The sequence below is a fragment of the Coregonus lavaretus genome (assembly GCF_964263955.1).
Source record: "Coregonus lavaretus genome assembly, contig: HAP1_SCAFFOLD_351, whole genome shotgun sequence".
In the NCBI taxonomy this organism is placed as follows: domain Eukaryota; kingdom Metazoa; phylum Chordata; class Actinopteri; order Salmoniformes; family Salmonidae; genus Coregonus; species Coregonus lavaretus.
The window spans coordinates 392,531-464,619 of record NW_028165496.1 but is presented as its reverse complement, the minus strand read 5'-3'; the positions used below and the strand labels follow the sequence as shown (position 1 = coordinate 464,619).

The window sequence follows — 72,089 nt, the reverse complement described above, 5'->3', positions numbered from 1 at the left end:
AAAGGGGAGCAGAGATAAGAGCAACACAGTTTCTCAATGTTCTTCCCCAGGCGGTGCCCTCAGAACAAGACATACTTCCAGCCCTCTCCATCGGCAAGCTGAGGCACAGCCAGGAAATAGATCCAGTTATCAGGGAAGTCCTGCCACTCATTCAGAGGGGTGAGCCACCACCTAGGCGAGGGAGGAGGAGGTTAGCTCTTACGACCCAGACACTGTGCAAGCAGTGGCATCATCTAAAAGTCCAGGACGGAGTCCTATATAGGGTAACCAAAGACCCATTAAGCAGAGAGAAGAGGTATCAGTTTGTGCTGCCTGCTAGCTTGAAGGCCAAAGCTCTCGCTGGTGTGCATGATTTCGCTGGGCATCAAGGGCAGGCTAGAACAGCACACCTCGCCCGACAGCGTTTCTTCTGGCCGCAAATGGGAAGAGACATCAAGGAATATGTGAAATGCTGCCAACGCTGTATCCTTGCAAAGACCCCTGAACCAGCTGCCCGAGCTCCCTTGGAGAGCATTCGCACTTCGGCACCCATGGAGCTGGTGTGCATTGATTTTTGGAGTGCTGAGGACCGTAAGCAAAGATCTGTCGATGTGTTAGTCATAACAGACCACTTTACAAAATTTGCTCATGCCTTTCCCTGCGTAAACCAAACTGCAAAGCAAATAGCAAAGACGTTATGGGATAACGTATTCTGCATCTACGGTTTCCCAGAGCGAATACATTCTGATCAAGGGGCCAATTTTGAAAGCAAACTCATAGCTGAACTCCTCAGCCTCACAGGGATTAAGAAAACACACACAACAGCATACCATCCCATGGGAAATGGGCAAACCGAAAGGTTCAATAGGACACTTGGCAGTATGTTGCGTGCCCTACCCCTGACAGCTAAGCAACACTGGGCCCAACAGATACAGACTTTGACTTTTGCGTATAACGCCACCACTCATGAAACAACTGGATATCCTCCATTCTATTTGATGTATGGTCGAGTCCCCAGACTCCCAGTAGACATGGTCTTCAAACAAGTCTTGAGGGATCCAGTCGTGGTGAATTATAAGACCTATGCAGAGAAACTGATGGCGAACCTCCATGTGGCTGCCGACATAGCTCAGCAGCATGCAAGGAAAGGACAGCAACATCAAGCTGATGGCTACAACAAGAGAGTTCGTGGAACCCACTTGAACGTTGGCGACCGAGTTTTGTTAGCTAATAAAGCAGAGAGAGGGAAGAGGAAGTTAGCGGATAAGTGGGAAGCCACTATGTATACCATCATAGACCGGAACCCTCAGACTCACATTTACAAAGTCCGAGACGAAAGTGGGAAAACAAAAGTTGTTCATCGGAATTTGATGTTGGATGTGAGCTTCTTGCCCATGCCAGAACTAAGCGATGAAGAGATGAATGGAGCTGCCTCGGATGTGGCCAGTGAGCTTCAGCCTCCTTCTGTTGATGCTTTGAGTGGCCTAGCAGTAGATGCTTCTGAGGACCGCACATGTTCGTGGTTAAACGCATCCTCTGACTCTGAGTCTATTGGAGAAGCTGATGAGTCTGAGATGGAGAATGAGACGCCCCACTCTCTGTCCAGGAAGTCTGTTCAACTGACACCCACGAGAGCCCAGTCTAAAGAGGTCAGAGGCCAAGGGGAAAATGAATACTCACCTGTGAGAGACTTGTCGGATTCCAGTGACCCCCCTGATTCGCACATGACTGACACTGACTCTGTTGCCCCAATTGATGTTCCTGACTTAGATGAGACAGGGTCTTCGGACATCAATTCACCTGTTACACTGATTGATAGTCAGATACCCTCCCAAGTACAAGGGTTTGAAAGTCAGGTTGTCAGAACACGTACTGGCAGGGTTGTTAAGGCAGTCGATCGCTTGATAGAGAACATGGTGCAAAAACCACTCACCAAGGGTTTTGTTACAGGAGTCAAAAGGTCACTGTCTTTCCGTTCTTTATTTTAGATACATTTTTGAGATTGAGATATTTTTCTTTATTACCAGTAGTATGACCTGAGTCATGAGATGTTCATAATGGAGGGAAAGTGTTCCAAGATTTCATATGATGTATAAGGCATCATATTCACTAGAAGGGGCAGTAGCCTGATCAACTGCTGTTTTCTTTTAACTTACTTTGTAAGTAGCTTTATACGCTGTATATGGGAAATGGAGTCCCAGGGCTATCTTGGACCAAGTGGACAAGAGTTTTATTCTATATGTTTTTGGTTATTTTCCACCCTCAAAGTGTGAAGGATTTTGGTGAAATTAAAGAGGGGTGAATGTAACAGGTCAAAGAATTACAGATTTTTGCAACCGTTCATTTTCTATTTTTTATTTTATTTTGTGAGTTGATTTCACCAAAATATTGTATTGTTCAGCATTTCGTGTAGTCTACAGATATTGGGAGAGTTAGTTGTGTAAGTGCGCCCTCTAGAGTTGGTTTGGTTATATGCGGAGGGAGGTCATGCTTTTCTCAGTCTGCATTGTACTCGGCTGGGAGAGGTATGTATTCACTTCGGCGTGACATAAACTTGATATACCTGTTAAAACTAAAACGTTTCAGTGCACATAGTAACTTGTATGTATATTATATGATGAGTGTACGTACATTTAATCAAGCTGTGTCGTGAATTTAGCCATTTTTGAGAGTTGAGAAATTGCTAACTTAGCTAACCTCGTGTTCTGTTTAGCTGTAAGTTAGCAATCATCATTCTATCCTCTTGTATGAAGCTCACGTTGTTCTTTTTATGTTAGGCGGATTCTGGTCGAGGGTAGAGTTTTGAACATTTTCTCTCTTTGATGTTGAACAGGTATGTATTCCCTATATCAGGTTAAAAATATGTGTTCATTTAAAATGTTTTCATGTATTGATTAGTGTTTAATGGCACTGAAAAGCTCAAATGTGAAGGATTACATGTTGCTTCGTGCATATTACTGTATGTATTACCTATTTGAAAGATGGTTTATGTCATGTTGCAAAGTATTAATGTAAAGGCTAAAAGCTCAGAGTTTTTGGCAGAGATAACATGAATATGACACATACATAAGATATACACCAGATGCAATGTTTATTTTCCAATGATGTTGTATTTTGTTCCTTGTATTTTTTAATGTGGTTGTACTCAGTCTGCATTGTACTCGGCTGGGAGAGGCGGATTCTGGTCGAGGGTAGAGTTTTGAACATTTTCTCTCTTTGATGTTGAACAGATTGAGAGAGTTGTACACAATAAAGTGCCTTCAAGTACGCCAGTGTGTTGTCTTCAGTGCACCGGAACACAACGCAGTAGTCGGCAACGAGCAGACCGCGCCGGCTACATAAGGTATAATATATATTCTTCCCATTTAGATAACTTTTACCAGCATGAATTAATAAAAGATAGATGTACTGCTGTAGACATCTGGTGTTGGGTACTGTGCTCAGTAACCCTCGCTCTTTCTGCAGGGTTTTGGCCAACAACAATTAATAATCAATAAGGCCTCATCACTCTCCATGGAGGAGCAGTTCGTTTTTGCCATGAACCAATTCATATCACTCTCTGATTGTCACATTCTAACTGGTTTAGTCACTAATTGAAGACTCTATTGCAGAAAATGCTCAAGAGGCAATTCTGTATGCTGAAAGCCCAGGGAAGGCTCCCACTGGACCTCCCTCTGAGACCACTCAAGGCCTGGCTCCTGGCAGGGAAAATAGTCTTCCTGGAGTAAGTGCAGTGTTCTCAGACTATTTTCAAATACGAAGTACGAAACTTTATACTTCATTTAGGTAACTTGAGTTTATCACATCAGTACACAAGGCCAAATAATAACCTGAATGTATCAAAATATATTAGATGATAGCAATAGTTTGATAGATAGTGTAGACAGACACAGTCTGATACATTTCCATATTCACATGAAGGCGTGAGGCAGAGACATGGAAGAGATGGAGGAAGGTCTCTGTAGCTGAATTGGTGAGGACTATGTAGAGCAAACAGTACACCCACTGTAAAGCACTTCAAATATCAGCAAGCTCATTTTTGTACCCAGAGAAAAACAATAGCTATCAGTTCAAATTCATAATTTTCCCCATAATTTCAATGATGGACCAGTGTCCAGTCTCACCTGGTACATCAACAGTCTTTTAATGACATATTATGTTGTTACATAGACTTGGGATGCAAAGAGGGGCCTGGAATTACAGGAAACAGAGACAGAGAGAGTTATCCTGCTCAGTGGCCAGAGAGTTCAGGATGAATTAAGGATACCAAATGTCATCGTGGACACTGCTACCGACGGAGACATCCAGCTTCTGAAAGAGGAGCGTTGGAAGTTAACCCGAAAATTCTACGATATGATTGCGGAACTACCAAAGGTAAGGAACAAGAAGCCTGTTTCGTAAGTGTCTTTCCAAGTTGGGTGTATCAGAGTTGTCTCAAACTGGACAATATTACAAATGAGCTTCTATACATTTTGACTTTAGATGTCTGTGGTATGTTTTGTGAAAAAGGACAGATATTGTTTTGTTCTTACTCTTTCATTGCTCTGCATTGTCTATTTAGTCCTATTTCGGATCCACTGAGAGCCTTCCTGAGATGTGTGGCAGAGGTCCTGAGGTGTGTAGCAGAGTGCCTGAGGTGTGCAGCAGAGGTCCTGAGGTGTGCAGAAGAGGTCCTGAAGTGTGCAGAAGCGTGCCTGAGGTGAGAAGCGGAGGTCCTGAGGTGAGGTGCAGAGGTCCTGAGGTGAGAAGCGGAGGTCCTGAGGTGAGGTGCAGAGGTCCTGAGGTGAGCAGCAGAGGTCCTGAGGTGCGCAGCATAAGTTCACAGGTGTGCAGCACAGGTCCTGAGGTGTGCAGTGGAGGTCCTGAGGCCTCAAACGCAGTGGAAGAGGTGTGCAGTGACACAAAGAAGACAGAGTCTACTGGAAATCATCTGAAAACGGGAAATGGCCTATGCAAGGTTGTGCAGCTATCCACTGAGAGCCGTCCTGAGGTGTGCAGCAGTCCTGAGGTGTGCATCAGAGTGCCTGAGGTGTTCAGTGGAGGTCCCGAGGTATGCAGTGGAGTGCCTGACATGTGCAGTGGAGTGCCTGAAGTGTTCAATGGAGGTCCTGAGGTGTTCAGTGAGGTGCCTGAGGCACCAAACGCAGTGGAAGAGGTGTCCAGTGACAAAAAGAAGACAGCGGCTGCTGAAAACCTTCTGGACACTGAAAATGTCCTTAGCAATGTTGTGAACCCCAAAGGGTGGCTGAAGGAGGGCTGGGAAGATCAGCTGCTCCAAGACTTCACTAATATGATTGCAAAACTCCCAAAGGTAATGAACAAGAAGCCTGTTTTGTAAATGAAAGGTCAAGCATCTTTGAAAGTTGGGTGTATCAGGGTTGTCTCAATCTGGACAATATTATAAATTAGCTACTATAATCTTAGACTTTGGATGTCTGTGGTATGTTTTTTGAAAAACGACAGATGTGTTGTTCTTGCTCTTTAATTACGCTGCATTGTCTGTTTAGTCCTATTTCGGATCCACCGAGAGCCTTCCTGAGGTGTGCAGCAGAGGTCCTGAGGCCTCAAATGCAGTGGAAGAGGTGTGCAGTGACACAAAGAAGACAGAGTCTACTGGAAACCATCTGAAAACGGGAAATGGCCTAAGCAAGGTGGTGAAGCTATCCACTGAGAGCCGTCCTGAGGTGTGCAGCAGTCCTGAGCAGTGGCGGCTCCTGAAAAAATTCTCAGGAGGGGCAATTTTTCTGATGATTTAGGTGACCTACACACATTTAAAAAAAGATATGTCCAGCAACAACATGAAGACAGGGGCAGCATATAAGTCAATACCAGAAGCATTTATTGACTGATCTGGGGAGATGGATTCCAGTTTCTGTGACAGATTATAAATAATCTCTGATGCCTTTGTTATATTAGCTTTTGGTTGAATGTACTGTCGTAGTAAATATATAATGTTATAGCTTGGTCTGACTAAAATCTTGTGCATGACCCATTTTGTGTTGGGCATTTGTTTTCAATCAATGCTGTTCCTATCCTATAACAATGGACAAAAGAGTCCTATCTTGTCAGCCTTGTCAGCAGGTGGCCAAGGACAACACCCACGCCATAGGTCTCTCAGTTCTTCCAACTCACGAGTTCTTGCTCTGAGGACACACACACACACACACACACATCATCACTGATAACACACACACACACACACACACATCATCACTGTTAACACACACACACACACACACACACACACACAAAAATCCCCTCTCTTTAGGCTGAACATTTGAAGACAGAGAACCCGACTCAGAGCCAATGCAACAGTGGAGGGGACCTCGCCCAACTCATCAGGACCAATCAGAAGATCAGAACTACTAGATTCAACCTACATCATTTATTGTATAAAATGTCTGCACACAATGTTTTCGGGGCTCTCTTCAGATAGCTCCCTAAGAGTTTGACGAACGAGTCCGTGCATGCGATTCCAGATATCTTTACCTCTGAATAAACTGCCTTTATTATACCATATCCACCCTGTCCAAAGTCTCTACTTGGTCTCAGTTCTCCAGTAAACTTGTGATTATCAACAGTACACAACGGTAACAAACAATTGGGGGAACTCACGGGGCAGATAGTAAGGTCGCAGTGACACAGAAAGCAGTTCAATGTCGGGGGTACAGAGTCGCTCTCTTACCAGGATCGCGGTCCGCTCTGACCAGGGTGAAGCCGGCCGGCTCCACTTCTCTGTCCGGGACTCTGTCATCCAGCCAAGTCTCCCAGCTGTATTGGATTCCGCTGCCAGCAGCGTTTTCATTATTTAGTCCGTTCGTAGCGGGTATGTACACGATCAACAAGATCAGTCCAAAACCCACCACTGGAAATCCATGGTTGGCAGAATGTTTGTAAACTAAGTGTACAAATTAAAAACATAAAATAACGCCACTAAGTGTACAAATTAAAAACAGAAGATAACGCCACACTGCAGGTCGCAACAGAGACGCTGCTAGCCGCTGTCACGATCGCCAATGAAGTAGGACCAAAGCGCAGCGTTGGGAGTGAACATGATGACTTTAATGTTGAATACACGACAAAACAAAACACGATCCGTAAAGTCCTCAGTACACCGACTGAACATAGAACAAAACCCACCACCACAAGGTGAACACAGACATTTTAAATATGGCTCCCAATCAGAGATAACGAGCCGACAGCTGACACTCGTTACCTCCGATTGGGAGTCACTGACCAAACATAGAACGCGAACACCTAGACACTACACACAGTACAAAACACACGGAAATCTACACACCCTGACTAAACATAAAAAGTCCCAGAGCCAGAGTGTGACAGTACCCCCCCCTAAAGGCGCGGACTGCGACCGCGCCTAAATACAAGCAAACAGGGGAGGGCTGGGTGGGCATTCCTCCTCGGCGGCGGCTCCGGCTCCGGGCTTCCTCCCCACTTCCTCTCCAACCCCCCAAAGTACCCCTGGTCCTGTCTAGCCCCGCTGGCCGGAACCGGACTGACGACACGCGCCCCTGGCTTGGTGCGTGGAACAGGAACGGACCGGACCGGGCTGACGATACACACCCCTGGCTTGGTGCGTGGAGCAGGAACGGACCGGAATGGGCTGGCAACGCGCACCACAGACTTGGTGCAGAGAGCAGGAACGAGCCGGACAGGGCTGACGAAACGCACCCTTGGCTTGGTGCGTGGAGCAGGAACAGGCCGGACAGGGCTGACAAGACGCACCACAGACTTGAGCCGGGGAGCAGGAACAGGCCGAACCGGGCTGGCGACACGTACCACAGCCTTGGTGCAGAGAGCAGGCACGGGCCGGACAGGGCTGACGAAACGCACCACAGACTTGGTGCGGGGAGCAGGAACAGGCCGGGCCGGGCTGGCGACGCGCATCATTGGCTTGGTGCGGGGAGCAGGCACGGGCCGGACAGGGCTGACGAAACGCACCACAGACTTGGTGCGGGGAGCAGGAACAGACAGGACCGCACTGGGGACACACACCCCTGGCCCTCCACGGGGATCAGGAACGGGCCGGACCGGACTGGTAACACACCCCAGTACCTTTCGCCCTGCCTCCACACCTTCCTTCCCCTTCGTGACCAGTGGCCCCCTTAACCTGGCGGCCTCCTCTGCCAACCTTCTGCACTCCTCAATCCCGTACTCCTGCTGCCCCGACGTCGTGAGCCCCCCCCTAAAAATTTTCTGGGGGTCTCTCCTCCCCGTGGACCAGGCCTCTAATGTCCTCTCCCAACCTTCGCTCTTCTGGCTCCACCACTCGTCATCCAACTGCTGCTTGGTCTCGTTGTGGTGGGTTTTTCTGTCACGATCGCCAATGAAGTAGGACCAAAGCGCAGCGTTGGGAGTGAACATGATGACTTTAATGTTGAATACACGACAAAACAAAACACGATCCGTAAAGTCCTCAGTACACCGACTGAACATAGAACAAAACCCACCACCACAAGGTGAACACAGACATTTTAAATATGGCTCCCAATCAGAGATAACGAGCCGACAGCTGACACTCGTTACCTCCGATTGGGAGTCACTGACCAAACATAGAACGCGAACACCTAGACACTACACACAGTACAAAACACACGGAAATCTACACACCCTGACTAAACATAAAAAGTCCCAGAGCCAGAGTGTGACAGCCGCTATTTTCTTAGTTACGTTCATGGTTACGTCACGTATGACGAAAGCGCGTAAGTGCAAGCCCTCAGACTCCCATAGAGAATGTATTGAAAGCTTTGAAATTTGAAAAAAATAGATTTTACATGACAGGCTATGAGAGACTTCTGGGCGATTTTCAACCTGACTGAAATCACCCCAAAAATGGGCGGGGCCATTTGAAGCACGACTTTAGCCTGATTTGACATTTAGTGGCAGTCAGATCAGATTAGAACACTGATAACTACTGTTGCCGTGATATAATTGATTAGAAAAAAAATCCCTTCCTTTTCCCGTTTGGCAGTGCGTCGCCCATATCGCCCTATTGAACAGGCCGTCCCTGGTCCTGAGGTGTGCATTAGAGTGCCTGAGGTGTTCAGTGGAGGTCCCAAGGCCTCATACACAGTGGAAGAGGTGTGCAGTGACACAAAGAAGACAGCAGCTGCTGAAAACCTTCTGAAAACAGGAAATGGCCTATGCAGGGTTGTGCAGCTATCCACTGAGAGCCGTCCTGAAGTGTGCAGCAGTCCTGAGGTGTGCATTAGAGTGCCTGAGGTGTTCAGTGGAGGTCCCGAGGTATGCAGTGGAGTGCCTGACATGTGCAGTGGAGTGCCTGAAGTGTTCAATGGAGGTCCTGTGGTGTGCAGGGGAAGTCCTGAGGTGTTCAGTGAGGTGCCTGAGGCACCAAACGCAGTGGAAGAAGTGTCCAGTGACAAAAAGAAGACAGCGGCTGCTGAAAACCTTCTGGAAACTGAAAATGTCCTTAGCAAGGTGGTGAACCCCAAAGGGTGGCTGAAGGAGGGATGGGAAGATCAGCTGCACCGAGACTTCACTAATATGATTGCAAAACTCCCAAAGGTAATGAACAAGAAGCCTGTTTTGTAAATGAAAGGTCAAGCATCTTTGAAAGTTGGGTGTATCAGGGTTGTCTCAATCTGGACAATATTATAAATTAGCTACTATAATCTTAGACTTTGGATGTCTGTGGTATGTTTTTTGAAAAAATGACAGATGTGTTGTTCTTGCTCTTTCATTACGCTGCATTGTCTGTTTAGTCCTATTTCAGATCCACCGAGAGCCTTCCTGAGGTGTGCAGCAGAGGTCCTGAGGCCTCAAATGCAGTGGAAGAGGTGTGCAGTGACACAAAGAAGACAGAGTCTACTGGAAACCATCTGAAAACGGGAAATGGCCTAAGCAAGGTGTTGAAGCTATCCACTGAGAACCGTCCTGAGGTGTACAGCAGTCCTGAGGTGTGCATCGGAGTGCCTGAGGTGTTCAGTGGCGGTCCCGAGGTATGCAGTGGAGTGCCTGACATGTGCAGTGGAGTGCCTGAAGTGTTCAATGGAGGTCCTGTGGTGTGCAGGGGAAGTCCTGAGGTGTTCAGTGAGGTGCCTGAGGCACCAAACGCAGTGGAAGAAGTGTCCAGTGACAAAAAGAAGACAGCGGCTGCTGAAAACCTTCTGAACACTGGAAATGGCCTCAGCAAGGTGATGCAGCTATCTACTGAGAGCTGTCCTGAGGTGAGCAGCGGAGTGACCGAGGCGTTGAACTCAGTGGCAAAGGTGTCCAGCGAAACAAAGAAGCGGAAGAAAAATGGCGTTCTGCGATTCTTCCGACGTGTGTTGACGTTCTTCACATGCACCATCAGCCTCCCCAAAGAGGAGTGACTCAAGCACAAACACACACACACACAACTCTGGGCCACACTCTGCATCTGAATTTCTCCACCATCTCCACCTTTCCTTTGAACTGCCTAGTTTTAATAATAAAAATAAAGGGGATCTGAACCCCAACAAAAAAACTGGTTTCATTAGTGTTTTTCATATAACTTGAAATTCATAATGCTTGAAATAACATTTTTATTAATTAATTATCCAGACTATTAAGCTGTTTGAGAAGTACTTATTAAGTACTTATTAATCACAGTTTTACTGCATTACACACTAGTAAATATGTACGAAATCATTTGAGACACTTTGCATATTAATGTAAGTTTGTGGTTGAATGGCTCTACTGTGGGATATGTTCCTGATCAAAACCAAATCAAACTTTATTTTCAGAGCACATTTCTTACAGATTATGCATTTCAAAGTGCTTAGCAAATAAAATAAAAGGTTAGAAAGACACAAATAGGTTTTATAAATGAGACAAATTAAAATAGTAAAACAATAACAGTGGACATGAGAGACTAATGCATTAAAATAAATGAAAATAAATAAGATATATACAATAGATAGTATGACTAAGCAGAAGCATGGCTAAAAAGGTATGTCTTAAGCTCTTCAAACTGTCTACAGTTTCTGAGGCCCTCAGATCCTCTGGCAGGCTGTTCCAAAGGCCAGGACCATAGTGGCTGAAGGCAGCCTCACCAAACGTTTTGGTTCTCACCTTTGGAACAACTAAAAGAGGATCTGAGGGACCGACCGGGCACATACAGTATCTTAAAAGCATGTCAGACATGTATTCAGGTGCAGGGCCACGTAGTACTTTAAAAATCCCATACAGCTATTTTAAAATAAATTATAAAACTACAGGCAACATTTACATTTACATCTACGTCATTTAGCAGACACTCTTATCCAGAGTGATTTACAAATTGGTGCATTCAACTTGGGATAGCAAGTGGGACAACCACTTTTTATTTTTATGGGGTGGGTGGGGGGGTAGAAGGATTACTTTTATACTATTCCAGGTTGTTATGATGAGTTTCTCAGGTATCAAAGAATCAAGGATGCAAGGATATTCTTAGACATTCTGTGGAGATTTCATACCAAGCATTTATAGAATCACGAGCTTGTGGGTTCATCTAACAAACGGACATGGCTTTGCCCTTCGTCAGTTGAACTAACTAGACAAAGAAGACCCTATATCTTATATAGCCTTTTGGTTCTCATTCCTTTCACATACATTTGGCAAGTCTCCATGGGCACTCCCTGTCTTTGATGTTCATCACTTTTTACCCCAAGTCAGTATACTAAACATCACTCATGCTATCCTAAACATCACTAATCTACCTTGACATAATGGAATGAAGACTTTATGGCCCCAAACCTCTCATTTCTTAACTCTTCCTCTGTCCTCACAACACTATGGCATGACATCATTATACCATAAAGGTCATACATATTACCACGAGGTCATACATATTGTAGATACTATTGTTTTCGTTGATAATAACCCCAATATCAAACCATCCTGTGGCCTCCACCTGCCAGTAGAAACGTCCAGTAGATAAACCCTTGGTACAATGCACAGACAGGGATCTTGTACAAATTGATGGATCAATCCATTTATTTGATTCTTCCCCTCTGGTAGCTTCGTTTCCTATGCTAACACCGTCCCCACTGTTAGCATTGTTAGCTTCGTTTCCTATGCTAGCACCATCCCCACTGTTAGCATTGTTAGCTTCGTTTCCTATGCTAGCACTACTTTGACTGTTAGCATTGTCCTCTCTCCACAACACTGTCCTCCTATCCTCAGACAGCCTCAGGTCAATGTGTGCAGAATCTGGGTCCAGGGTGAGCTCACTGGAATCTGTAGAAAACACACATGCACAATGAGGAGCCAGGGAAATAAGAAAGTTAAATGTTTTTCTGTTTAGCTGACGGTACTTTCTCATTGTTTTAAAGGAAATGTCAAACTGAAGAAACCCTGTATATCATATTACACATCAGTCAGACTCACATTTCCTCAGGCCTGGTTTGATCCTGCACTCTCCACACAAGTCCACACTGTATTGTTTTAATAGAAATAGTTCATGTCAAGAAATAATCATAATATGCAGAGGAATATTAAAGGAATATTAAAGTAACTAAATAGTGTACACATAACATATTACACTAACTTGAGTTTATCCAGTCTACAGTGTGGATCCTCCAGTCTAGCAGAGAGCAGCTTCACTCCAGAGTCTCCTGGGTGATTGTAGCTCAGGTCCAGTTCTCTCAGGTGGGAGGGGTTTGACCTCAGAGCTGAATCCAGAGAAGCACAGCCTTCCTCTGTGACCAGACAACCAGACAGCCTGCAGAGAACAGTTGGAATGAGTTAGGGTGCCATACTCAATTCAAAAGGGTTTGCTTACATCAATATGTGAGCCTCTCACCCCAAAACCTGCAAGGCACAGCGAGGGTCCCCCAGTGCAGCAGAGAGTCGCTCCACTCCTGAATCCCCCAAGTCGTTGTCTCTCAGGTCCAGCTCTATCAGGGTTGAGTTTGAACACAGGACAGAGGACAGGGACTCACAGGATAACTCTGATAGATTACACTGCCTCAGTCTAAGAGATGAATGAGAGAGATAGCAGGAGAAACAGAGAGAGAGAGAGAGAGAGATTGAAATTTGAATTTGGTTTTATCCAAATACCTGTGCACAGAAATATAGAATGTTAAATAAAACTGTATGTATACCACACTTTACATTTTTTTTTTTTTTTTTTTTTTTTTTTTTACAGCATCATCATTTCTCACCCCAGTTTCTGTATCTGACAGTGTGGCTCCTCCAGTCCAGCAGAGAGCAGCTTCAGTCCCATGTCGCCCAGGGTGTTGCAGCTCAGATGCAGTTCCTCCAACTGGGAGGCTGCTAGAGCAGGGGACAAACTTCCACAGGAAGTGACCTCACAACGGACAAGTCTGGCGTGAGAGAATATGGAATTAAAAGGGGCTGTATGGATTGACACGATTCGAAACACTTGTTGTCGTAAATATCGCACCTCAGTATCTTCAGTTCACAGTGTGGACTCATAAGCCCAGTGGAGATCCCCTCCACCCCGGTGTCTGTCAGTTTGTTGTCGCTGAGGTCCAGCTCTCTCAGATGGCTGTTCTCTGACGCCAGAGCTGAAGCCACAATTTCACCGCAGCTCTCGTCGAGCCAACACCCAGGAAACCTTTGGATTACAACAAAGTGGATCATCCTTCTACACTTTGTGGACTTACATGCTTTAGTCTCTCTTACGGAGTGTAATCGTAGTAAACAAGTTTACAGAAGAGTCTTTTAAATTGACTTCAAACAGCTAAACACTTGGCTGACTTCCCCTGTTCCGTCCCCTAACATCCCTTAGGTGCCGTTGTTGCATTGCTAGTTGCCAGCAGAAGAAGAAGCTGTAGATCCATCCATTCATGTCACAAACGGCTTCCGTTTCTATTTTTCTTCCACTTTACTAAGAAGCTTTTTCTTGGTTTGCTCTTTTTTTTGTTTTGTTTACTAATAATTGCTCACCTTAGTGTGTGCAGCTGACTCTAAGATTGATTCAGTGCAGCAGTTAGCACCTCCAGCTCAGTTGTTGAAAACCCTTGGATATGACTGATGTCTAGTGACTCTAGTCTGTTGTTGGGACTTGCCAGCGCGTCTATGAAGGGCTTCTGGTTCTCCAGCTGGCTGTAGATTATGCTGAGTTCTCTCAGGTGTGAGCCAGGCATTTGGATAGCTGATGCCAAAATTTCAGCGCAGTCGTCTGTGAAATAGCAGGCCACTAGCCTTAAGAGGGGAAAACAAAGGGCTTATAAAGGACATAAAAAAAAGTGTAAATTATACTAATAGTCGTAAGTGACTACGGTAATCTACCAATCTTAGGAAAGTAAATGGAGGCAGGTAGCTTAGTGGGTAAGAGCGTTGTGCCAGTAACCGAAAGGTCGCTGTTTCTATTCCCCGAGCCGACTAGGTGAAAAATCTATCTGTACCCTTAAGCAAGGCACTTAACCCTAATTGCTCCTGTAAGTCGCTCTGGATAAGAGCGTCTGCTAAATGACGTAAATGTAAATTCACTATCATCTGAACTTACATAGCCTTCCTGCAGTATCTAACTATTGGGAGGAGTCTGCTACGGCCCTGACTTGACGTGTTGTATTTTCTCGTGTCAAATTCATCCAGCACCTCCTCTGACATCAACAGCATGTACGCCAGCGCCGAGCACTGAGCAGGTGTCAGTTCAATCTTGGAGAGACTTTGGGAGGTCAGGAACTTTAGAATTTCATTCACCAGGGAGTTGTCCTTCAGCTCAATCAAACAGTAGAGGAGATTGATACACCTCTCTGAGGAAACAAACCATTCAGTCGATAACTTGACCTTGATGTATTGGATGGTATTCTGGATACTCTCTTTGTCTCCCTCTGTCTGGAGCTGTAGGCATTTCAAGAGGATCTGATTGGACTCCAGTGAGATGCCCAGAAGGAAGCGGAGGAAGAGGTCCAGGTGGCCGTTCTTGTTGTGGAACGCTTTATCCACTGCACACCTGTGTAAGTCATGCAATGTATCCAGCTTTCCGAAATATAGTGAAACCCATGGTGAAATACATGGCAAACCATTGGCATGACAATGGGAAACATAGAGTGCTGTGAAGAACTCCTGAATGCTGAGATGCACAAAGCTATACAACTTCACTCTAAACATTGGGTCCTCCTCTCTGAAGATCTCTGTGCACATCCCTGAGCCCAAAAAGGCTTCATTGATATCAATATCACACTCTCTCAAATCTTCTTCAGAAAACACCAGATTGCTCTTTAACAGGTTATGGGAGGCTAGTTTTCCAAGTTTCAAAATGATCTGTACGTCAGACTCTGACAGTTTCCGAAGGTCTGTTTCATTTTTCCCATGCTTCTTGTTCTCCAGGTTTGTCAGAGTGAGTAGGAAACAAATGTACATCTCAGTCAGAGTTTTAGGGACTTCTTCAGAACAGGATCCTCTCAACATGTTCCCAAGAACCATGGCAGTAATCCAACAGAAGACCGGAATGTGGCACATGATGAAGAGACTCCTCGATGTCTTTATGTGTGAGATGATTTTGCTGGACAGGTTCTCATCATCACTGAATCTCTTCTTGAAGTATTCTTCTTTCAGTGGGTCGTTGAATCCCCGAACTTCTGTTACACGGTCAAAACAGTCGGAGGGTATCTTATCAACTGCTGCTGGTCGGGAGGTTATCCAGAGGAGAGCAGAAGGAAGCAGATTCCCCTTGATGAGGTTTGTCAGCAGCACGTCCACTGATGTTGTCTTGGTTACATTAGACAACCTCTTGTTGTTATGGAAATCCAGTGGAAGTTGGCTTTCATCCAGACCATCCAAGATGAACACGACTTTGCAGTCGACCACCTTCTTTGCATCATTGATATCTGTTAGTTCAGGGTGGAAGTCACTCAGGAGCTCCAAGAGATTGTAGTCATCTTTGATGAAATTCAAGTCCCTGAATGGAAGTGCGAAGACAAAATCTACATCCCGATTGGCTATTCCTTCTGCCCAGTCAAGGATGAACTTCTGCACTGAGACCGTTTTTCCAATGCCAGCGATTCCCTTTGTCAGCACAGTTCTGACGGGTACCGCTTGTTTGGATTGGGATTTGTCATTATGTTCCTCTGTCTTAGGGTCTAAAGATTTAAAGATGTCATTGCAGTTGATTGCATGGTCTTGAAATGCTTTGGTCCGAGCCGTATCTTCAATCTGCCATACCTCATGCTCTTTATTAACCCCTTCACTCTCCCCAGTTGTGATGTAGAGCTCGGTGTAAATATTGTCCAGCAATGTTGGGTTTCCCCGTTTTCCAAGCCTCTCAAAGATGCTCCCAAACTTCTTCTTCATGTTGGACTTGTGTTTGCCCTTGACTTTTTGCAGATCTTCATCTAATGAGGAAAGAACATTGATAGTGTTGTGGGATGCATAAAATATATCTTTACTTCTGTTTTTTTATCTGCAGTATTCAGTACCGTAACGAACACAATACTTTCAGTTACTGGTTTCAAAGTCCGATTTCCTGCATGGGCGTGCCATATTTTTTTTTTTCCAGACTTTTATGAGTCTGTGTGTGTGTGTTAATCTACAACTGGTACATCCATTTTTTTACTTTAAAATTAATTATATACTGTGTACCCATTTGATTCTTGAAGAATACAACTTACAAATACCTCATGAGCTTAGTTCAACTGTCGTACCCTATCAAAACAAAAAATATATGCTTAATTGTATAGTATTATTTGACAGGGACACTGCATATTAACTAATCAACATTTCTGTAATAATTTGTTTTGTTTTTTTGCATTATTTTCTATTATAACAAAAATAACAATAAAGAATTGTCTTACCAGCACCATGTGAAGGCATAGTAACACTGATGTTTTCATAAACTGAACCTCCGAGATTGCAGCCAACAAGTTGGGGTGCAACAACAACAGAACCACCCTGAGCTGTAATGGAGGACTGTGGTGGGGCAGGCTGAGCCGTAATGGAGGACTGTGGTGGGGCAGGCTGAGCCGTAATGGAGGACTGTGGTGGGGCAGGCTGAGCCGTAATGGAGGACAGCGGACCAGAGTCCTGGGCTGGAACGAGGGACTGAGGAGTCTGATCCATGATATAAGACAGTCAGTCTCCTCCCCCTGAGAGAGCCAGAAGCAAAGAGAGAACAGACAATATACACTGAACACTTTCCTTACATTGAGTTACACCCCCTTTTGCCCTCAGAACACCTTCCTAATATTGAGTTGCACCCCTTTTGCCCTCAGAACACCTTCCTAATATTGAGTTGCACCCCCTTTTGCCCTCAGAACACCTTCCTAATATTGAGTTACACCCCTTTTGCCCTCAGAACACCTTCCTAATATTGAGTTGTACCCCCTTTTGCCCTCAGAACACCTTCCTAATATTGAGTTGTACCCCCTTTTGCCCTCAGTACAGTCTCAATTCGGTATCAGTATTGTAGTCCTATGCCATAACCACAGAAGGCTAGAATGGTCATCACAAAGGATACATAGTTGACTTACAGAAAGATTCCCTAGTATATTTATTTTATTTAACCAGGTACGCCATTGAGTATACATTTTCTTTAACAATAACAACCTGACCACGATAAGAGCGAGACACCGTGCAGCAAAGCAGACAATTCTTTAAAACTCAACACATAAACAGAAAACGTAAAAAACAAATGCACAACACTCGGTAGGATGTAAAACATATCTATATAACGGTTATATAGAGCTTTGAATCCCTAAAAAGACGACACTTACCGCATGTAAGTTGTCTTGTTGTGCCGTCTACAATGCTGCTTTCTTCCTCCTACTTTCTTTGGTCTGTTTCATGTTCTGGGCGTTGTAGAGGAGGATACTTCCTCAGTGTTGCCAACTCCTCAGTAAGTAAAGTAGCTATTGGCTGTCCTAAAAGTCACTAGAAGTCGCTAAATTACGTCAACACTCAATTTGCATCATTGGTCATGCGCTTGTAATTGTGATGGACGCTGTAGGAGAGAGGAATAACTTCGTGAGAGAGAATTTTTTTTGTATACAATCTACATTAACAATCTAAATGGACCACAAAAAAATAAGGGCGGGATCAGCCAGCGGCGGCTTCTCGCATGCGCGATTCATTTGCAGTCTGGACGCGGAGTGGTGAACATCTTCTGCTCTGAATACTCGCTAAATATAGCGACAAAGTCGCTAAATTGGACTTTGCAGTTAACCGCAAAGTTTCATCATCTCTGTACTGACAGGGTTTGGTGACTGGATATAAATTAATTCAAAGGAATAGTCAGAGAGGCGTGTCTTAGTTTATAATACAAAACTGTGTCTGTCTGTCTGTTTTATATACTTTGTATTTAAAGCACAAATGTATTAATAAAGTTGATTTTTCTATCAGTCTGTCTGTCGGTCTGTCTCTCTGTCCATCCATCTGTCTGTATGTGTTTCTTTCTCTCTCTCTTCATAGTAGGGATATTCAAAAATAAAATATATAAATATTTTTAAAAACATGTTGATTTTTCTGTCAGTCAGTCTATCAGTCTGTCTGTCTGTTTTATATACTTTGTATTTAAAGCATAAATTAATTAATGAAGTTGATTTTTCTGTCTGTCAGTCTGTTAGTCTGTCTGTCAGTCTGTCAGTCAGTCAGTCTGTCTGTTGTCTGTCAGTCTGTCTATCTGTCAGTCAGTCTGTCTGTTAGTCTGTCTCTCTCTGTCCATCAGTCTGTCTGTTTTTCTTTCTCTCTCTCTTCATCATTGGGATATTCAATATATAAGGCCATGCGCTTCCCCCGAGTGGCGCAGTGGTCTAAGGCTGATCCACTAGAGATCCTGGTTCGAATCCAGGCTCTGCTGTAGCCGGCCGCAACCGGGAGACCAATGGGGCGGCGCACAATTGGCCCAGCGTCGTCCAGGGTAGGGGAGGGAATGGCCGGCAGGGAGGTAGCTCAGTTGGTAGAGCACGGCGTTTGCAACGCCAGGGTTGTGGGTTCGATTCCCACGGGGGGCCAGTATGAAAATAAATAAAAAATAATAATGTATGCACTAACTGTAAGTCGCTCTGGATAAGAGCGTCTGCTAAATGACGTAAAAATAGAAATATTTTAAAAAACATGTAGAATACATGTAGGATACATAGGATACTAGTTGATTTACAGAACGATGCCGTAGTAAATGTATTTTATTTGCTCTTATTTAACCAGGTACGTCATTGAGTATACTTAAGCAATAAGGTCCAAGGGGGTGTGGTATATGGCTGATATACCACAAACCCCAGAGGTGCCTTATTGCTATTGTAAAATGGTTACCAACATAATTAGAACAGTAAAAATAAGTGTTTTGTCATACCCGTGGTATACGGTCTCATATACCATGGCTTTCAGCCAATCAGCATTCAGGGCTCGAACTACCCAGTTTACACATTTTCTTTAACAATAACGACCTGACCACGATAAGAGCGATACACCGTGTATCAAAGCAGACAGTTCTTTGAAACTCAACACATAAACAGAAAAGGTAAAAGACAAATGTACAACACTGGGTAGGATGTAACACATATCTATATAACGGTTATATAGAGCTTTGAATCCCTAAAAAGACGACACGTACCGCATGTAAGTTGTTTTGTTGTCCTGTCTACTCTGGGCGTTGTAGGGTAGGCTCCTTCCTGTTAACCGCAAAGTTTCATAACCTCTGGCAACGGTTCTGTTCTAACAGGCTTGGTGATTGGATAGAAATAAATTCAAACAAATAGGCAGAGAGGCGTGTCTTAGCTTGTATTACAAAGCTGTGTGTGTGTGTGTGTGTGTGTGTGTGTGTGTGTGTGTGTGTGTCTGTCTGAAGCTGTTTGTCTCTGTCTGTCCATCTGTCTGTCTGTCTCTCTCTCTCTCTCTGTCTGTCCATCTATCTCTCTCTCTGTCTGTCTAGGGCCTAGGTCATGTTTAAATTAAGGGATTAACATTTGCCAGGTATAATCTTTGGGATTTGACTCCTTGATGTTAAATTGGGAAATATATTTTTGGGTGGTGGTGGTGGAGGAGGAATAATGGTCTGGGGCTGTTTTTCATGGTTCAGGCTCCTTAGTTCCAGTGAAGGGAAATCTTAACGCTATAGCATACAATGACATTCTAGACCATTCTGTGCTTCCAACTTTGTGGCAACAGTTTGGGGAAGGCCCTTTCCTGTTTCAGCATGACAATGCCCCCGTGAACAAAGCGAGGTCCATACAGAAATGGTGTTTAGAGATCGGTGTGGAAGAACTTGACTGGCCTGCACAGAGCCCTGAACTCAACCCCCTTCGAACACCTTTGGGATGAATTGGAACGCCGACTGCGAGACAGGCCTAATCGCCCAACATCAGCGCCCGATCTCACTAATGCTCTTGTGGCTGAATGGAAGCAAGTCCCAGCAGCAATGTTCCAACATCTAGTGGAAAGCCTTCCCAGAAGAGTGGAGGCTGTTATAGCTGCAAATGGGGACCAATTCCATATTAATGCCCATGATTTTGGAATGAGATGTTTGACGAGCAGGTGTCCACATACTTTTGGCAATGTAGTGTATTTTTGGTTGGTGGAGGAGGTGATTCCTTCTTGATGTTAACCAGAGAGAATATATTTCTGGGTGGTGGTGAAGGTGATTCCTTTCCAATATAACCCAGAGAGAATATCTTCAGTTCTCCTTTCTTCACCTCTTTCTTCCTCTTACCCGGAGAGAGACTCTTCAGTGACACAGACTCCTTCCTAGAGTTACCCAATGACAGCCTCTTGATTGAGGGTGACTCCGTCCTCTTCCCGGCCAATGAAAACCTCTTCTTGGGAGTAAGGACCTCCCTCTTTAGGATCTCCACTGACAGTTTGTCCAGAGTAGGAAGAATGATGCTTCTCTTCTGTTTCTTACTGGATAGCGACCCTTCAGTTCACTCCAGGTCAACACTGAGTCCTGTTTCTTCTTTTGGCCATGTACTAATCCAGGCACTTGTGCCATCAAACCAATTTATCCAGAACGCAGCAGCCTGCCTGGTTTTCAACCTTCCCAAGATCTCTCCTGTCACCCTGCTCCTCCGCACACTCCACTGGCTTCCAGTCGAAGCTCTCATCCACTACAAGACCATGGTACTTGCCTACGGAGCAGCAAGAGGAACTGCCCCTCCCTACCTTCAGGCTCTGCTCAAACCCTACACCCCAACCCAAGAACTCTGTTCTGCCACCTCTGGTCTCTTGGCCCTCCCACCCCTACGGGAGGGCAGCTCCCGCTCAGCCCAGTCCAAGCTCTTCTCTGTCCTGACACCCCAATGGTGGAACCAGCTTCCCTCTGAAGCTAGGACAGCAGAGTCCCTGTCACTCTTTCGAAAGCACCTGAAACCCTACCTCTTCGAACAGTATCTTAAATAATCCCACAGTCTACTGAATGGAGTGGCTCTCCCATAGACACCAATGATAGCAGCCGGGTCCGATCTACTGAAGGGGGTGGCTCTCCCATAGACACCAATGATAGCAGCCGGGTCCGATCTACTGAAGGGGGTGGCTCTCCCATAGACACCAATGATAGCTGCTGGGTCCGATCTACTGAAGGGGTTTGGCTCTCCCATAGACACCAATGATAGCAGCCGGGTCCGATCTACTGAAGGGGGTGGCTCTCCCATAGACACCAATGATAGCAGCTGGGTCCGTTCTACTTAGTTCATTGAGGTCTCACTTCCGTTTCCTTTTCTGTCTCTCTCTTTATCAGCTCACCACTCCCCGCCCCTCCCACTCAGAGAAAAGGGGTGTATTCATTAGTCTGACAAACCTTTTTTCATCAAAAAAAAAAATAAGAATTGGCTATGAAAATAGGAGTATATATTAGACGAATTCAGATAGTTCCCTCCCTGTTCCGATTGGCTCTGTTTTGGTTCTGTTAGGTTCCTAGTGACTACACACCAGAACAGAAGGATCCGGGTGTCTGGCAGGTTCAACTAAATAAAAACTAAATTCAGGGCAGCAGGTAGCTTAGTGGTTAAGAGCGTTGTGCCAGTAACCGAAAGGTCGCTGGTTCTAATCCCCGAGCCGACTAGGTGAAAAATCTGTCGATGTGCCCTTGAGCAAGGCACTTAACCCTAATTGCTCCTGTAAGTCGCTCTGGATAAGAGCGTCTGCTAAATGACCAATTATTTATTACACCATTCTGTACATATGTATAACATTTGCATGTAGCTGTTATGAATGCATAGAGCTGTAATGAATGCATGGAGCTGTTATGGACGAATGGAGCTGTTAGGAATGCATGGAGCTGTTAGGAATGCATGGAGCTGTTAGGAATGCAGGGAGCTGTTAGGAATGCAGGGAGCTGTTAGAAATGCAGGGAGCTGTTAGGAATGCATGGAGCTGTTAGGAATGCATGGAGCTCTAATGAATTCTTATAGCAAGTTATGATACGCTATAGGGGCAATTATCACATCATGTTGTCATGGATATATATCAACGGTAACTGTGCATTGATGAGACGTTACGCCTAAATAGACAGACCAGACAGACAGTTCAGTACCTACATGAATCATTTATTGACCATTTTGATACCTTCTGGAAACAAAGCTTGTATTATAAGGAGGATGGGATCCATCCAAATCATTTGGGTTCCTGGATCATTTCACACCATTATAAGGCTGCGTTGAGACAATGACTTATCAATGACCCAAGTCCAGCTCATTTAATCCCTACCATTGTGTCGCTGAGTTGTCATAATGCTTCAGCAAATGTACATTATCCTAGGGACATTGGAAGACACAATGTAAATAACCTAATTTATGTCCCTCTTACTGCCCGGAATGCCTCTGCTGATCCTACAGCTATTGTATGCAGTACTCATATGCCTATGAACCAGAGTAATACTGTTGCCACTGAGGTGGTGTGCCCTAGTAGGAAGTCCACTGTGTGCAGCTCACCCTGCACTAATAAAAATAACCAGAATATGTCTACCTCTGCTAAGCTTCCCAGTAAAGCAAGAAAAAGAATGAAGCATCCCAGAAAAGTGTTAAAAATAGCCCAAGTTAACATATGTAGCTTAAGAAACAAGGTTCATGAAATCAATAATTTGCTAGTAACAGATGACATTCATATTCTGACAATCTCTGAAACTCACTTAGATAATACCTTTGATGATACAGTGTTAGCAACACAGGGTTATTACATTTACAGAAAATACAGAAATGCTAACGGGGCGGTGTTGCTGTCTATATTCAGAACCACATTCCTGTAAAGCTTAGAGAGGATCTCATGTTAAATACTGTTGAAGTAATATGGCTACAGGTTCACCTGCCTAGACCACCAAATGCTAACAGTCAGTATCTGCTATAGACCACCAAATGCTAACAGTCAGTATCTGGATAACATGTGTGAAATGCTTGATAATGTATGTGATATCAATAGAGAGGTATACTTTCTGGGTGATTTAAATATTGACTGGCTTTCATCAGGCTGCCCACTCAAGAGAAAGCTTCAAACTGTAAACTAGTGCCTGCAACCTGGTTCAGGTTATCAATCAACCTACCAGGGTAGTTACAAACAGTACAGGAACTGAAATCATCAACATGTATTGATCACATCTTTACTAATGCTGCAGACATTTGTTTGAAAGCAGTATCCAAAATCCATCGGATGTAGTGATCACAATATAGTAGCCATATCTAGGAAAACCAAAGTTCCAAAGGCTGGGCCTAATATAGTGTGTAAGAGGTCATACAATAAGTTTTGTAGTGATTCCTATGTTGCTGATGTAATAATATTTGTTGGTTCGTGGTGTGTACTGAGGAGCAAACAGACACTGCACTTGACACATTTTTGAAATTGCTTATCCCAGTTACTAATAACAATGCACCCATTAAGAAAATGACTGTAAAAACTGTTAAATCCCCGTGGATTGATGAGGAATTGAAATTTTTTATAATTTAGAGGGATGAGGCAAAAGATATGGCAAATAGGTCTGGCTGTACAACCGATTGGCAAACATACTGCAAATTGAGAAATCATGTGACTGAACTGAATAAAAAGAAGAAACTACACTATGAAACAAAGATAAATGACATTGAATTATAGTAAAAAGCTTTGGAGCACCTTACATGACATTTTGGGCAAAAAGGCAAACTCCGCTCCCATCATTGAATCAATGGCTCATTCATCACAAAACCCACTGATATTGCCAACTACTTTAATTATTAGCAAACTTAGGCATGACATGCCAACAACAAACGCTGACACTATACATCCAAGTATATCTGACCAAATTATGAAAGACAAGCATTGTAATTTTGAATTCCGTAAAGTAAGTGTGGAAAAGTATTATTGTCTATCATCAATGACAAGCCACCGGGGTCTGACAACTTGGATGGAAAATTACTGAGGATAATAGAGGTCGATATTGCCGCTCCTATTTGCCATACCTTCAATTTAAGCCTACTAGAAAGTGTGTGCCCTCAGGCCTGGAGGGAAGCAACATTTATACCCCTACCTGAGAATAGTAAATCCCCCTTAACTGGCTCAAATAGCCGACCAATCAGCCTGTTCCCAACTCTTAGTAAACTTTTGGAAAAAATGGTAATTGACCAGATAAAATGCTATTTTACAGTAAACAAATTGACAACAGACTTTCAGCACGCTTATAGGGAAGGACATTCATCAAACACAGCACTTACACAAATGACTGAAATTGATGATAAAAAGATTGTGGGGGCTGTTTTGTTAGACTTCAGTGCGGCTTTTGACGTTATCGATCATAGTCTGCTGCTGGAAAAACGTATGTGTTATGGCTTTACACCCCCTGTTATATTGTGGATGAAGAGTTACCTGTCTAACAGAACACAGAGGGTGTTCTTTAATGGAAGCCTCTTCAACATAATCCAGGTAGAATCAGGAATTCCCCAGGGCAGCTGTCTAGGCCCCTTACTTTTTTCAATCTTTAGTAAAGCCAGTGTGTCTGTGTATGCGAATGACTCAACACTATACACGTCAGCTACCACAGCGACTGAAATGACAGCAACACTTAACAAAGAGCTGAGGTTAGTTTCAGAATGGGTGGCAAGGAATAAGTTAGTCCTAAATATTTCAAAAACTAAAAGCATTGTATTTGGGACAAATCATTCACTAAACCCTAAACCTCAACTAAATATTGTAAGGAATTATGTGGAAATTGAGCAAGTTGAGGAGACTAAACTGCTTGGAGTAACCCTGGATTGTAAACTGTCATGGTCAAAGCATATTGATACAACAGTAGCTAAGATGGGGAGAACTATGTCCATAATTGTGACACTCTGGCTCTAGGACTTGTATATGTGAGCCAGGGTGTATCTCATTTGGTGGTGTTGGGGATGGGTGAGTTTCATTTTGTTTGTATTTAGTGGTGATTGGTTAATGACTCCCAATCGGAGGTAACGAGTGTCAGCTGTCGGCTCGTTATCTCTGATTGGGAGCCATATATATTCTGTGTGTTTTCACCTTTGTTTTGTGGGTTATTGTTTCTGTGTTGCTGTTAGTCTGTATCAGTATTTTGAACTTCACGTATCGTCATTTGTTGTTTTCTTCGTGGTTGCTTTATTAATAAAGTCATCATGTTCACTCCACGCGCTGCGTATTGGTCCGCTCCTTCAGACGATCGTGACAGAATAACCCACCACAAAAGGACCAAGCAGCGTAACAAGCGGCAACAGGACCTACCTACACAGGAGTTATGGACGCCTCCTAAGGATTTTTGGACATGGGAGGAGATTCGGGCTGGAAAGGGTCCTTGGGCACAACCGGAGGAATATCACCGCCCTCGTGAAGAGCTGGAGGCAGCCAAAGCCGAGAGGAGGTGGTACGAGGAGGCAGCGCGAAGGCGAGGCTGGAAGCCCGTGGAAGAGAGGCAACCCCAAGAAATTTTTTGGGGGGGGCACATGGCTTGGGCGACAGAGCAGCAGGAGGCTGCCACAGGGAGAAAAGGAGAGAAGGCTAACGGAGTACGGGAGTCATTGGCGAGTAGAAGGAGGGAAGTTGTTGTGGCACGGCATGAGAGACTGAAGTGTGTTACCAGTCCGGTCCGGCCCGTTCCTGATCCCCAGTTAAGGCCAGTGGTGTGTGTTCCCGGTACGGACCGGCCTGTTCCTACTCCACGCACCAGGTCCACGATGTGCGTCGCCAGCCCGGCCCGGCCTGTTCCTGCTCCACGCACGAAGCCTACGGGGTGCGTCGCCAGCCGGCCAGAGTCTGCCGTCTGCCCAACGGCGCCTGAACTGGCCGTCTGCCCAACGGCGCCTGAACTGGCCGTCTGCCCAACGGCGCCTGAACTGGCCGTCTGCCCAACGGCGCTGGAACTGCCCGTCTGCCCTATGGCGTCTGAACTGCCCGTCTGCCAAGCGCTGCATAAGCCGCCCGTCTGTACTGAGCCTGCAAAGCCGCCCGTCTGCCATGAGCCTTCAGAGCCGTCCGCCAGATCGGAGCCGCTAGAGCCTTCCGCCAGACAGGAGCCGCTAGAGCCTTCCGCCAGACAGAATCATACACTTGCTATGGAATCAGCAGGAGCCGACGCAGCCCATACTAGACTGGAAGCTCAGGTTTGGGACCAGAAAGAGCAGCTCCTGCAGATGGGAGCCGCCCTGCTGGAGGTGATGACTGCAATCCGAGGCTGGGGTCCGCCTCCACCGCCAGCCGCCCAGCCAGCACCATCAGCCAGCCATGAGCAGCCAGATCCGTCAGCCAGCCATGAGCAGCCAGATCCGTCAGCCAGCCATGAGCAGCCAGATCCGTCAGCCAGCCATGAGCAGCCAGATCCGTCAGCCAGCCATGAGCAGCCAGACCCGTCAGCCAGCCATGAGCAGCCAGATCCGTCAGCCAGCCATGAGCAGCCAGATCCGTCAGCCAGCCATGAGCAGCCAGATCCGTCAGCCAGCCATGAGCAGCCAGATCCGTCAGCCAGCCATGAGCAGCCAGATCCGTCAGCCAGCCAGGATCCGCCAGAGCCGTCCAGCCAGGATCCGCCAGAGTCGTCCAGCCAGGATCCGCCAGAGCCGTCTAGCCAGGATCCGCCAGAGCCGTCCAGCCAGGATCCGCCAGAGCCGTCCAGCCAGGATCCGCCAGAGCCGTCCAGCCAGGATCCGCCAGAGCCGTCCAGCCAGGATCCGCCAGAGCCGTCCAGCCAGGATCCGCCAGAGCCGTCCCGCCGGGATCCGCCAGAGCCGTCCCGCCGGGATCCGCCAGAGCCGTCCAGCCTGGATCCGCCAGAGCCGTCCCGCCAGGATCCGCCAGAGCCGTCCCGCCAGGATCCGCGAGAGCCAGCCAGCCAGGATCCGCCATCTAGTCAGGTGCTGCCCCTTAGCCCGGTGCTGCCCCTTAGTCCGGTGCTGCCCCTTAGCCCGGTGCGGCCCCTTAGTCCGGTGCTGCCCCTTAGCCCGGTGCTGCCCCTTGTTCCGGTGCTGCCCCTTGTTCCGGTGCTGCCCCTTATCCCGGTGCTGCCCCTTATCCCGGTGCTGCCCCTTAGGCCGATGCTGCCCCTTAGTCCGGTGTTGCCCCTTAGTCCAGGTGGGGTTAGTTGGAGGGTGGTCATTGGGAGGAGGCTATCGAAGCAGGTTGTGACTGTGGTGGGGTGGGGATCACGACCGGGGCCAGAACCGCCACCATGGACAGACGCCCACCCAGACCCTCCCCTAGTCCTGATGTTGGTGCGCCCGGAGTTCGCACCTTTAGGGGGGGGTACTGTGACACTCTGGCTCTAGGACTTGTATATGTGAGCCAGGGTGTATCTCATTTGGTGGTGTTGGGGATGGGTGAGTTTCATTTTGTTTGTATTTAGTGGTGATTGGTTAATGACTCCCAATCGGAGGTAACGAGTGTCAGCTGTCGGCTCGTTATCTCTGATTGGGAGCCATATATATTCTGTGTGTTTTCACCTTTGTTTTGTGGGTTATTGTTTCTGTGTTGCTGTTAGTCTGTATCAGTATTTTGAACTTCACGTATCGTCATTTGTTGTTTTCTTCGTGGTTGCTTTATTAATAAAGTCATCATGTTCACTCCACGCGCTGCGTATTGGTCCGCTCCTTCAGACGATCGTGACAATAATTAAGCGCTGCTCTGCCTTCTTAACAGCACTATCAACAAGGCAGGTCCTACAGGCCCTAGTTTTGTCGCACCTGGACTACTGTTCAGTCATGCGGTCAGGTGCCACAAAGAGGCACTTAGGAAAATTGCAATTGGCTCAGAACAGGGCAGCACGGCTGGCCCTGGATGTAAACAGAGAGCTAACATTAATAAAATGCATGTCAATCTCTCCTGGCTCAAAGTGGAGGAGAGATTGACTTCATCACTACTTGTATTTGTGAGAGGTATTGACATGGCATCGGACACACATGCATACCCCACAAGACATGCCACCAGAGGTCTCTTCACAGTCCCCAAGTCCAGAACAGACTATGGGAGGAGCACAGTACTATATAGAGCCATGACTACATGGAACTCTATTCCACATCAAGTAACTCATGCCAGCAGTCAAATTAGATTTAAAAAACGGATAAAAAATACACCTTATGGAACAGCGGGGACTGTGAAGCAACACAAACATAGACACATGCACACAAACTCATGATAACGTACGCACTATACACACATGTACACATGGATTTTGTGTTCTAGATATGTGGTAGTAGAGTAGAGGCCTGAGGGCACACACTTAATATGTTGTGAAATCTGTTATGAATGCATTGTAAAGTTTGTTGTCATGTTTTTAAAATGTATAACTGCCTTTATTTTGCTGGACCCCAGGAAGAGTAGCTGCTGCCTATGGGGAATCCATAATAAATATAAATGACCATGCTACCAATGGATCTTCATCTGTCATTCATTAACTAAGATACCGAAGGACAATGAAGTCAGGTTACAACAGCAGCCAAACCCCTTCAGTAGAAAACCAGAGGTCCCCTTAAACCTACACAATGTCATTAGTAGAAGATATAATCACAGTCATTTCTTCTAAACCTTGACATGGCCCTAAATGAACGTTACAACAATCTGATGGACCCCTCCTTCTCCTCTTCTGTGTGAATATTGTAGGGCCTTAATGAACATTACAACAATCTGATGGACCCCTCCTTCTCCTCTTCAGTGTGAATATTGAAGGGCCTTAATGAACGTTACAACAATCTGATGGACCCCTCCTTCTCCTCTTCAGTGTGAATATTGAAGGGCCTTAATGAACGTGACAACAATCTGATGGACCCCTCCTGCTCCTCTTCAGTGTGAATATTGAATGCAGGGTAAAGGGGTCCAGTGAACAAGTCATTGTACGTGTGCAGGTGTGTCATAGCGTCAGAGGAGACGCTGTAAAAGGACAGCGTGCTGGCCGGCCAGTCCAGAAACACCCCAATGCAATTAGTGGTAGTGGTGCCTTCTCCTGAATATGCAACTTCATCTATAGCAAACGCGCATTCTTCATTCAAGTCAATCAATATTTTTTATTGTTCTCAGTAAGGTAAGTAGGTCTTCCCATAATGAGAATGACCGATATTGCACGCATTCGACATTTGAGAAAAATAACGTTACTTGGATCATATCGAATCTATTAGATATACAACCAATTTATCGACAATCTAAGATGACTTGCTTCCTCATCATAATTAAGATCTCATTAATCTCATCTGCATTTCCATTGTTTATATTGCATGGTCTTGTTCTATGTAAGGTATAATATATATTCTTCCCATTTAGATAACTTTTACCAGCATGAATTAATAAAAGATAGATGTACTGCTGTAGACATCTGGTGTTGGGTACTGTGCTCAGTAACCCTCGCTCTTTCTGCAGGGTTTTGGCCAACAACAATTCATAATCAATAAGGCCTCATCACTCTCCATGGAGGAGCAGTTCGTTTTTAAAATGAACCAATTCATATCACTCTCTGATTGCCACATTCTAACTGGTTAAGTCACTAATTGAAGACTCTATTGCAGAAAATGCTCAAGAGGCAATTCTGTATGCTGAAAGCCCAGGGAAGGCTCCCACTGGACCTCCCTCTGAGACCACTGAAGGCCTGGCTCCTGGCAGGGAAAATAGTCTTCCTGGAGTAAGTGCAGTGTTCTCAGACTATTTTCAAATACGAAGTACGAAACTTTATACTTCATTTAGGTAACTTGAGTTTATCACATCAGTACACAAGGCCAAATAATAACCTGAATGTATCAAAATATATTAGATGATAGCAATAGTTTGATAGATAGTGTAGACAGACACAGTCTGATACATTTCCATATTCACATGAAGGCGTGAGGCAGAGACATGGAAGAGATGGAGGAAGGTCTCTGTAGCTGAATTGGTGAGGACTATGTAGAGCAAACAGTACACCCACTGTAAAGCACTTCAAATATCAGCAAGCTCATTTTTGTACCCAGAGAAAAACAATAGCTATCAGTTCAAATTCATAATTTTCCCCATCATTTCAATGATGGACCAGTGTCCAGTCTCACCTGGTACATCAACAGTCTTTTAATGACATATTATGTTGTTACATAGACTTGGGATGCAAAGAGGGGCCTGGAATTACAGGAAACAGAGACAGAGAGAGTTATCCTGCTCAGTGGCCAGAGAGTTCAGGATGAATTAAGGATACCAAATGTCATCGTGGACACTGCTACCGACGGAGACATCCAGCTTCTGAAAGAGGAGCGTTGGAAGTTAACCCGAAAATTCTATGATATGATTGCGGTGCGGAACTACCAAAGGTAAGGAACAAGAAGCCTGTTTCGTAAGTGTCTTTCCAAGTTGGGTGTATCAGAGTTGTCTCAAACTGGACAATATTACAAATGAGCTTCTATACATTTTGACTTTAGATGTCTGTGGTATGTTTTGTGAAAAAGGACAGATATTGTTTTGTTCTTACTCTTTCATTGCTCTGCATTGTCTATTTAGTCCTATTTCGGATCCACTGAGAGCCTTCCAGAGATGTGTGGCAGAGGTCCTGAGGTGTGTAGCAGAGTGCCTGAGGTGTGCAGCAGAGGTCCTGAGGTGTGCAGAAGAGGTCCTGAAGTGTGCAGAAGCGTGCCTGAGGTGAGAAGCGGAGGTCCTGAGGTGAGGTGCAGAGGTCCTGAGGTGAGAAGCGGAGGTCCTGAGGTGAGGTGCAGAGGTCCTGAGGTGAGGTGCAGAGGTCCTGAGGTGAGCAGCAGAGGTCCTGAGGTGTGCAGCATAAGTTCACAGGTGTGCAGCACAGGTCCTGAGGTGTGCAGTGGAGGTCCTGAGGCCTCAAACGCAGTGGAAGAGGTGTGCAGTGACACAAAGAAGACAGAGTCTACTGGAAATCATCTGAAAACGGGAAATGGCCTATGCAAGGTTGTGCAGCTATCCACTGAGAGCCGTCCTGAGGTGTGCAGCAATCCTGAGGTGTGCATCAGAGTGCCTGAGGTGTTCAGTGGAGGTCCCGAGGTATGCAGTGGAGTGCCTGACATGTGCAGTGGAGTGCCTGAAGTGTTCAATGGAGGTCCTGAGGTGTGCAGGGGAAGTCCTGAGGTGTTCAGTGAGGTGCCTGAGGCACCAAACGCAGTGGAAGAGGTGTCCAGTGACAAAAAGAAGACAGCGGCTGCTGAAAACCTTCTGGACACTGAAAATGTCCTTAGCAATGTTGTGAACCCCAAAGGGTGGCTGAAGGAGGGCTGGGAAGATCAGCTGCACCAAGACTTCACTAATATGATTGCAAATCTCCCAAAGGTAATGAACAAGAAGCCTGTTTTGTAAATGAAAGGTCTAGCATCTTTGAAAGTTGGGTGTATCAGGGTTGTCTCAATCTGGACAATATTATAAATTAGCTACTATAATCTTAGACTTTGGATGTCTGTGGTATGTTTTTTGAAAAACGACAGATGTGTTGTTCTTGCTCTTTAATTACGCTGCATTGTCTGTTTAGTCCTATTTCGGATCCACCGAGAGCCTTCCTGAGGTGTGCAGCAGAGGTCCTGAGGCCTCAAATGCAGTGGAAGAGGTGTGCAGTGACACAAAGAAGACAGAGTCTACTGGAAACCATCTGAAAACGGGAAATGGCCTAAGCAAGGTGGTGAAGCTATCCACTGAGAACCGTCCTGAGGTGTGCAGCAGTCCTGAGGTGTGCATCAGAGTGCCTGAGGTGTTCAGTGGAGGTCCTGAGGCCTCAAACGCAGTGGAAGAGGTGTGCAGTGACACAAAGAAGACAGAGTCTACTGGAAACCATCTGAAAACGGGAAATGGCCTAAGCAAGGTGGTGAAGCTATCCACTGAGAGCCGTCCTGAAGTGTGCAGCAGTCCTGAGCAGTGGCGGCTCCTGAAAAGATTCTCAGGAGGGGCAATTTTTCTGATGATTTAGGTGACCTACACACATTTTAAAAAAGATATGTCCAGCAACAACATGAAGACAGGGGCAGCATATAAGTCAATACCAGAAGCATTTATTGACTGATCTGGGGAGATGGATTCCAGTTTCTGTGACAGATTATAAATAATCTCTGATGCCTTTGTTATATTAGCTTTTGGTTGAATGTACTGTCGTAGTAAATATATAATGTTATAGCTTGGTCTGACTAAAATCTTGTGCATGACCCATTTTGTGTTGGGCGTTTGTTTTCAATCAATGCTGTTCCTATCCTATAACAATGGACAAAAGAGTCCTATCTTGTCAGCCTTGTCAGCAGGTGGCCAAGGACAACACCCACGCCATAGGTCTCTCAGTTCTTCCAACTCACGAGTTCTTGCTCTGAGGACACACACACACACACACACACACACACACATCATCACTGATAACACACACACACACACACATCATCACTGTTAAACACACACACACACACACACAAAAATCCCCTCTCTTTAGGCTGAACATTTGAAGACAGAGAACCCGACTCAGAGCCAATGCAACAGTGGAGGGGACCTCGCCCAACTCATCAGGACCAATCAGAAGATCAGAACTACTAGATTCAACCTACATCATTTATTGTATAAAATGTCTGCACACAATGTTTTCGGGGCTCTCTTCAGATAGCTCCCTAAGAGTTTGACGAACGAGTCCGTGCACGCGATTCCAGATATCTTTACCTCTGAATAAACTTCCTTTATTATACCATATCCACCCTGTCCAAAGTCTCTACTTGGTCTCAGTTCTCCAGTAAACTTGTGATTATCAACAGTACACAACGGTAACAAACAATTGGGGGAACTCACGGGGCAGATAGTAAGGTCGCAGTGACACAGAAAGCAGTTCAATGTCGGGGGTACAGAGTCGCTCTCTTACCAGGATCGCGGTCCGCTCTGACCAGGGTGAAGCCGGCCGGCTCCACTTCTCTGTCCGGGACTCTGTCATCCAGCCAAGTCTCCCAGCTGTATTGGATTCCGCTGCCAGCAGCGTTTTCATTATTTAGTCCGTTCGTAGCGGGTATGTACACGATCAACAAGATCAGTCCAAAACCCACCACTGGAAATCCATGGTTGGCAGAATGTTTGTAAACTAAGTGTACAAATTAAAAACATAAAATAACGCCACTAAGTGTACAAATTAAAAACATAAGATAACGCCACACTGCAGGTCGCAACAGAGACGCTGCTAGCCGCTATTTTCTTAGTTACGTTCATGGTTACGTCACGTATGACGAAAGCGCGTAAGTGCAAGCCCTCAGACACCCATAGAGAATGTATTGAAAGCTTTGAAATTTGAAAAAAATAGATTTTACATGACAGGCTATGAGAGACTTCTGGGCGATTTTCAACCTGACTGAAATCGCCCCAAAAACGGGCGGGGCCATTTGAAGCACGACTTTAGCCTGATTTGACATTTAGTGGCAGTCAGATCAGATTAGAACACTGATAACTACTGTTGCCGTGATATAATTGATTAGAAAAAAAATCCCTTCCTTTTCCCGTTTGGCAGTGCGTCGCCCATATCGCCCTATTGAACAGGCCGTCCCTGGTCCTGAGGTGTGCATTAGAGTGCCTGAGGTGTTCAGTGGAGGTCCCAAGGCCTCATACACAGTGGAAAAGGTGTGCAGTGACACAAAGAAGACAGAGGCTACTGTAAACCTTCTGAAAACAGGAAATGGCCTATGCAGGGTTGTGCAGCTATCCACTGAGAACCGTCCTGACTCTGAGGTGTACAGCAGTCCTGAGGTGTGCATCGGAGTGCCTGAGGTGTTCAGTGGAGGTCCCGAGGTATGCAGTGGAGTGCCTGACATGTGCAGTGGAGTGCCTGAAGTGTTCAATGGAGGTCCTGTGGTGTGCAGGGGAAGTCCTGAGGTGTTCAGTGAGGTGCCTGAGGCACCAAACGCAGTGGAAGAAGTGTCCCGTGACAAAAAGAAGACAGCGGCTGCTGAAAACCTTCTGGAAACTGAAAATGTCCTTAGCAAGGTGGTGAACCCCAAAGGGTGGCTGAAGGAGGGATGGGAAGATCAGCTGCACCGAGACTTCACTAATATGATTGCAAAACTCCCAAAGGTAATGAACAAGAAGCCTGTTTTGTAAATGAAAGGTCAAGCATCTTTGAAAGTTGGGTGTATCAGGGTTGTCTCAATCTGGACAATATTATAAATTAGCTACTATAATATTAGACTTTGGATGTCTGTGGTATGTTTTTTTTTAAATGACAGATGTGTTGTTCTTGCTCTTTCATTACGCTGCATTGTCTGTTTAGTCCTATTTCAGAACCACCGAGAGCCTTCCTGATGTGTGCAGCAGAGGTCCTGAGGCCTCAAACGCAGTGGAAGAGGTGTGCAGTGACACAAAGAAGACAGAGTCTACTGGAAACCATCTGAAAACGGGAAATGGCCTAAGCAAGGTGGTGCAGCTATCCACTGAGAGCCGTCCTGAGGTGTGCAGCAGTCCTGAGGTGTGCATTAGAGTGCCTGAGGTGTTCAGTGGAGGTCCCAAGGCCTCATACACAGTGGAAGAGGTGTGCAGTGACACAAAGAAGACAGAGGCTACTGTAAACCTTCTGAAAACAGGAAATGGCCTATGCAGGGTTGTGCAGCTATCCACTGAGAACTGTCCTGAGGTGTGCAGCAGACCTGAGGTGTGCATCAGAGTGCCTGAGGTGTTCAGTGGAGGACCCGAGGTATGCAGTGGAGTGCCTGACATGTGCAGTGGAGTGCCTGAAGTGTTCAATGGAGGTCCTGAGGTGTGCAGGGGAAGTCCTGAGGTGTTCAGTGAGGTGCCTGAGGCACCAAACGCAGTGGAAGAGGTGTCCAGTGACAAAAAGAAGACAGCGGCTGCTGAAAACCGTCTGAACACTGGAAATGGCCTCAGCAAGGTGATGCAGCTATCTACTGAGAGCTGTCCTGAGGTGAGCAGCGGAGTGACCGAGGCGTTGAACTCAGTGGCAAAGGTGTCCAGCGAAACAAAGAAGCGGAAGAAAAATGGCGTTCTGCGATTCTTCCGACGTGTGTTGAAGTTCTTCACATGCACCATCAGCCTCCCCAAAGAGGAGTGACTCAAGCACAAACACACACACACACAACTCTGGGCCACACTCTGCATCTGAAAGTCTCCACCATCTCCACCTTTCCTTTGAACTGCCTATTTTTAATAATAAAAATAAAGGGGATCTGAACCCCAACAAAAAAACTGGTTTCATTAGTGTTTTTCATATAACTTGAAATTCATAATGCTTGAAATAACATTTTTATTAATTAATTATCCAGACTATTAAGCTGTTTGAGAAGTACTTATTAAGTACTTATTAATCACAGTATTACTGCATTACACACTAGTAAATATGTACGAAATCTTTTGAGACACTTTGCATATTAATGTAAGTTTGTGGTTGAATGGCTCTACTGTGGGATATGTTCCTGATCAAAACCAAATCAAACTTTATTTTCAGAGCACATTTCTTACAGATTATGCATTTCAAAGTGCTTAGCAAATAAAATAAAAGGTTAGAAAGACACAAATAGGTTTTATAAATTAGACAAATTAAAATAGTAAAACAATAACAGTGGACATGAGAGACTAATGCATTAAAATAAATGAAAATAAATAAGATATATACAACAGATAGTATGACTAAGCAGAAGCATGGCTAAAAAGGTATGTCTTAAGCTCTTCAAACTGTCTACAGTTTCTGAGGCCCTCAGATCCTCCGGCAGGCTGTTCCAAAGGCCAGGACCATAGTGGCTGAAGGCAGCCTCACCAAACGTTTTGGTTCTCAACTTTGGAACAACTAAAAGAGGATCTGAGGGACCGACCGGGCACATACAGTATCTTAAAAGCATATCAGACATGTATTCAGGTGCAGGGCCACGTAGTACTTTAAAAATCAATACAGCTATTTTAAAATAAATTATAAAACTACAGGCAAGATTTACATTTAAATTTACGTCATTTAGCAGACACTCTTATCCAGAGCGATTTACAAATTGCTGCATTCAACTTGGGATAGCAAGTGGGACAACCACTTTTTATTTTTATTTTTATGGGGTGGGTGGGGGGGGGGGGGGGGTAGAAGGATTACTTTTATACTATTCCAGGTTGTTATGATGAGTTTCTCAGGTATCAAGGAATCAAGGATGCAAGGATATTCTTAGACATTCTGTGGAGATTTCATACCAAGCATTTATAGAATCACGAGCTTGTGGGTTCATCTAACAAACGGACATGGCTTTGCCCTTCGTCAGTTGAACTAACTAGACAAAAAAGACCCTCTGTCTTATATAGCCTTTTGGTTCTCATTCCTTTCACATACATCTGGCAAGTCTCCATGGGCACTCCCTGTCTTTGATGTTCATCACTTTTTACCCCAAGTCAGTATACTAAACATCACTCATGCTATCCTAAACATCACTAATCTACCTTAACATAATGGAATGTAGACTTTATGGCCCCAAACCACTCATTTCTTAATTCTTCCTCTGTCCTCACAACACTATGGCATGACATCATTATACCATAAAAACATCATATCAATCCACTCTTTTTTTTTTCTTTTTTTCTTTGTGGTATGTGACACGACTTAACCCCAACAATGCACATATAACTGTATATAAAATACAATATTCTCCCATTAGTAGTACACACATCTCTGACTAGATCCTAAACTATGCTAGATAACTGAGAATTGATTGCTTCCACCATTCATACCTGAATCCAACTCCATTCTCAATATATTTAATCAACAAAGGTATAAATTCTCAGTCATCTATCTTATGCGATATCAAACCTCTCAAACCTCTATAAACTCAGTCTGAGTAAAAAATAAACACATAATTAACTACTATATATTCATGATAATAATCTATGTAGTCAAAACCCCATTTTTACATATATAAGGAAAAATCCCACATAGATCATTATCCCCCCTTTTAAAATAACCCCTATTTCTGAGACATGCAATCAAAAAAAACATACATAGAAATAAATTGTGACCATCATGACATCATCCCCACAAATACAAAGATCCGTGACACTTTGTAAATTACATGGATATTACAATATATGCAAATGAATATATCAAAAATAGAAATAACTTCAGTCTTCTTACTTTTACTTATTTTTAGGTTCACACCATTCTATGCCAAATTATCCCTTATTATGCATTAAGATACCATCTGTATTTACCTCACTAGAAGACAAAAACACAACAGTTTAATTAATTTCATTTCTAAACCAATAAATCCCTATAAACATTCACCATATGACAAATTATTATGGTTTAACAATTATTCCTAATACCAATTCCTAATATACCTCCCAATTTCTATTATATAAACCCTTTAAATACATATAACCGAATGGAATGACAGTCAGTTGATTGCTGAAAAATCTGGAAAATCTTGAAATTATTGGAGGTATATAACTCTGTTTCTCCACTCAGGTACTCAGCCATAACCCACATCTCATCATTGTCATTCCTCAAACGTCGTCCTCTATCACCTGATAATTGTCATCAACAGTATCCTCATCTCTAATCGTCAATTTCATCGTAGCCTTCTGTATCATTGGTTGACATGATACCTGTTCAATCTCCCCTCTATCCATACCTCCTTTGTGTTAGAAAAGTCCTACAATGTTACATATAGATCTAGGAATCTCTCTTTCTTACTTGCCCCTCCATCAAGGTAGCCATTAACACCTATTACTAACCTTCCCACTTGGGTGTTGTCCATCAATGACTTCATTAATCCTTTACCACCACATAGTCTCCAAGTTGCAAAAAATGTCCAGATTCTCCCGGTAGGTCTGTCAGAGAAGCCATCACCTTTTCTAAAGAAAGTCTGGATAACATTGTTAGTTGAGACACAGCATGCTACTTCAACCTTTCTTCTTATCCTTCCTGATAAGCCTTTTAGATTAGGAAGTTCACATTCTTGCATCTTGTTATAGTCACTAATGTCATAGAAAGGCCTCCTCTAAATTCTGCCTTATACCACAAATACATTTTCCCTTAAAACATTTAATCTAACCCATAACACATGACTTTCTACTGCTCATATTCTTAATACAATATGCAAATATACCAAGAAATCCTCATACCATCAATACTACCCCCTTTTTTGAACACATGAGTCACAACGTGATTCATGCTTTCGAAAACAAAACACCAACATTGTTAATTAAACCCTAAAAAAATGAAATTAAAAAGACAACCTTTGATAATACCTCCATTTACTTCTATCCCGTAAAGTAATCCAAGATTAGTATACATAACTATCAACAGTTATCCCTCATTCAGGATAGCTCTCTCTCTCCCTTGTTATTATCTAGCCCAAATCATATATATTAAAATCAAATTATAAACCACAATCAGTTATAATAAATTACCCTCAACTCAGTAAAATGAACTATCTTACATTTCTCAGCCCTTGTTTCTCGGATTACTAGTGTGGATGATCAGATCACACCAGCAAGACCGGAACAGAGTTCAGAGGTCATTGAAATCATTCAACGAATTGATAGTATACTAATCATTACCAACATTCAAAACATCTAATAAATGTTATGTACCCCAAGTTTACATAAAATCCTCATGACATTTATTCTCATAAGAAATCATGTATACCCAAAACTCAGTCAAAAATAAAAAGTCATTGTGTGTGCTCCTTTAAGACGTATCACCTTTGACCTGTTGAAATCCCCTTAAATAAAAATAACAACCTTTTATAACATCATCCTAGGTGAGTTGTGTGTTTATTTGAAAAACCCATTTGGAAAACAAATAAAACAAACATGGCCAGGCTTTATTTAATTTGGTAGCTCCCTATTACAACCTAAAAACAAGACTACTTAATTTTACTAACTAGTTCCACCCTAGCTCTGGGCAATATTCCAATGAGATAAAGAAATGCCCTTTCTCCTGGAATAGAAAGTATACATGTTGTTAACATATAATCAACATTCCAAAGATAGTAATTACACACAAAACATGATACATACATCCACAGTCCTATCTCATCAATAATCATTTGTATCAATCTCACTCCTCATAACTACTCAAATAAAAATATTATATAAAACCTTTCACAAAATTAAAACCACTCAAAATTCCTCTGAGTTTACAATGATTCTGTTGAATTGATCACCCTTCAGATCATATCGGCAGGTAGCTTAGTGGGTAAGAGCGTTGTGCCAGTAACCGAAAGGTCGCTGGTTCTAATCCCCGAGCCGACTAGGTGAAAAATCTGTCGATGTGCCCTTAAGCAAGGCACTTAACCCTAATTGCTCCTGTAAGTCGCTCTGGATAAGAGCGTCTGCTAAAATGACTAAAAAAAAAAAAAAATGTAAATATCCTCTTTAAATCTCAGCATGATTATTGAACCCCTACATCTGCTCCTTGTGATCCCACATCAAACAAACCGTTATCATTTACTGTATCAACAACATAGGAAATATCAGCTACCCCTTTTAATGTTCCTAACTTCCCTCTAAATGTCCAATTTCATACATTATCCAATACAATCATGTATATAATATAATAATATAATATTATATATAATATAATATATATATAATAATATAATAATATATAATATGCCATTTAGCAGTACTCCTCTTAAGTAAGACTAGATATCTTATCCCCAGCATCGATAAAAAAAAATTGATACGTTGTGTCCGACTTTACCCCTAACATAATATTATAGGAGACTTCCATCAATCCAGGAAAAAAAACTCCCACAAACACGTTTTATTAAGTTAAGTACACCTTCCACTATAAACCTACAACCCCTTTTTAGTAATTTAATCATTGCAAACTGTTGCATTGATGTTATTAAAATATAAACCTATTGTTTCATAATCCAAAACCCATAAAAAGATGTCTACTTAATCCATCATGCCAACAACAACAACTATCTCCCATCATTCAACGTACCATAAAAAGATTATCGTTATCTGAAGTAATGAACCATTTGCATAACACACAGCTTTTTAAACAAACTATATAATGTCATAATAAAATGATCAATTATCAAATATCGTTCCTTATTCAACTATCTAGACATGTTCTTCATTAGTAAATCGTCTCCACAAAGCAATACTACTTAATAACATATTCTCATTCTCCTAAATAGAAATAATTACTTCTATTAAACAATCCAATTCAACATCAAGTCAACCTGTCTCATCAACCAATTAAATTACTTACTTTTTAAACCCTCTACAATATCTATCATACTCTACCGCTAACTTTCCTCATAACGGTACCTCAACAGATGAGACATTAATTTAAAGTTATAGTCAAAACCAATAAAACATCAATTCACCGATATGCAATTTTAATTACTATGTTTTCCTATCTGACATGGATTGGTAGGACAACATCTTTCCTATAATGTTATCAATGAAACCAGTAATTCACGTCAATAGCATCAATGTAAAAGATTAGCTTTCTATCCCTTACTGGATTCGAATCAGGGACCCTCTGCACACATCGACAACAGTCACCCTCGAAGCACCGTTACCCGTCGCTCCACAAAAGCCGCGGCCTTTGCATAGCAACTACTTCCAGTTCATAGAGCAAGTGACGTCACCCAATGAAAACCGCACTAGCTCTCACCGCTAACTAGTTTGCCATTTCCTGCCGATAATATTCAACCTCCTATGACTTCCTACAAAATACGCAATCCTTGTACACCTAACGTAACCCATAATGTCCATTTCAGCGCTCTCACGTTTCAGCAAGCCCCAATGGTTAATACCCGCAGACAAAAATTGAAATTCTTCCATTTTTACTACCAGTCCTAATAAAACACACTTTCAAACAACGTTCTGCATTTACCTCTATCATAGGGTTTAAAAACTAACTTAACAACATTAACCATCCTAAATTGCCATAGTAACATCATGTTTGGTTCAGTTTATCAACTAAAATCATAGCCACGCAATGAAACCATCACTCCGCCATTTACAGAATGAATGAGATCTAGTCAACTATCCTTTCTAAGTAGGCTACAAGTAACACCAAACACTTGCTGTAGTTTACCATCATATATTGAAATCATCCATTTATCACGATCCAATTTATTTATAGACATATTCCACCATTCTCACTCATTTAATCTATCAAAACCTTATTCAAATGCCAAAAAAATGTACTATCACGCACTCTTCTCTCCATACTCGTTAACATTTTTACATTTTAGTCATTTAGCAGACGCTCGTATCCCAAGCGACCCACAATTAGTAAGCTCTTACATTGTTATACTTATTCCAGCCCACCTTGGGAATAGAACACACAACCCTGGCGTTGCAAGCACCATTCTCCACCAAACGAGCTACAAGAGTCCTGCTATTTAAACCACACACGCTTCAAATCATACATTCAACATCACCAAACCAAATACTCCGTCGTACCCATTCAATCAACACATCAGCAGTGGAATGTACACTCATAAATGCAGATTGATACTCCATGCCTTGAAATGATAAATAGATTTCCACCAATAGCGCCATTACAATGATTTCTCATCTGACCCTCTGATACAAAATGAAGTTCCCTCACTGTACTACGTTAGCTCTACCATGATAATTATTTCAATTGAACCCTCTATTTGCTTTGTACAATATTATACATTACGTCTGAAACAACATTACTTATGGTCAGTTTATTCCACTATCACATGATCCAACAACGGTATAAACTTAGAAAACCCATATTTATTACTTTCTTCACCCACGACGCATGTCTACGTTTGAGTGAAAAAATATAATACAGACATGGCACTCTAATTATGATTTTGTCATTACCATTTCCAAATCGTCACAACTCCTTATAGAACGTTAGAAAGTTCTATATATTCACATGAAATAATCCCTTCAGTTAGTTTAACAATCCTCATTCAACCCAAATTAGCCTCTCCTTCATTCTCTCAGCGGAACCAAAAAAAAACAGACTGTAATTTCCAAGGACACTGCCGTTCCTGTCCCAGAAAACTCAGACTCTTCCACTACTTTCTACAATAACATCAAGCTCTATTTACCCCTTATAAATACTCTTCTGAGGATATTCTTTATCACCCATGCAATGTTAGTAACTTTCAGTGTTAGTAATTTAAATACTTGCATCAAATCCACTTCTGATAATGTTTTTTTTTTAAATGTAGTTCGCCTTTAAATGTCATTTTTGGTGCTATGATTCAATATGTTACCTGTCATTGGCTCCATCTCCTAGCCCTTTTGCGTAATTCATCCACAGTACTTATTGTGACAGGGCTTGTATAACACGGTTGAGGCCTTGAACCTCTTCCCGACTAACACTTTATGATGAATCTTTCACATCAAAGGCCTTAAACCTATTTTATGAACTTTATGGTGATTGTTTCACATCAAAGGCCTTAAACCTATTTTATGAACTTTATTATGATTCTTTCACATCAAAGGCTTTAAACCTATTTTATGAACTTCTTGATGAATATTTCACATCAAAGGCCTCGAACCTATTTTATGAACTTTATGATGATTCTTTCACATCTGTCATGAACCCTGCGTCCTGAGTCGGTTCCTGCCTATGTTGCCATTTTTTCTGCTCTAAATCTCCTGTTCCTGAAGGTTCTTGAACGCTCCCTGCCTGGTTGCCGGGCGACGTTGCTAGGCGGGAGATCTCCCTATTACCCGCACCTGCATCTCATCAGCGATCTGCACACCTGGTCCTGATCATCACCCTTCATAAGCTCTGACCTGACATCCATTCCCTGCCGGATCGTTAGCCATGAACAGTATGTTTGTCAGCGTATCAGCCTTTGAGTTTCTAGCGTTAGTTTTGTTGTTTTGCACCTTGTTGTCTTGCCGTGTACTTACCTCCGTTTTGTTTCTATCTACAGTCAATCTCCCGGAACCTTCACCCAACCCCTGCCTGGTTGTCGGCGGCTGCCGAGCCATTATTGGATCTGCCACTGCACCTCCACCAACTCATCTCCGCCGCCCGCTCTGTCCCCTGGATTATTCTGCATCGTTTTTTTGAATCTGTTAAATAAATACTCACCTTCGTTTCAACTCACCTTGTCCTGGTCTGCTTCTGGATTCTGGCTTAGTAAACCGTGACAACATCAAAGGCCTCAAAACTATTTTATGAACTTTATGATGAATCTTTCACATCAAAGGCCTCGAACCTATAGCAAGGATTCAATTTTATAATCTCGTCATGTTGAGGACTCGACCCCCGCATCTTCCTACGTTCGTCTACCAAAGACGTTTATCCCTGAGGACTCGAACCTCGCATCTTTCTACGTTCGTCTACCAAAGACGTTTATCGCTTTTCATAATGATACTACACATCTCTCTATTTCATGAATTCTTCCATGATGATACAACACATCAGAGCTTCACATATTTTACTCCTATGATGATACTACACATCAGAGTCTCATAACCTAATTTACTCCTATGATGATACTACACATCAGAGCTTCATCTATTTTACTTCTATGATGATACAACACATCAGAGTCTCATAACCTAATTTACTCCCATGATGATACTACACATCAGAGCTTCATATATTTTACTCCTATGATGATACTACACATCAGAGGTTCATCTATTTTACTCCTATGATGATACAACACATCAGAGTCTCATAACCTAATTTACTCCCATGATGATACTACACATCAGAGTCTCATAACCTAATTTACTCCCATGATGATACTACACATCAGAGTCTCATAACCTAATTTACTCCCATGATGATGCTACACATCACAGTCTCATAACCTAATTTACTCCCATGATGATGCTACACATCAGAGTCTCTCTTTACCAATTTATGCTAATTACTATAAACACACCTTGTTTTGAATCATAGCATCATGTCATTGTGTAATTTAATATTTCTCCTTACATCCCTTTACATCATTCAACACCACTCATCGTCCCCATTTAAAAATATTGCTTTTTACAGTTCGTTACAGCTCAGCTTTACCACAGATAAGCAGATTTTGACAGAATTCAAAAAATGAAAGTCTGCTTACCTGTTAGTTGAGCTGTGAACTGCATCCTGTTCATTTAGACGCCAATCTGTTATGATGAGTTTCTCAGGTATCAAAGAATCAAGGATGCAAGGATATTCTTAGACATTCTGTGGAGATTTCAAACCAAGTATTTATTGAATCACAAGCTTGTGGGTTCATCTAACAAACGGACATGGCTTTGCCCTTCGTCAGTTGAACTAACTAGACAAAGAAGACCCTCTATCTTATATAGCCTTTTGGTTCTCATTCCTTTCACATACATTTGACAAGTCTCCATGGGCACTCCCTGTCTTTGATGTTCATCACTTTTTACCCCAAGTCAGTATACTAAACATCACTCATGCTATCCTAAACATCACTAATCTACCTTGACATAATGGAATGTAGACTTCATGGCCCCAAACCACTCATCTCTTAACTCTTCCTCTGTCCTCACAACACTGTGGCATGACATCATTATACCATAAAAACATCATATCACAGGTATTCCTTAAAGAGGTAGGGTTTCAAGTGTCTCCGGAAGGTGGTCAGTGACTCCGCTGTCCTGGCGTCGTGGGGGAGCTTGTTCCACCATTGGGGTGCCAGAGCAGCGAATAGCTTTGACTGGGCTGAGCGGGAACTGTGCTTCCGTAGAGGTAGGGGGTCTAGCAGGCCAGAGGTGGATGAATGTAGTGCCCTCGTTTGGGTGTAGGGTCTGATCAGAGCCTGAAGGTCATGGCTGGTCATGGCTCACATCAACACCATTATCCCAGAAACCCTAGACCTACTCTAATTTGCATACCACCCCAAGAGATCCACAGATGTTGGAATCTCTATTGCACTCCACACTGCCCTTTCCCACCTGGACAAAAGGAACACCTACGTGAGAATGCTATTCACTGACTACAGCTCAGCGTTCAACACCATAATGCCTTCAAAGCTCATCACTAAGCTAAGGACCCTGGGACTAAACACCTCTCTCTACAACTGGATCCTGGACTTCCTGACGGGTCACCACCAGGTGGTAAGGTTAGGTAACAACTAGGGGTGTAACGATTCGTTTTAACAACGATTCGATTTGTATCACGATTCGTGGTTGTCGATACGATTCAAGGACGTTATTGGTTCATTTAGAACGATACAATCCGAAACGATTCAGTGACTTGAAATCGATTCAGTAACCTTTTAGCCAAAAATTCAACCAGTGTGACTGAAATAAATACCTGGATATTGGACAGTGCAGGTGAAGTTTCCTAGATTCCTGTTTCTTGTAAGGACCGCAATGGTGGCTTGATAATTTCTCGCTCGTCGGCTTCTCCTCTGTCGTCCGCTATGCTATGTTTTGTTGTCTTGGCGCCTTTGCACTGCTGCTGGCGCGATGACGTCACGGACAGGCAGACTGAATCGAGTAATGTTTAAAGCCTTTATCATTAAAAGTGCTAAGAAAAAACATCCATATAAACAGGGGTGCACATAACTTTTTCAGTGAGTTACTCAGGTGAGTACCAGCAGATGGTGTTTGGTACTCACCATATATGTAGCGTGGTCTTAATAAGTGCAGTCTTCTTCACTGTCCTCCTCAGTGCCGCCACCACTGTCCTCCTCAGTGCTGCCATCACTGTCCTCCTCAGTGCTGCCACCACTGTCCTCCTCAGTGCCACCACCACTGTCCTCCTCAGTGCTGCCATCACTGTCCTCCTCAGTGCTGCCACCACTGTCCTCCTCAGTGCCACCACCACTGTCCTCTGCTTCAGCTTCCTGCATGGTAGATGATGAAGATGCTGCAGATGCACCTCCCTGTCCTTGGTTGAGCCTCCGATTAGCTGTCTCCATCCACAGGTCAACAGCAGGCTTTGGGTCAAATGTCTCTGGGGTCTGCTTTGACAGGTGAATGTGCATCAGTGCTGAGAGACGAGCATGTGACAGACAAGATCTGTACTTGGTTTTTATAATGTTGAGATGTGAGAATCCGCTCTCACAAGCTGCACTGCTTAAAGGCAGTGTAAGAGACAGCTTAACCACCTTGTTGATGTTGGAATAAGCATCTGGGTTACTTGTACTTACTATTTGGACCAAGTCATACACAGAAGAGGCTCCCAGGCGTTTTCCTGCCTGCTTTAAGCGCATCCATTCTGTCACAGTGGTATCTTTGTCAAGTTGCAATGTGGCCTCATATTTCTTGAGAATGCTGCAAACTGTTGTGTTTCCAAAACTGTGGAGGTCTTGCATTTCCTGAGGCCATGTTGAAGGATCAAATACTAAGAAATGATCACATGACTTGAGGGAGTCATATCTGATTTCAAACTCTTCAATTAACCCCCTGAGTATTGTCTCTGTCAGCATCAGCATTGGAAACAGTGTGTGCCCTATGGCTTTCACCATCAAGCAGAAGTGTGAACTGTCCAATGGCCACCATGAGTTCATCCTTACATTCTCCAATGGTCAGCTTTTCCTTCTGAAACCTAATGGATGTGGTGTTCAAAATGTTGCAAATGTCAAGCATGTTTGACAGAAAGCACTGAAAACGCTCTGTGCAGATATGCTGCAAGTCACTGTTATCACTCGTAACCAGTTGCATTTTAATGGCTGGCAATAGTCTTGATATTTTTAACAGTGTTTCATGCCTCCATGCAGACCATCTGATATTATGAAACTTTCCCAGTTTCACAAAGGAGATCCCATTTTCTTCACATTGCTTATTCAGTGCAGCAGTTTTTTTTGCTCCACCTTTTTGTAAATAAAACTGCAGCAGCTTGACCACAGAGCGATTAAATGTCTCACAGTAAGGAACGTTGCGATCAGCTGATTTCGCGCAATTCTCCAGTGTGTGTGCGGTGCACAGAATGTGCACAAGGGAGTCTCCAACCGCAGCAAGTTGCCGGAGTTTTGGCACAACGCTGTTGTAGATACCCACGTTGACAGCAGCAGTCTGTGCACACAGCGACCAACTTTGTTGTCCAGTCATCCAAGCCTGTGTCCTGGAAAAGTCTCACAAGTCCGTCTGTTATGGCCTTTGCGGTTCGGTCAGCACCCAATTCAATCAGTCCAATAAAGTCCGAAGTAAACTCTCCGTTGCTGGACACAGACACACTGTAAACGATTTCCTGCTCAGTTTTTGTGATGTCCTCAGATCCATCAAAAAGCAGCCCACAAAAATTCAGCAGACTGCAACTTGGCTCGTAACTCCCCGCTGATGGTGTGAGCGATGCTCTGCATGATCCGTGTGCCCTCTTCACGTGAATGATATGCACCTCCGACATTTACTTCTAGCCGCTTCAGTAAAGGAACATCCTCAGAATAGGAAGACGTGGGACGTGCGTGTTTAGCTTTATGGAAGGCGAGGAGAAAAATATTAAACAGAGCTTGCCGCTGTTCTTCATTCAGCTTGTCTCGCCATCTGGCAAGTGGGCAACTGGACATTTATTCTCGGCTAGCTTGTTTAGCAATGGCTTGCACTACATTCGTGTGCTCCTTGCTCTTTTCATGTTTGTCAAATAAAGGATGGTTGAAATTCTTTGAGCCTTTATAAAATGCACCTGTTTTGTCTGCTAGATGTGGATTTGAGTGGCAAATCTTGCACCACATTTCAGTGCGCTCATCGTTAGCTTCAAGCCACTGCACATCTTGGAGCCACTTTTCCGAAAAAAGTATTTTCTTCGGCTCTGGCTCCAGTTGGCGTTTCTTTGTAGGTGGCGAAACGCCAAAGAAGCTGCTTAATGTCTGTTGCTTTTTGGACATCCCTGACAGTAGTTGACAAGCAACATGTCATGTGTAAGGTTAGATGAGAAGATCGGTCAAGTACGCAAACGCGCGTAGTAACACAAGTGGCATTACGCATTCCTGATTTTTGTCGCGCTTGCGTACCTGCGTACCAGTTATGTGCACCCCTGCATATGAAATATGACGTGCTGAAATCCAATGGGTTATTTCCTAGCATCGATACAATCGATTTATTACATTTTAAAACGATGTTAGATCAATATATGTTGTCCAAAAGGCCAACTCGCCGAGCACAGATCGATGTAGTTGGATCATAGAAATATAAATCGATACATCGATGTAGTAGATGGATCGTTACAACCCTAGTAACAACACATCTGCCATGCTGATCCTCAACACGGGGGCCCCTCAGGGGTGCGTGCACAGTCCCCTCCTGTACTCCCTGTTCACCCATGACTGCATGGCCAGGCATGACTCCAACACCATCATTAAGTTTGCAGACAACACAACAGCGGTAGGCCTGATCACCAACAACGATGAGACAGCCTATTGGGAGGAGGTCAGAGACCTGGCCGTATGGTCAAGACAAAGTGGTCAAGACAAAGGAGATGATTGTGGACTACAGGAAAAAGAAGAGGACAGAGCACGCCCCCATTCTCATCGACGGGGCTGTAGTGGAGCAGGTTGAGAGCTTCAAGTTCCTTAGTGTCCACATCACCAAGAAACGATCATGGTCCAAACACACCAAGACAGTCGTGAAGAGGGCACAACAAAGCCTATTCCCCCTCAGGAGACTGAATAGATTTGTTCTACAGCTGCACCATCGAGAGCATCCTGACTGGTTGCATCACTGCCTGATATGGCAACTGCTCGGCCTCCGACCGCAAGGCACTACAGAGGGTAGTGCGTACGGCCCAGTACATCACTGGGGCCAAGCTTCCTGCCATCCAGGACCTTTATACCAGGCGATGTCAGAGGAAGGCCCTAAAAATTGTCAAAGACTTCAGCCACCCTAGTCATAGACTGCTCTCTCTGCTACCGCATGGCAAGCGGTACCGGAGTGCCAAGTCTAGGTCCAAAAGGCTTCTTAATAGCTTCTACCCCTAGCCATAAGACTCCTGAACAGCTAATCAAATGGCTACCTGAACTATTTGCATTGTCCCCCTCTTTTACGCTGCTGCTACTCTCTGTTTATTATCTATGCATAGTCACTTTAATGTACATATTACCTCAATTACCTCGACTAACCTGTGCCAACACATTGACTCAGTACAGGTATCCCTTGTATTTAGCCTCGCTCCTGTTATTTTACTGCTGCTCTTTCATTATTTTATTTATTATTATTTTTTACTTAACACTTATTTTTTGTTAAAACTGCGTTGTTGGTTAAGGGCTTGTAAGTAAGCATTTCACTGTAATGTCTACACCTGTTGTATTCCGCGCATGTGACAAATACAATTTGATTTTATTTTATTTTGTTGATATCTAGGCATAGTGTAAATTGTATTGATTGATTCTGTAATTTCTTTCATATAGCCACCTTTAAATTGCCTATTGTCTTCAACTTTGAAGAGATGTATTAACCAACACATTTGAATACTGTATTGCATGTTTTATGTATTTTTCTTTCAATGCCAATAAACCATCATAAAATACGTTTTTTTTTCCGTGACATCGCGTAAAAATGTTATAGGATGTGTATTTATTAGGGAGAAATAGGATTTGCCTGGGGTAAATGATACAACAGGACAAATAAATGTGCTCAGAAATTACGCACTCTGTCCGCAGTAAGGAACTCGTCACCATAGAAATCGAATCTAGATTATAATTCTATACGCGTCACAATGCCCAATAACATACATTCTAATTCCTAATTCTGTGTGTATCACTCAGAGGTTAAGTTATTCACAATCACAACCAACCTACAGTATATCTATAGCAAACGCGCATTCTTCATTCAAGTCAATCAATATTTTTTATTGTTCTCAGTAAGGTAAGTAGGTCTTCCCATAATGAGAATAACCGATATTGCACGCTTTCGACATTTGAGAAAAATAACGTTACTTGGATCATATCGAATCTATTAGATATACAACCAATTTATCGACAATCTAAGATGACTTGCTTCCTCATCATAATTAAGATCTCATTAATCTCATCTGCATTTTCATTGTTTATATTGCATGGTCTTGTTCTATGTAAGGTATAATGTATATTCTTCCCATTTAGATAACTTTTTCCAGCATGAATTAATAAAAGATAGATGTACTGCTGTAGACATATGGTGTTGGGTACTGTGCTCAGTAACCCTCGCTCTTTCTGCAGGGTTTTGGCCAACAACAATTAATAATCAATAAGGCCTCATCACTCTCCATGTAGGAGCAGTAAGTTTTTGCCATGAACCAATTCATATCACTCTCTGATTGCCACATTCTAACTGGTTTAGTCACTAATTGAAGACTCTATTGCAGAAAATGCTCAAGAGGCAATTCTGTATGCTGAAAGCCCAGGGAAGGCTCCCACTGGACCTACCTCTGAGACCAATGAAGGACTGGCTCCTGGCAGGGAAAAGAGTCTTCCTGGAGTAAGTGCAGTGTTCTCAGACTATTTTTAAATACGAAGTACGAAACTTTATACTTCATTTAGGTAACTTGAGTTTATCACATCAGTACACAAGGCCAAATAATAACCTGAATGTATCAAAATATATTAGATGATAGCAATAGTTTGATAGATAGTGTAGACAGACACAGTCTGATACATTTCCATATTCACATGAAGGCGTGAGGCAGAGACATGGAAGAGATGGAGGAAGGTCTCTGTAGCTGAATTGGTGAGGACTATGTAGAGCAAACAGTACACCCACTGTAAAGCACTTCAAATATCAGCAAGCTCATTTTTGTACCCAGAGAAAAACAATAGCTATCAGTTCAAATTCATAATTTTCCCCATCATTTCAATGATGGACCAGTGTCCAGTCTCACCTGGTACATCAAGTCTTTTAATGACATATTATGTTGTTACATAGACTTGGGATGCAAAGAGGGGCCTGGAATTACAGGAAACAGAGACAGAGAGAGTTATCCTGCTCAGTGGCCAGAGAGTTCAGGATGAATTAAGGATACCAAATGTCATCGTGGACACTGCTACCGACGGAGACATCCAGCTTCTGAAAGAGGAGCGTTTGAAGTTAATCCGAAAATTCTATGATATGATTGCAGAACTACCAAAGGTAAGGAACAAGAAGCCTGTTTCGTAAGTGTCTTTCCAAGTTGGGTGAATCAGAGTTGTCTCAAACTGGACAATATTACAAATGAGCTTCTATACATTTTGACTTTAGATGTCTGTGGTATGTTTTGTGAAAAAGGACAGATATTGTTTTGTTCTTACTCTTTCATTGCTCTGCATTGTCTATTTAGTCCTATTTCGGATCCACTGAGAGCCTTCCTGAGATGTGTGGCAGAGGTCCTGAGGTGTGTAGTAGAGTGCCTGAGGTGTGCAGCAGAGGTCCTGAGGTGAGAAGCGGAGGTCCTGAGGTGAGGTGCAGAGGTCCTGAGGTGTGCAGCATAAGTTCACAGGTGTGCAGCACAGGTCCTGAGGTGTGCAGTGGAGTGCCTGAGGTGTCAAATGCAGTGGGAGAGGTGTCAAGTGACACAAAGAAGACAGAGGCTACTGGAGCCCTTCGGAACACTGGAAATGGCCTGAGAAAGGTGGTGCAGCTATCCAATGAGAGCCGTCCTGAGGTGTGCAGCAGACCTGAGGTGTGCATCAGAGTGCCTGAGGTGTTCAGTGGAGGTCCCGAGGTATGCAGTGGAGTGCCTGACATGTGCAGTGGAGTGCCTGAAGTGTTCAATGGAGGTCCTGTGGTGTGCAGGGGAAGACCTGAGGTGTTCAGTGAGGTGCCTGAGGCACCAAACGCAGTGGAAGAAGTGTCCAGTGACAAAAAGAAGACAGCGGCTGCTGAAAACCTTCTGAACACTGGAAATGGCCTCAGCAAGGTGATGCAGCTATCTACTGAGAGCTGTCCTGAGGTGAGCAGCGGAGTGACCGAGGCGTTGAACTCAGTGGCAAAGGTGTCCAGCGAAACAAAGAAGCGGAAGAAAAATGGCGTTCTGCGATTCTTCCGACGTGTGTTGACGTTCTTCACATGCACCATCAGCCTCCCCAAAGAGGAGTGACTCAAGCACAAACACACACACACACAACTCTGGGCCACACTCTGCATCTGAATTTCTCCACCATCTCCACCTTTCCTTTGAACTGCCTAGTTTTAATAATAAAAATAAAGGGGATCTGAACCCCAACAAAAAAACTGGTTTCATTAGTGTTTTTCATATAACTTGAAATTCATAATGCTTGAAATAACATTTTTATTAATTAATTATCCAGACTATTAAGCTGTTTGAGAAGTACTTATTAAGTACTTATTAATCACAGTTTTACTGCATTACACACTAGTAAATATGTACGAAATCATTTGAGACACTTTGCATATTAATGTAAGTTTGTGGTTGAATGGCTCTACTGTGGGATATGTTCCTGATCAAAACCAAATCAAACTTTATTTTCAGAGCACATTTCTTACAGATTATGCATTTCAAAGTGCTTAGCAAATAAAATAAAAGGTTAGAAAGACACAAATAGGTTTTATAAATGAGACAAATTAAAATAGTAAAACAATAACAGTGGACATGAGAGACTAATGCATTAAAATAAATGAAAATAAATAAGATATATACAATAGATAGTATGACTAAGCAGAAGCATGGCTAAAAAGGTATGTCTTAAGCTCTTCAAACTGTCTACAGTTTCTGAGGCCCTCAGATCCTCCGGCAGGCTGTTCCAAAGGCCAGGACCATAGTGGCTGAAGGCAGCCTCACCAAACGTTTTGGTTCTCACCTTTGGAACAACTAAAAGAGGATCTGAGGGACCGACCGGGCACATACAGTATCTTAAAAGCATGTCAGACATGTATTCAGGTGCAGGGCCACGTAGTACTTTAAAAATCCCATACAGCTATTTTAAAATAAATTATAAAACTACAGGCAACATTTACATTTACATCTACGTCATTTAGCAGACACTCTTATCCAGAGCGATTTACAAATTGGTGCATTCAACTTGGGATAGCAAGTGGGACAACCACTTTTTATTTTTATGGGGTGGGTGGGTGGGGGGGGGGGGGGGGGGGTAGAAGGATTACTTTTATACTATTCCAGGTTGTTATGATGAGTTTCTCAGGTATCAAAGAATCAAGGATGAAGGATATTCTTAGACATTCTGTGGAGATTTCATACCAAGCATTTATAGAATCACGAGCTTGTGGGTTCATCTAACAAACGGACATGGCTTTGCCCTTCGTCAGTTGAACTAACTAGACAAAGAAGACCCTATATCTTATATAGCCTTTTGGTTCTCATTCCTTTCACATACATTTGGCAAGTCTCCATGGGCACTCCCTGTCTTTGATGTTCATCACTTTTTACCCCAAGTCAGTATACTAAACATCACTCATGCTATCCTAAACCAATCAATCAATCAATCAATTGTATTTTATATAGCCCTTCTTACATCAGCTAATATCTCGAAGTGCTGTACAGAAACCCAGCCTAAAACCCCAAACAGCTAGTAATGCAGGTGTAGAAGCACGGTGGCTAGGAAAAACTCCCTAGAAAGGCGAAAACCTAGGAAGAAACCTAGAGAGGAACCAGGCTATGAGGGGTGGCCAGTCCTCTTCTGGCTGTGCCGGGTGGAGATTATAACAGAACCATGCCAAGATGTTCAAAAATGTTCATAAGTGACAAGCATGGTCAAATAATAATCAGGAATAAATCTCAGTTGGCTTTTCATAGTCCCGACGTATGGTCCTAGGGCTCAGGTCTCTCAGTTGGCTTTTCATAGCCGATCATTAAGAGTTGAAAACAGCAGGTCTGGGACAGGTAGGGGTTTCGTAACCGCAGGCAGAACAGTTGAAACTGGAATAGCAGCAAGGCCAGGCGGACTGGGGACAGCAAGGTGTCATCATGCCCGGTAGTCCTGACGTATGGTCCTAGGGCTCAGGTTCTCAGAGAGAAAGAGAGAACGAGAGAATTAGAGAGAGCATACTTAAATTCACACAGGACACTGGATAAGACAGGAGAAGTACTCCAGGTATAACCAACTAACCCCAGCCCCCCGACACATAAACTACTGCAGCATAAATACTGGAGGCTGAGACAGGAGCGGTCCGGAGACACTGTGGCCCCATCCGAAGAAACCCCCGGACAGGGCCAAACAGGAAGGATATAACCCCACCCACTCTGCCAAAGCACAGCCCCCGCACCACTAGAGGGATATCCTCAACCACCAACTTACAATCCTGAGACAAGGCCGAGTATAGCCCACAGAGGTCTCCACCACAGCACAAACCAAGGGGTTTTTTGCCAATCTACCTTGACATAATGGAATGAAGACTTTATGGCCCCAAACCTCTCATTTCTTAACTCTTCCTCTGTCCTCACAACACTATGGCATGACATCATTATACCATAAAGGTCATACATATTACCACGAGGTCATACATATTGTAGATACTATTGTTTTCGTTGATAATAACCCCAATATCAAACCATCCTGTGGCCTCCACCTGCCAGTAGAAACGTCCAGTAGATAAACCCTTGGTACAATGCACAGACAGGGATCTTGTACAAATTGATGGATCAATCCATTTATTTGATTCTTCCCCTCTGGTAGCTTCGTTTCCTATGCTAACACCGTCCCCACTGTTAGCATTGTTAGCTTCGTTTCCTATGCTAGCACCATCCCCACTGTTAGCATTGTTAGCTTCGTTTCCTATGCTAGCACTACTTTGACTGTTAGCATTGTCCTCTCTCCACAACACTGTCCTCCTATCCTCAGACAGCCTCAGGTCAATGTGTGCAGAATCTGGGTCCAGGGTGAGCTCACTGGAATCTGTAGAAAACACACATGCACAATGAGGAGCCAGGGAAATAAGAAAGTTAAATGTTTTTCTGTTTAGCTGACGGTACTTTCTCATTGTTTTAAAGGAAATGTCAAACTGAAGAAACCCTGTATATCATATTACACATCAGTCAGACTCACATTTCCTCAGGCCTGGTTTGATCCTGCACTCTCCACACAAGTCCACACTGTATTGTTTTAATAGAAATAGTTCATGTCAAGAAATAATCATAATATGCAGAGGAATATTAAAGGAATATTAAAGTAACTAAATAGTGTACACATAACATATTACACTAACTTGAGTTTATCCAGTCTACAGTGTGGATCCTCCAGTCTAGCAGAGAGCAGCTTCACTCCAGAGTCTCCTGGGTGATTGTAGCTCAGGTCCAGTTCTCTCAGGTGGGAGGGGTTTGACCTCAGAGCTGAATCCAGAGAAGCACAGCCTTCCTCTGTGACCAGACAACCAGACAGCCTGCAGAGAACAGTTGGAATGAGTTAGGGTGCCATACTCAATTCAAAAGGGTTTGCTTACATCAATATGTGAGCCTCTCACCCCAAAACCTGCAAGGCACAGCGAGGGTCCCCCAGTGCAGCAGAGAGTCGCTCCACTCCTGAATCCCCCAAGTCGTTGTCTCTCAGGTCCAGCTCTATCAGGGTTGAGTTTGAACACAGGACAGAGGACAGGGACTCACAGGATAACTCTGATAGATTACACTGCCTCAGTCTAAGAGATGAATGAGAGAGATAGCAGGAGAAACAGAGAGAGAGAGAGAGAGAGAGAGAGATTGAAATTTGAATTTGGTTTTATCCAAATACCTGTGCACAGAAATATAGAATGTTAAATAAAACTGTATGTATGTATACCACACTTTACATTTTTTTTTTTTTTTTTTTTTTTTACAGCATCATCATTTCTCACCCCTGTTTCTGTATCTGACAGTGTGGATCCTCCAGTCCAGCAGAGAGCAGCTTCAGTCCCATGTCGCCCAGGGTGTTGCAGCTCAGATGCAGTTCCTCCAACTGGGAGGCTGCTAGAGCAGGGGACAAACTTCCATAGGAAGTGACCTCACAACGGACAAGTCTGGCGTGAGAGAATATGGAATTAAAAGGGGCTGTATGGATTGACACGATTCGAAACACTTGTTGTCGTAAATATCGCACCTCAGTATCTTCAGTTCACAGTGTGGACTCATAAGCCCAGTGGAGATCCCCTCCACCCCGGTGTCTGTCAGTTTGTTGTCGCTGAGGTCCAGCTCTCTCAGATGGCTGTTCTCTGACGCCAGAGCTGAAGCCACAATTTCACCGCAGCTCTCGTCGAGCCAACACCCAGGAAACCTATGGATTACAACAAAGTGGATCATCCTTCTACACTTTGTGGACTTACATGCTTTAGTCTCTCTTAAGGAGTGTAATCGTAGTAAACAAGTTTACAGAAGAGTCTTTTAAATTGACTTCAAACAGCTAAACACTTGGCTGACTTCCCCTGTTCCGTCCCCTAACATCCCTTAGGTGCCGTTGTTGCATTGCTAGTTGCCAGCAGAAGAAGAAGCTGTAGATCCATCTATCCATTCATGTCACAAACGGCTTCCGTTTCTATTTTTCTTCCACTTTACTAAGAAGCTTTTTCTTGGTTTGCTCTTTTTTTTGTTTTGTTTACTAATAATTGCTCACCTTAGTGTGTGCAGCTGACTGTAAGATTGATTCAGTGCAGCAGTTAGCACCTCCAGCTCAGTTGTTGAAAACCCTTGGATATGACTGATGTCTAGTGACTCTAGTCTGTTGTTGGGACTTGCCAGCGCGTCTATGAAGGGCTTCTGGTTCTCCAGCTGGCTGTAGATTATGCTGAGTTCTCTCAGGTGTGAGCCAGGCATTTGGATAGCTGATGCCAAAATTTCAGCGCAGTCGTCTGTGAAATAGCAGGCCACTAGCCTTAAGAGGGGAAAACAAAGGGCTTATAAAGGACATAAAAAAAGTGTAAATTATACTAATAGTCGTAAGTGACTACGGTAATCTACCAATCTTAGGAAAGTAAATGGAGGCAGGTAGCTTAGTGGGTAAGAGCGTTGTGCCAGTAACCGAAAGGTCGCTGTTTCTATTCCCCGAGCCGACTAGGTGAAAAATCTATCTGTACCCTTAAGCAAGGCACTTAACCCTAATTGCTCCTGTAAGTCGCTCTGGATAAGAGCGTCTGCTAAATGACGTAAATGTAAATTCACTATCATCTGAACTTACATAGCCTTCCTGCAGTATCTAACTATTGGGAGGAGTCTGCTACGGCCCTGACTTGACGTGTTGTATTTTCTCGTGTCAAATTCATCCAGCACCTCCTCTGACATCAACAGCATGTACGCCAGCGCCGAGCACTGAGCAGGTGTCAGCTCAATCTTGGAGAGACTTTGGGAGGTCAGGAACTTTAGAATTTCATTCACCAGGGAGTTGTCCTTCAGCTCAATCAAACAGTAGAGGAGATTGATACACCTCTCTGAGGAAACAAACCATTCAGTCGATAACTTGACCTTGATGTATTGGATGGTATTCTGGATACTCTCTTTGTCTCCCTCTGTCTGGAGCTGTAGGCATTTCAAGAGGATCTGATTGGACTCCAGTGAGATGCCCAGAAGGAAGCGGAGGAAGAGGTCCAGGTGGCCGTTCTTGTTGTGGAACGCTTTATCCACTGCACACCTGTGTAAGTCATGCAATGTATCCAGCTTTCCGAAATATAGTGAAACCCATGGTGAAATACATGGCAAACCATTGGCATGACAATGGGAAACATAGAGTGCTGTGAAGAACTCCTGAATGCTGAGATGCACAAAGCTATACAACTTCACTCTAAACATTGGGTCCTCCTCTCTGAAGATCTCTGTGCACATCCCTGAGCCCAAAAAGGCTTCATTGATATCAATATCACACTCTCTCAAATCTTCTTCAGAAAACACCAGATTGCTCTTTAACAGGTTATGGGAGGCTAGTTTTCCAAGTTTCAAAATGATCTGTACGTCAGACTCTGACAGTTTCCGAAGGTCTGTTTCATTTTTCCCATGCTTCTTGTTCTCCAGGTTTGTCAGAGTGAGTAGGAAACAAATGTACATCTCAGTCAGAGTTTTAGGGACTTCTTCAGAACAGGATCCTCTCAACGAAACCATGTGTTCTTCATGCAGGTTGACTCATCATGGGTTGTTTGGTACAGTACTTAACCTACACCCAATGTAGACGGTGCTAAATAGCCTAATAATGAGAAGATTTGCAAGGTCAATTCATGATGTTTGCATATTCACTTTAAATAGGATCAAGTTTACGTCACTGCTGTGTTTTAAATGGCGCAAAACGCAGACGAAAATTCAACTATAATGGGGATTCACATTCTGTCTTATTTTAGTAGAGCTGTATCTGTTCATCTCAAATAAGTACAGAGGTTTGGTTCACTGAAAATCATTTTTGAGAATGTGCACATTTCTGTGTGACTCACCAATAGCTGGATGACTTGTCTCTGGAGAGAGACAGGAAACAGTCAAGCTCTTAATAAAAAAAAAACAAATACCCTCTATTATCTTCGTAAATATCTTTATGATCTTCGGTCGTAAAATAATAAACGGAGAAATAAAGTTTCTCACCAGCGCCATGTGAACTCATAGTGATATTAATGTTAACTGGATCCCTCACCATTGCAGCCAACAAGCTGGAGTGCAGCGACATTAGAACATGAAGAGTTGGGTTGACAACATTAACGGAGGCTCATATAATTGAAAAGAGACTTAATCTAAAGACACTCACCACACTCAGTCTGATGAAAGTGTTCTTTGTCTCTGATTAAATGTTCACTTCCCTCATGACCTCATTTGTAGGCAGGTTTTAATGTCTATGCTTTCTTGCAACACCTGCCAATGCCAACTCATAAATTGTAGTGTCGCAATATCAAAGGTCAAATGCGATAATATAGCCTTGGCACCCCCTTTTAAGGTTAATAATTAATTTGGAGTTACTGAAGGCTTAGCAACACCAGTCAATATACAAGCCATAGACTGTTCACTCTGCTACCGTCCGGCAAACTGTAGCGGAGCATCGGCTCTATGAGCCTGTCCGACAGCTTCTACCCCCAAGCCAGAAGACTGCTAAATAGCCAGAAGACTGCTAAATAGTTAATTAAATGGTTACCCACTGACCCTATCTTGCATTGACTCTATGCACACTCACTATATATACACACTACATACACTCTCATTAGACTATATATACACACTATATACACACTCACTAGACTATATATACACACACTTGACTATATATACATACTATATATACACACTATATACACACTATATACACACTCACTAGACTATATATACACACTATATACAGTGGGGGAAAAAAGTATTTAGTCAGCCACCAATTGTGCAAGTTCTCCCACTTAAAAAGATGAGAGAGGCCTGTAATTTTCATCATAGGTACACGTCAACTATGACAGACAAATTGAGGAAAAAAAATCCAGAAAATCACATTGTAGGATTTTTTATGAATTTTTTTGCAAATTATGGTGGAAAATAAGTATTTGGTCAATAACAAACGTTTCTCAATACAGTGGGGAAAAAAAGTATTTAGTCAGCCACCAATTGTGCAAGTTCTCCCACTTAAAAAGATGAGAGAGGCCTGTAATTTTCATCATAGGTACACGTCAACTATGACAGACAAAATGAGGAAAAAAAATCCAGAAAATCACATTGTAGGATTTTTTATGAATTTATTGGCATATGATGGTGGAAAATAAGTATTTGGTCAATAACAAAAGTTTCTCAATACTTTGTTATATACCCTTTGTTGGCAATGACACAGGTCAAACGTTTTCTGTAAGTCTTCACAAGGTTTTCACACACTGTTGCTGGTATTTTGTCCCATTCCTCCATGCAGATCTCCTCTAGAGCAGTGATGTTTTGGGGCTGTCGCTGGGCAACACAGACTTTCAACTCCCTCCAAAGATTTTCTATGGGGTTGAGATCTGGAGACTGGCTAGGCCACTCCAGGACCTTGAAATGCTTCTTACGAAGCCATTCCTTCGTTGCCCGGGCGGTGTGTTTGGGATCATTGTCATGCTGAAAGACCCAGCCACGTTTCATCTTCAATGCCCTTGCTGATGGAAGGAGGGTTTCACTCAAAATCTCACGATACATGGCCCCATTCATTCTTTCCTTTACACGGATCAGTCGTCCTGGTCCCTTTGCAGAAAAACAGCCCCAAAGCATGATGTTTCCACCCCCATGCTTCACAGTAGGTATGGTGTTCTTTGGATGCAACTCAGCATTCTTTGTCCTCCAAACATGACGAGTTGAGTTTTTACCAAAAAGTTATATTTTGGTTTCATCTGACCATATGACATTCTCCCAATCCTCTTCTGGATCATCCAAATGCACTTCAGACGGGCCTGGACATGTACTGGCTTAAGCAGGGGGACACGTCTCGCACTGCAGGATTTGAGTCCCTGGCGGCGTAGTGTGTTACTGATGGTTGGCTTTGTTACTTTGGTCCCAGCTCTCTGCAGGTCATTCACTAGGTCCCCCCGTGTGGTTCTGGGATTTTTGCTCACCGTTCTTGTGATCATTTTGACCCCACGGGGTGAGATTTTGCGTGGAGCCCCAGATCGAGGGAGATTATCAGTGGTCTTGTATGTCTTCCATTTCCTAATAATTGCTCCCACAGTTGATTTCTTCAAACCAAGCTGCTTACCTATTGCAGATTCAGTCTTCCCAGCCTGGTGCAGGTCTACAATTTTGTTTTTGGTGTCCTTTGACAGCTCTTTGGTCTTGGCCATTGTGAAGTTTGGAGTGTGACTGTTTGAGGTTGTGGACAGGTGTATTTTTTTCTGATAACAAGTTCAAACAGGTGCCATTAATACAGGTAACGAGTGGAGGACAGAGGATCCTCTGAAAGAAGAAGTTACAGGTCTGTGAGAGCCAGAAATCTTGCTTGTTTGTAGGTGACCAAATACTTATTTTCCACCATAATTTGCAAATAAATTCATTAAAAATCCTACAATGGGATTTTCTGGATTTTTTTTCCTCAATTTGTCTGTCATAGTTGACGTGTACCTATGATGAAAATTACAGGCCTCTCTCATCTTTTTAAGTGGGAGAACTTGCACAATTGGTGGCTGACTAAACACTTTTTTTCCCCACTGTACTTTGTTATATACATACTCACTAGACTATATATACACACTATATACACACTGACTAGACTATATACACACTATATACACACTCACTTGACTATATGCACACACACTTGACTATATATACACACTATATACACACTCACTAGACTATATATACACTCACTAGACTATATATACACACACTTGACTATATATACACACTATATACACACTGACTGGACTATACTGTGTATGCAGACTATATACACACTCACTCACACACTACACTGACACTCACACAAAACCCACACACATTCACATAAACCAGAGGAGGATAGGGGAGGAGGAGGAGGATAGGGGAGGAGGAGGAGGAGGAGGGAAGGGGAGGAGGACAGAGGAGGAGGAGGATAGGGGAGGAGGAGGATAGGGGAATAGGAGGAGGAGGATAGGGGAGGAAGAGGAGGATAGGGTAGGAGGAGGAGGAGGAAAACACTCCAGGCCATTCTTGAACGTCTTCAACTAGATGCTAGATAGAAAGTATAACGGAGCTATATATTTTATATATATATTATATAGATTTTATATTTTCAAATAAATGCCCTTTTTTCCGTCCCTCAAATTGATTTTGATGAGACAAATCGAACAACTTTTATTTTTATCTGAGACAAAGTTTGCCCACCCCTGCTCTAAAGTATCATCCACCCCTCCTCCCTCGCTCTTCCCTCTATCACTCTCCCTTTCTCCCCTCCTCCCTCCCTCGCTCTTCCCTCTATCACTCTCCCTTTCTCCCCCTCCTCCCTCCCACGCTCTTTCCTCTATCACTCTCCCTTTCTCCCCCTCCTCCCTCCCACGCTCTTCCCTCTATCACTCTCCCTTTCTCCCCCTCCCACGCTCTTTCCTCTATCACTCTCCCTTTCTCCCCCTCCTCCCTCCCTCGCTCTTCCCTCTATCACTCTCCCTTTCTCCCCCTCCTCCCTCCCTCGCTCTTCCCTCTATCACTCTCCCTTTCTCCCCCTCCTCCCTCCCACGCTCTTCCCTCTATCACTCTCCCTTTCTCCCCCTCCTCCCTCCCACGCTCTTCCCTCTATCACTCTCCCTTTCTCCCCCTCCCACGCTCTTTCCTCTATCACTCTCCCTTTCTCCCCCTCCTCCCTCCCTCGCTCTTCCCTCTATCACTCTCCCTTTCTCCCCCTCCTCCCTCCCTCGCTCTTCCCTCTATCACTCTCCCTTTCTCCCCCTCCTCCCTCCCACGCTCTTTCCTCTATCACTCTCCCTTTCTCCCCCTCCTCCCTCCCTCGCTCTTCCCTCTATCACTCTCCCTTTCTCCCCCTCCTCCCTCCCACGCTCTTTCCTCTATCACTCTCCCTTTCTCCCCCTCCTCCCTCCCACGCTCTTTCCTCTATCACTCTCCCTTTCTCCCCCTCCTCCCTCCCACGCTCTTTCCTCTATCACTCTCCCTTTCTCCCCCTCCTCCCTCTATCTCTCTCCCTTTCTCCCCCTCCTCCCTCCCACGCTCAATCCTCTATCACTCTCCCTTTCTCCCCCTCCTCCCACGCTCTTTCCTCTATCACTCTCCCTTTCTCCCCCTCCTCCCTCCCACGCTCTTCCCTCTATCACTCTCAATTTCTCCCCCTCCTCCCTCGCTCTTCCCTCTATCACTCTCCCTTTCTCCCCCCTCCTCCCTCCCACGCTATTCCCTCTATCACTCTCCCTTTCTCCCCCTCCTCCCTCCCATGCTCTTCCCTCTATCACTCTCCCTTTCTCCCCCTCCTCCCTCCCATGCTCTTCCCTCTATCACTCTCCCTTCCTCCCCCTCCTCCCTCCCTCGCTCTTCCCTCTATCACTCTCCCTTTCTCCCCCTCCTCCCTCCCTCGCTCTTCCCTCTATCACTCTCCCTTTCTCCCCCCTCCCACGCTCTTCCCTCTATCACTCTCCCTTTCTCCCCCTCCTCCCTCCCATGCTCTTCCCTCTATCACTCTCCCTTTCTCCCCCTCCTCCCTCCCATGCTCTTCCCTCTATCACTCTCCCTTTCTCCCCCTCCTCCCTCCCACACTCTTTCCTCTCTCACTCTCCCTTTCTCCCCCTCCTCCCTCCCTCGCTCTTCCCTCTATCACTCTCCCTTTCTCCCCCTCCTCCCTCCCTTGCTCTTTCCTCTATCACTCTCCCTTTCTCCCCCTCCTCCCTCTTTCACTCTCCCTTTCTCCCCCTCCCACGCTCTTTCCTCTATCACTCTCCCTTTCTCCCCCTCCTCCCTCCCTTGCTCTCTCTCTTTCCTCTATCACTCTGTAGTATCACCCCCCCCCCCCCCTTTTACACAAATTAATCATTAAAAACATATTAATAATCAAACATAACTATAACAACAACAATAATACAATAATAAAAATATAAACAAACAACTTCGAAAGACCATTTCCACCCAAAGCTGAATGATGTGTGAATGGTAAATATTTATTACGTTTATTACCTAACATTTTCTAATCAAAACATCATTGTCCTCTCTCTAAGTGAAGGTGTATTTGTGATGAGACAGGTGGATGTCATCTCTCTGAGTGAAGGTGTATTTGTGATGAGACAGGTGGATGTCACCTGCCGAGTGGCGCAGTGGTCTAGTGTGCCACTAGAGATCCTGGTTCGAATCCAGGCTCTGTCGTAGCCGGCCGCAACCGGGAGACCCATGGGGCGGCGCACAATTGGCCCAGCGTCGTCCAGGGTAGGGGAGGGAATGGCCGGCAGGGGATGTAGCTCAGTTGGTAGAGCATGGCGTTTGCAACGCCAGGGTTGTGGGTTCGATAGAATAATGTATGTGCTAACTGTAAGTCGCTCTGGATAAGAGCGTCTGCTAAATGACTAAAATGTAAATGTCATCTCTCTGAGTGAAGGTGTATTTGTGATGAGACAGGTGGATGTCATCTCTCTGAGTGAAGGTGTATTTGTGATGAGACAGGTTGATGTCATCACTGAGTGATGATGTGTTTGATGAGACAGGTGGATGTCATCTTCATCACTTGATATCAGACAGAGACATGTGTGACTATACCATTTCGATTTCCCACCTGGATATCAATAAAGTTCAATTAAAATCTCCCCCCAAAAAACAGACTAAATCTATTTACAGAAATAAAATTAAATTAAAAATGTGTCTGTCAGTTACTCTGGTGATGGCTGCTTTCATTCACAGAGTTTGGATTTTAACTGAGCCAAATATCTCCCTCTCATCACACATGATTTTGAACTAGGGTAAAGGGGCTCAGTGAACGTGGTGTGGAATGTGTACAGGTGGGTCAGTGTACCAGAGGAGACGCTGTAAAAGGACAGAGCGCCGGCCGGAAAGTCCAGATACACTCCTATACACTTTGTGTCCGGCCTGGGTACTGGCACAACTGAGATCCTGATATTATGAATAAATGTGTACTGTTCATTGCAGCAGAAAAGCCCCCAAGACCTCTTCTTCTCAGTAACCGATCTGGATGTATTTGTCACCCCAATGTCAACCCAGCCAGTCCATTCAACCTGCCAGTAGAAACGACCATCAGACAGGGGCTCCCTGCAGCGTACTTTGGCCCACTTATCCAACTTTTTTGTCCGATCTGAGTCATCTGAATCAGAGAAATCCAAATAAGGATATCGGTTAACCTGTGTTCTCCTCACCACCCTCGTGTTGTCCTCGGACAGAGTCAGGTCACTATCTGCTGACATATCGTTCAGCTTGAGCTGGCAGGCATCTGTAGCAAGACAAGGCAGAAAAACAGAAACATGTGTTTTATGTTATTTTCACAATTTGCTTATAAAAGTTTAGGTGCTTAAAAAGCCAGCTTTCTTTTCCTAAATGTAGTTTGATGACTCACATTTCCTCAGGCCTGGTTTGATTCTGGACTCTCCACCATGGTCCAAACTGTGGGACAAAGAAAGAGTCATGTAGGGCCTATTGAACCTGATTACAGTGGAGATTACTTTGATGATTTCACTATATAAACTAGAGTCTTGAAAGCCCATTGAGCAATGAGGTGTTAACAGAAGCAAAAGTCAAATCAACTAAATTTCCTTTTACCTGAGTTTCTCCAGTCTACAGTGTGGATCCTCCAGTCTAGCAGAGAGCAGCTTCACTCCGGAGTCTCCTGGGTGATTGAAGCTCAGGTCCAGTTCTTTCAGGTGGGAGGGATTTGACTCCAGAGCAGAGGCAAGAAACATACAGCCTTTCTCTGTGACTAGACAACCAGAAAGCCTACAGAGAGAAGAGACAGCATAAAACAATGAACAACTGCTAGAGTATATATTTTTTAAGTTAAAACGTTTAAATTCCATTTAAGTGCAGTGCAGTTCACTAGTTCAATCATTCCTATTTGACTGTTTTCTGAAGTTTACAGTATGCTTTCACAATATCAAATGTGTAATCTACCTAAGAGTCTGTAAGGCACAGTTGGGGTTCCTCAGTCCAGCAGAGAGGAGCCTCATTCCAGAGTACCACAGGCTGTTGTCTCTCAGGTCCAGCTCTCTCAGTACTGAGTATGACCACAGGACAGGAGCCAGGGAGACACAGGAACGTCTGGAGAGATTACACTCCCTTAGCCTTGGGAGGGAGAGAATTTAACGCTACGTTCTCTTGGTGTTTCCATTGTTACGGTATAGTTTTAACAATGCGGTAATAAAAGGTTTCTTCTACTGTAACATGTGGAAGATTAAACATAACGGTTTATTTCTCACCCCAGAGTCTGTATCTGACAGTGTGGATCCATCAGTCCAGCAGACAGCAGCTTTACTCCAGTCGCCCAGTTTGTTGCAGCCCAGACGTAGTTCCTCGAGCTGAGAGACTGCTATAGCAGAGGACAAACTTCCACAGGACTCCTCTGTAACCCCACAACCAGTCAGTCTGTCCAACATGAAAAAAATGTATTAACTAAATGTAAAGGGGAGCTGTCATTAATCAAGAATACATTAACCTATAGGGCCAGTTTCAAGACACATTAAGCCAAATCCTGGACTAAGAAGCTAGCTAACAATCAATGGTAAGTGATAGGGGCATGTGTGCAATGTTTTTACATAAATGAACAAATCACCTAATGTCAAACCACATATGGAGTTGATTTGACAATTTTGAAAATTGCAGGCATTTCCCTTCTATTGATCCTGACCTTCCCCTTTAAACATGTTCATTACTCACCTCAGTATCTTCAGGTTACAGTGTGGACTCATAAGACCACTGGAGATCTGCTTCACCCCTGTGTCTGTCAGTTTGTTGTAGCTGAGATCCAGCTCTGTCAGACATGAGCCAGCTGCCTGGAGAGCCGAGGCAACGGTTTCACAAACGTCATCTTTGAGATCACAACTGGTGAGTCTGTGTGAAACAACCCCAAAAAAATGATTGAATTGTTCAAACTTGCCAACAAGCATACCACCGTCATTTAAAGTTGTTTATCATTATATTTATTGCTTGTTTTCTTTGCCAGAGTAGATTTGGAAGGTTACTGACTGTTGAAAAGTGTTCTGCTGTGTGTTGTTCCAGGCATAGCACTCACCTCAACACAAGTGGCTGGCTGTGAGCACCCATCAGCACAGCCTTTAGAAGCTCTGGTCCCGATCTTCCCATGTTGATATGGCTAAGGTTAAGTGACTCCAGTCGGCAGTTGGGACTCCTCAGTCCAACAGAGAGGGACTTCAGGTCCAACAGGGCGTTGCCGCTGAGGTCCAGCTCTCTCAGCTGGGAGTCGGGCAGCTGTAGTGCAGATGCCACCGTTTCACAGCAACTCGTTGTAAGGCGGCAGTCCGCTAGTCTACAGAGGAGAGACGTTTATTATGGGAGATGTGGATGTAGTATAGGACTGATTAAAATGGCTATAAGACATACAGTGACATACTGTACATATCAACACTTCAACTCACATAGCCTTTCGGCAGCATCGAACAGCAGGGACCAGCCTCTTACGCCCCTCATCTGACGTGTTGTACTCTCTCACGTCCAGTTTGTCCAACACTTCCTCTGACATCAAGAGTACGTATGCCATCGCCGAGCACTGTGCAGGCGTCAGCTTCTTCTCAGCAGGGTTTTTGGATGTCAAGAACCTTTGAATTTCATTTACAAATGAGGTATCGTTCAACTCAATCAAACAGTGGAAGAGATTGATGCACCTCTCTGGGGAGGGATATTGTCTTTGTTTTTCGTCTGAGAGCTTGTCTTTGATGTATTGGATGGTATTCTGGATACTCTCTTTGTCTCCCTATGTCTGGAGCTGTAGGCATTTCAAGAGGATCTGATTGGACTCCAGTGAGATGCCCAGAAGGAAGCGGAGGAAGAGGTCTAGATGACCGGTCTTGCTCTTCAAAGCTTCATCCACCGCACTCCTCTGCAAGTCATGCAGTGTTTTCTGCTGCTGCTGAGAACCTCTGGGTTGTGGCCTGTAATCTTAGTCATCACCTTCTCCAAAATACCCGTAATTCGATCTTGGTAGCCTGTTCTCTCTTGATGCAAACGGGGTTGACATTTTCACTGACAAAGAGGTAGGCAACATAGAGTGCAGCGAAGAACTCCTGAATGCTGAGATGCACAAAGCTGTACTTGTTTGCTCTAAACATTGGGTCCTCCTCTCTGAAGAGCTCTGTGCACATCCCTGAGAGCAAGAAGCCTTCTTTGACATCAATGCCACACCCTCTCAGATCGTCTTCAGAAAACACCAGATTGCTCTTTTCCAAGTTTTGGAAGGCTAGTTTTCCAAGCTTCAGAATTATCTGTACGTCAGACTCTGACAGAATACGAGGATCTGGTTCGTTTTTCCCATTATATTTCTTGTTCTTCATGCTTGTCAGAGTGAGAAGGAAACGAATGTACATCTCAGTCAGAGTTTTAGGGACTTTTCCATGGTCATTTTCACTCAACATTTTCCCAAGAACCATGGCAGTAATCCAACAGAAGACTGGAATGTGGCACATGATGAAGAGACTCCTCGATGTCTTTATGTGTGAGATGATTTTGCTGGACAGGTTCTCATCATCACTGAATCTCTTCTTGAAGTATTCTTCTTTCTGTGGGTCGTTGAATCCCCGAACTTCTGTTACACGGTCAAAACAGTCGGAGGGTATCTTATCAACTGCTGCTGGTCGGGAGGTTATCCAGAGGAGAGCAGAAGGAATCAGATTCCCCTTGATGAGGTTTGTCAGCAGCACATCCACTGATGTTGTCGTTATGGAAATCCAGTGGAAGTTGGCTTTCATCCAGACCATCCAAGATGAACACGACTTTGCAGTCGACCACCTTCTTTGCATCCTTGATATCTGTTAGTTCAGGGTGGAAGTCACTCAGGAGCTCCAAGAGATTGTAGTCATCTTTGATGAAATTCAAGTCCCTGAATGGAAGTGCGAAGACAAAATCTACATCCCGATTGGCTATTCCTTCTGCCCAGTCAAGGATGAACTTCTGCACTGAGACCGTTTTTCCAATGCCAGCGATGTCATTGCAGTTGATTGCATGGTCTTGAAATGCTTTGGTCCGAGCCGTATCTTCAATCTGCCATACCTCATGCTCTTTATTAACCCCTTCACTCTCCCCAGTTGTGATGTAGAGCTCGGTGTAAATATTGTCCAGCAATGTTGGGTTTCCCCGTTTTCCAAGCCTCTCAAAGATGCTCCCAAACTTCTTCTTCATGTTGGACTTGTGTTTGCCCTTGACTTTTTGCAGATCTTCATCTAATGAGGAAAGAACATTGATAGTGTTGTGGGATGCATAAAATATATCTTTACTTCTGTTTTTTTATCTGCAGTATTCAGTACCGTAACGAACACAATACTTTCAGTTACTGGTTTCAAAGTCCGATTTCCTGCATGGGCGTGCCATATTTTTTTTTTTCTGACTTTTATGAGTCTGTGTGTGTGTGTTAATCTACAACTGGTACATCCATTTTTTTACTTTAAAATTAATTATATACTGTGTACCCATTTGATTCTTGAAGAATACAACTTACAAATACCTCATGAGCTTAGTTCAACTGTCGTACCCTATCAAAACAAAAAATATATGCTTAATTGTATAGTATTATTTGACAGGGACACTGCATATTAACTAATCAACATTTCTGTAATAATTTGTTTTGTTTTTTTGCATTATTTTCTATTATAACAAAAATAACAATAAAGAATTGTCTTACCAGCACCATGTGAAGGCATAGTAACACTGATGTTTTCATAAACTGAACCTCCGAGATTGCAGCCAACAAGTTGGGGTGCAACAACAACAGAACCACCCTGAGCTGTAATGGAGGACTGTGGTGGGGCAGGCTGAGCCGTAATGGAGGACTGTGGTGGGGCAGGCTGAGCCGTAATGGAGGACTGTGGTGGGGCAGGCTGAGCCGTAATGGAGGACAGCGGACCAGAGTCCTGGGCTGGAACGAGGGACTGAGGAGTCTGATCCATGATATAAGACAGTCAGTCTCCTCCCCCTGAGAGAGCCAGAAGCAAAGAGAGAACAGACAATATACACTGAACACTTTCCTTACATTGAGTTACACCCCCTTTTGCCCTCAGAACACCTTCCTAATATTGAGTTACACCCCCTTTTGCCGTCAGAACACCTTCCTAATATTGAGTTGCACCCCTTTTGCCCTCAGAACACCTTCCTAATATTGAGTTGCACCCCCTTTTGCCCTCAGAACACCTTCCTAATATTGAGTTGCACCCCTTTTGCCCTCAGAACACCTTCCTAATATTGAGTTACACCCCTTTTGCCCTCAGAACACCTTCCTAATATTGAGTTGTACCCCCTTTTGCCCTCAGAACACCTTCCTAATATTGAGTTGTACCCCCTTTTGCCCTCAGAACACCTTCCTAATATTGAGTTGTACCCCCTTTTGCCCTCAGTACAGTCTCAATTCGGTATCAGTATTGTAGTCCTATGCCATAACCACAGAAGGCTAGAATGGTCATCACAAAGGATACATAGTTGACTTACAGAAAGATTCCCTAGTATATTTATTTTATTTAACCAGGTACGCCATTGAGTATACATTTTCTTTAACAATAACAACCTGACCACGATAAGAGCGAGACACCGTGCAGCAAAGCAGACAATTCTTTAAAACTCAACACATAAACAGAAAACGAAAAAAACTAATGCACAACACTCGGTAGGATGTAAAACATATCTATATAACGGTTATATAGAGCTTTGAATCCCTAAAAAGACGACACTTACCGCATGTAAGTTGTCTTGTTGTGCCGTCTACAATGGTGCTCTTTCTTCCTCCTACTTTCTTTGGTCTGTTTCATGTTCTGGGCGTTGTAGAGGAGGATACTTCCTCAGTGTTGCCAACTCCTCAGTAAGTAAAGTAGCTATTGGCTGTCCTAAAAGTCACTAGAAGTCGCTAAATGACGTCACCACTCAATTTGCATCATTGGCCATGCGCTTGTAATTGTGATGGACGCTGTAGGAGAGAGGAATAACTTCGTGAGAGAGAATTTTTTTTGTATACAATCTACATTAACAATCTAAATGGACCACAAAAAAATAAGGGCGGGATCAGCCAGCGGCGGCTTCTCGCATGCGCGATTCATTTGCAGTCTGGACGCGGAGTGGTGAACATCTTCTGCTCTGAATACTCGCTAAATATAGCGACAAAGTCGCTAAATTGGCAATGTTAACTTCCTGAACTTTGCAGTTAACCGCAAAGTTTCATCATCTCTGTACTGACAGGGTTTGGTGACTGGATATAAATTAATTCAAAGGAATAGTCAGAGAGGCGTGTCTTAGTTTATAATACAAAACTGTGTCTGTCTGTCTGTTTTATATACTTTGTATTTAAAGCACAAATGTATTAATAAAGTTGATTTTTCTATCAGTCTGTCTGTCGGTCTGTCTCTCTGTCCATCCATCTGTCTGTATGTGTTTCTTTCTCTCTCTCTTCATAGTAGGGATATTCAAAAATAAAATATATAAATATTTTTAAAAACATGTTGATTTTTCTGTCAGTCAGTCTATCAGTCTGTCTGTCTGTTTTATATACTTTTTATTTAAAGCATGAATTAATTAATGAAGTTGATTTTTCTGTCTGTCAGTCTGTAAGTCTGTCTGTCAGTCTGTCTGTTGTCTGTCAGTCTGTCTATCTGTCAGTCAGTCTGTCTGTTAGTCTGTCTCTCTCTGTCCATCAGTCTGTCTGTTTTTCTTTCTCTCTCTCTTCATCATTGGGATATTCAATATATAAGGCCATGCGCTTCTCCCGAGTGGCGCAGTGGTCTAAGGCTGATCCACTAGAGATCCTGGTTCGAATCCAGGCTCTGCTGTAGCCGGCCGCAACCGGGAGACCAATGGGGCGGCTCACAATTGGCCCAGCGTCGTCCAGGGTAGGGGAGGGAATGGCCGGCAGGGAGGTAGCTCAGTTGGTAGAGCATGGCGTTTGCAACGCCAGGGTTGTGGGTTCGATTCCCACGGGGGGCCAGTATGAAATTAAATAAAAAATAATAATGTATGCACTAACTGTAAGTCGCTCTGGATAAGAGCGTCTGCTAAATGACGTAAAAATATAAATATTTTTAAAAAAACATGTAGAATACATGTAGGATACATAGGATACTAGTTGATTTACAGAACGATGCCGTAGTAAATGTATTTTATTTGCTCTTATTTAACCAGGTACGTCATTGAGTATACTTAAGCAATAAGGTCCAAGGGGGTGTGGTATATGGCCGATATACCACAAACCCCAGAGGTGCCTTATTGCTATTGTAAAATGGTTACCAACATAATTAGAACAGTAAAAATAAGTGTTTTGTCATACCCGTGGTATACGGTCTCACATACCATGGCTTTCAGCCAATCAGCATTCAGGGCTCGAACTACCCAGTTTACACATTTTCTTTAACAATAACGACCTGACCACGATAAGAGCGATACACCGTGTATCAAAGCAGACAGTTCTTTGAAACTCAACACATAAACAGAAAAGGTAAAAGACAAATGTACAACACTGGGTAGGATGTAACACATATCTATATTACGGTTATATAGAGCTTTGAATCCCTAAAAAGACGACACGTAC

General features: G+C 43.8%; 3 protein-coding genes and 1 pseudogene across 4 annotated transcripts; all 4 read right to left on the bottom strand.

The window, feature by feature from the left end:
• Positions 1-10,685: 10,685 nt before the first annotated feature.
• On the bottom strand, positions 10,686-13,566 carry LOC311115783 (ribonuclease inhibitor-like; the record flags this gene model as incomplete). The annotated part of the gene is made up of 6 exons (XM_084190919.1): positions 10,686-12,198; positions 12,349-12,395; positions 12,509-12,682; positions 12,764-12,934; positions 13,125-13,286; positions 13,367-13,566. 6 exons carry the CDS (start codon positions 13,564-13,566, stop codon positions 11,768-11,770), a joined length of 1,185 nt encoding a protein of 394 aa, XP_084047045.1. The 3' UTR covers positions 10,686-11,767.
• A 326-nt stretch (positions 13,567-13,892) lies between these two features.
• On the bottom strand, positions 13,893-17,018 carry LOC311115782 (protein NLRC3-like; the record flags this gene model as incomplete). Its single annotated transcript, XM_084190918.1, has 3 exons — positions 16,725-17,018; positions 14,435-16,265; positions 13,893-14,130 (listed from the first exon to the last, which is right to left on the bottom strand). The coding sequence occupies exons 1-3, from the start codon at positions 16,987-16,989 to the stop codon at positions 13,893-13,895; spliced, it is 2,334 nt and encodes a 777-aa protein (XP_084047044.1). The 5' UTR covers positions 16,990-17,018.
• Positions 17,019-54,432: 37,414 nt separating this feature from the next.
• LOC311115796 (ribonuclease inhibitor-like) lies at positions 54,433-56,849 on the bottom strand. The gene is made up of 7 exons (XM_084190926.1): positions 56,598-56,849; positions 56,088-56,261; positions 55,846-56,007; positions 55,480-55,650; positions 55,225-55,398; positions 55,065-55,111; positions 54,433-54,914 (listed from the first exon to the last, which is right to left on the bottom strand). The coding sequence occupies exons 1-7, from the start codon at positions 56,795-56,797 to the stop codon at positions 54,484-54,486; spliced, it is 1,359 nt and encodes a 452-aa protein (XP_084047052.1). The 5' UTR covers positions 56,798-56,849; the 3' UTR covers positions 54,433-54,483.
• A 7,299-nt stretch (positions 56,850-64,148) lies between these two features.
• On the bottom strand, positions 64,149-69,500 carry LOC311115795 (NACHT, LRR and PYD domains-containing protein 12-like; annotated as a pseudogene). Its single transcript has 9 exons — positions 69,207-69,500; positions 66,952-68,748; positions 66,588-66,842; positions 66,233-66,406; positions 65,776-65,941; positions 65,471-65,641; positions 65,123-65,296; positions 64,920-64,966; positions 64,149-64,796 (listed from the first exon to the last, which is right to left on the bottom strand). The product of its transcript is annotated as an NACHT, LRR and PYD domains-containing protein 12-like (transcript).
• Positions 69,501-72,089: the final 2,589 nt, after the last annotated feature.

Excerpts from the sequence above, each read along its gene's own strand:
- LOC311115796 (XM_084190926.1), bottom strand. The coding sequence starts at position 56,797 with ATGCCTGGCTCACACCTGAGAGAACTCAGCATAATCTACAGCCAGCTG. Across the intron at positions 56,262-56,597 it reads AGTCAGCTGCACACACTAAG|GTTTCCTGGGTGTTGGCTCG; the intron begins GTGAGCAATTAT and ends TGTAATCCATAG. Across the intron at positions 55,112-55,224 it reads TGTAGACTGGATAAACTCAA|TGTGGACTTGTGTGGAGAGT; the intron begins GTTAGTGTAATA and ends AAAACAATACAG.